Here is a 65931-nt window from a genome sequence, read left to right as displayed (position 1 = left end):
CTTCTTCTGCCCCCCCCCCCTGCCCCCCCTCCTGCTCTGGAAGAACCAGCCAGCCAGCCATAGGGAAGATCTGGCTCAGTGCTGCCCTCCAGTGGTCATCTGTCTCCTGCAGCCCCCCCACCCCCCACTGCTAGCTTGGGCTCCCCCCTTGCACAGCGGAGACCCCCCTGCAGAGGACCCACGAGGGGGGCTGTCTAGACCCCCTGAGGCTGTACCCCCTCCTGCCCTCCTTACCCTTGTACTGGAAGACCAGGTCAGCATCGATGGGGACCCCGGGAAAGAGGCTGTCCAGGTAGCGGGGAAACCCCTTGTCCACCTGCTCCTTCTTCACATCCAGCCTGGGCGGGGGAGGGGGGAAGAAAAGTTAGCAAGATCCCTCTAGATGCCCTCTAGATGCCCCTGAGGATGCCTCTTCCTGTGCCGGGATCGGTAGTCCCAGCTCTGCTGTCCTCCTGCCTGGGGCTCCAGCCTGTCTTGGGGGTTGCAGCTTCCCCCCCCAGCCCAAAGTGGCCAGGCCAGGCCCAGGCAAAGCAGCCGGGGAGAGCTCAGGCCAAGGGGGAGGGGGGTCCCCCTGGGAATGCCGGAGCCCCCTGGCTGGACGCTGCTTGAGATCCCTGGAGGCTGAGCAGTCGCTGTCCCCTCAGCCCAGCCTTTGGCCCCCCAAGCAGGGGACTGGGCAGAGCCCCCCCACAGGTTCTGCCCCTCCCCCAGGCCCGTGTACCTCCAGAACTGATCCCCGCTGAAGAGCAGGACCCTGCCCTGCCTCCGGGTCAGGCTGCCCGCAATCTTGGCCACGTCACTCCCGATGCCCAGCTTGTCCAGGCTCCGAGGGCCGACCACCCGCGTCCCCTGGTACACCCAGAAGCGCTGGCCTGCAAGAGGAAGGGGAGGGTGGGTAGTGGAGCAGGGCCTCCCCCCGGGCAGAGAAGCCGGCCCCGAGGGCTCCAGGGGGGCCCTTCCTGTCCCTCGGCAGGGGGAGAGGCAGGGGGGATCCGGAGTCTCAGGGCCGCCCCCTAAATGCCGATGGTTGGAGGGCCACGAATCTCTCGGGTGGGGAGGGGGCCTCACCTGAGAAGAAGAAGAGCTTCTTGGTCAGAGGGTCCTGGAAAGCCGCGTCAATCACGTCTGGGAGGGCCGGCCAGGTGCTCTGGATCCGCAGGGGGCCCTGGAGGGGTCCAGCTCCAGTGCCCGACTTTCGCCAGTATTGCCTGAGCAGGAAAGGCAACTCAGCCTGACCTCAGTTTCCCCTGCTGCGCCCAACGCCCAGCCCTTCCAGGCCAGCCGTGGGCGCAGGGAGACCCTGCCCCCCGGCTCTGCCCAGCCCCCTTCCTGCCCCCCCCTCACCCGTCCTTGAAGAAGTGCAGCAGCTTCTGGATCTCGCCCACCGCATCAAAGCGCTCCACTCGGCAGGCACTGCTCTGGCCGTCCACCGCGGGGGTCTCCGTCACGGAAGAGCCATCGTCGTCCCCAGCTTCTGTGGGGGCCTGAGTAGGGGGGCTGGGCACCGTGGGCTGAGGGCCTGATCCTCGACCTAATGGGGGGGGAGAAGAGAAGGAGGAGCAGCACAAGCATCAGAGGCACTGATTCAGGGGTGGGAGGGGAACTCAGAAAAGCCCCTCCCCTAATGCAGAAGCAGCTCTAGAGAGAAGCCATGATGGGGGGGGATGCTGTCTGCTGATGGGGATTGCTGTGCTGGGCAGGGGTGGACTGGAGGAGCTTCAGGAGTCCTTCCACATTATGCTAAAGGAATTTGGGTCTTGTATTACTCATGGAAACGGCTTCCAGACCAGGGCACTCAGGACAGGGTGTTTGAACAGCCCCCCAGCCCTGAGCCACCCCAATTCCTTCGGGAGCTTCCCAAGCAGGGCCGGATTGCTGCTTGAGGAGGGCGGACATCTTCCCCTTCTGTTTCCCCCCCCCTCCAGCAGCTCCCACTCACCATAGAGATACTGGATTCCGGCCACGTCGTCCGAATGCAGCTGGAAGTCGGCCAGGTAGGTGTACATGGGGTACATCAGGGCTTCCCGGACGCTGGAGTGCTCCAGGCCCAGCGCGTGTCCGAACTCGTGTGCCGCAACCAGGAAGAGGCTGTAACCTGAGGGTGCAAAGTGGCAACAGGGGCTGGACCGGGGCCCTGCTTTGGAGGCCTCACCTGGGGGCCCTCAATCCCTGTGGCCCCTGGGACATCGCCTCCCCTCACTGCCCTTCCCCCTTCTGAAGAAGGTACCCATTACTCCAGGCTGCCAGAGAGCCCTCCCCACACACTTGCCCGGCCCTGTCTGATTGGGGGGCGCTGCTCATCTCCATTTCTTGGTCAAAGACATCATGGGGCCAGCATGGCTATACGCCAAAGGCTCACGGAACTCTGTTATCTTTCCCACCCAAGTGGTACCTATTTATCTACTCACATCTGCCTGCTTCGGAACTGCTAGATGGGCAGGAGCTGGAGCAAGGAACAGGGGCTCACCCCGTTGCGCGGCACTTAGCTGACAAACTCAGCATTGTTAACTGGTGAGCTATCGTGCCCTGTGTGTATGTAGGGTACGTGCAGGCGTGTACCGCTAAGGCCGCCCCACCAGCTTCCCAGTGAGGCAGATAGAGGGGCTTCCCCCGTACCTTGGTCAGGGCAAAGGCCCCACTTCTTGTCTGCATCGTAGTCGGCGGTGGTGGCGCACCAGAGCTTCCCGTCGCTGCGTCCCTCGGAGGTGCAGCTGCTGTACGTCTGGCCCAGGAACTTGAAGGGGAAGGAGCAGGGGTCGCCTTGGGAGTTCCCTCCAATCACGGCCGTGTCTGGGGGGGGGGAATAATTCAGTCTTGGTCCCCAGCCCCAGAAGCCCCCCTGGCCAGGCGGGAGGGACGGGAAGACCGAAGACGGCTGTTGCTTGGGCAGGGCAGGGGGCAGGGGAAAGGGCCCGAAGCTGAGCCTGAGATGGTCAGGGCTGGTCTGCGGGCTCGGAAGCTGCAGCCCCCCCCCAGTAATGCCAAGACTGAGCGTGTCCCTGAGCACATGCAGAGTGCTTTCCCCACACCGCACCCCCCTCCTGAACACCACACATTCCCCCAATCCCAGCGCACCTCTATTCGGGCAGAAGCCGTATTTCTTGTCCTGGTCAAAGTTGGCGGTGGTCGCGCACCAGCGGTAGCCATCCGTGCGCCCATCAGTGGTGCAGCCCTGGTAGGATTTTCCGTCGAAGACAAAGGGGAAAACGCACTTGTCCCCATTGCTGTTCCCGTCGTAGGTGAAGAGGACTAGGAGAGCAGCCAGGAAAAAGGAAGTCACCCATTAATTCCTGGCTGGGTTTCCCTGAGGAGGCAGCTCCGTTCGCTTCAGTGTTTGCCATTTATTCAATTTCTATGCCACCCAAAGTGCCAGAGAGAACGCCGGTGGTTCACCACTAAACAAGAAGCAGGGGCCTCAGAGTAGCCCCCCCCCATCTCCCCCTGGTTAGATTCTCAGTAAGGGCCTGGTTGCCTCCGCCCCCTCCGGGTTTTAGCTCCTCCCCCTGGGAGGGACTGTGCAGTTCAGCTTTCCAAATCCAGATGCCCCCTTCCGGACACCCGCCATCTCCCCACATGCTGTGGGGCAATCAGGACTTCAATCCTGATCAATCCCATCACTAGAGACTATTAAGAAGAGACTGGACAGCCACTTGTCCACTGCTTGAGCAGGGGGCTGGACTAGAAGACCTCCAATGTCCCTTCCATCCTCTATTCTATTCTATTCTATTCTATTCTATTCTATTCTATTCTATTCTATTCTATTCTATTCCATTCCATTCCATTCCATATTCTCTATTCCATTCCATTCTATTCCATATTCTCTATTCTATTCTATTCTATTCTATTCTATTCTATTCTATTCTATTCTATTCTATTCTATTCTATTCTATTCTATTCCATTCCATTCCATTCCATTCCATATTTTCTATTCTATTCTATTCTATTCTATTCTATTCTATTCTATTCTATTCCATTCCATTCCATTCCATTCCATTCCATTCCATTCCATTCTATTCTATTCTATCCTTATTTTCTATTCTACCACTACCACTACCACTCCTACTCCATTCCATTCCATTCTCCCTGCCCACTTTCCAAGCCCTGGCTACTCACGTTCGCTGGGGCAGAAGCCGTATTTCTTGTCACGGTCAAAGTTGGCGGTGGTGGCACACCAAGGCAGCCCGTCCTCTCGCCCTTCGGTCGTGCAGGAAGAGTAGCTTTTGCCCTCAAAGGTGAAGGGGAAGCGGCAGGCGGACCCGTTGGCATTCCCATAGTAGGTCTTCACCACTGGTCGGAGGAGAGGAGAGCGGGCGTCAGGCGGGCAAGGCTCCGGGGCCCAGGGAAGCACCCGGCCAGCAAAGGGGCCAACTCACCGAGGCCTGTGCCCAGCGTCCAGAACTCGTCGTCGTCAAAATGGGCATCCCCGCTGAACCGGTCTTTGCCAGGAGGGAAGGCGTGGGCGAGAAGCCCATCCTTGCCATCAAAAGGGTAGCCGTCACCGTGCTCTGGGGGGGAGGGGAGGGGGCAGCACGGGGGAGAGGGGGAGAGTGGTTACAATTTGAGCAGGAATTCTTCCATGTGCCCAGCCCCCAGACAGATGGGGGGGGCGATCCCAGCCGTGCCCCAAGGCTCTCCTCCCCTCCAGCTCACCTCCGGTCCCAAACTGGATGAGAATGTCCACCTCCCCTTCCTCCTGGCGGGTGAAGGTGAGGGGCGCCACCTGGCTCCACACCTTGAAGGCTCTGGCAAAGGCGTCTTCGATGACCGCGCGGTCCAGGTCGGGGGAGTAGTTGACCACCCTGCCGAAAAACAGAGGCTCAGAGGCTGCCCGGTGTGCCAGGCGCCCCAGCCCCCTCCTCGTTCCCCCCTCCCCCCGGAAAAGTATAGCTCTGCCTCTGAGGGGTGGGCAGCCTTCCCCAATCTGCTTCCCCCCCCCAGGTATCTCGGGGTCCCGCCCATTTGCAGTCTGCCACGGGGACTGTGAAGCAGCCGGGGGGGGGGGACACTTACTCACCGGTAGGTGAGGTCTGTGTGGTCCCACTTGAGGTCGCCCTGGAACGTCTGGAAGTGCCCGACGTCCGGGACTCCGCAGCGGGGCGCCCGCATGGCCTCCAGAGTGGGGGCGTCCAGTTCCCCTGTTTCCGGCAAGCCCAGCCGCTTCTGCATCGCCCTGAGGGGGGTCTCCAGCTTCACCTGCCCGCCGGGGTTGGTGGCCGTCAAGTACCCGTAACGCTGGAGGTAGCGCTGCGCAGACCGAGAAGAAAGAGGGCGCTAGCGGAGGGCACTAGGGAGGCGGCGGGAATGTGCCAAGGGGGCGGGAGGAGGGCGGCCGGGTTAGACGGGGGGAGCCCAGAAGGCTCTTCCTTGCTGTTGACCTCACATCCTGATGTGCAAAGGGGTGGGGTGGGGGGGACGGTGCTGGACCGGCTGGTAGGGCCAGAAGGCTCTTGACCTTGACCCCAACCCTCATCCCGGGACTGGGTCCCGCGGGGTCCACCGTGCTTCCCTGGGACCAAAGGAAGAGCCGGGGAGGGGAGGAATCACAGGCGGGGCTGGGTTCTCACAACAGCGTCCGCACTCGCGCCACCTGACCTGGGTCGGACGAGCGCAGCGCACCGCGCCCTAAAGCGAACGGCGCCCGCGGGGGACTGGAGGCAACTGGGCGACCCGGAGGGATAGCAGCGTCGCCCCTCTCGCCCTCCCGCCTCTCCCGGTCTCGGGAAGTACGAGAAGCGGGGGGGGGAGCAGGAGGGGCGCCCCGGTCCCGGGGAGAAGGACCCGCGAGAGCGCGCAGCTCGGAGACTCACGGCGGCGACCTCCCGGTCCGTCATGCCGCCGACCGCGTCCCCGGGGAAGTGGATGACCACGGGGCCCTTCCCTTCCCGGGGGGCGGCCCGGGCGAAGGGCGGCGGCAGGAGCGCCAGGAGGAGCAGGAGGGCCGGGCCGGGGGCGCCCATGGCTGCGGAGGCGAGGCGGGCCAGGGTCTCTCCTTCTCTGCTCTCCGCTTCTGCGAGTGGCGCGCAGCTCAGCCGGGCACCGCTGTCTGCAGCCCGACTGCCGGCGGGGCCCTTTATGTCCGCGGGGAGAGGGAAGGGGGGGGAAGGCTGAGTCAGCCGCGGTCCCTCCCCCGGGAGCAGAGGGGGAGAACCGGCGGGGCGCTACCGCTTCCTGGACTTGTCTCAACAGGAAATGTGAAACGCAGCCGGGACCCGCCGCCGGTTCGAAGAGGGCAGCCGTCCGCCTCGACGGGGCTCGGACGTCGCTGCAGCCAGGAGTCAGCACCCGCGGCGCCTCTGGCTCCCCCGCCCCCCCCCGCTCCCTCTGGCCTTGGCGGAGCGGCATCGGTGCCACCAGAGCCCCTCCAGGCGCTGCCCCACTGGCCGCTCCCTGCCTCTGATGGGGCAGGACGGGATGGAGCTTGGGGGGGGGGGTTGGGAGAGGGGTCGCCTTGGACAGCTAGCCGGACCAGGGGGCTGCCTGCCGGAGCCTCTGTGAGCCAGGCTTCCATCCAAGGGCATTCTGGGCATTCTCCTGGCCCAGGGCCCCTTCTTTGTCTGCCCAGCTTCCAGGAGGGGCCAGGCCCTGGGGGAGCACTCAGGGACAGCCCCTGCTCTGCCTTTGGGAACACTGAGGAGGCCGGGACACTCCCAGGGCCCTTCCCTTTCCCTCCGTCTTCTCTCCGTCACCCCTCTCCTGGGTGAAGGGCCTGGCCCCTGAGGCAGCCGGCTGGCCTCTGAGACCCTGGGCGCTTTTGCCAGGACAGACTAACCAGGGAGTTATCGGGCATCCTGGCTAGATTGGGACTGCCGTGGTTTAGCTCTGCATCCTGGCCTCCCAGCCAGCTCTCCCAGTGTCCCAAAGAGAGGGCAGGGCAGGATGGGGAGGGGGGCCATTAGCCTCTTCACAAACCTGCCCCCTGACCTTGCACAAGCCTGCTGGCTGAGACCTCTGTGTCTGTTTTGGAAAGCCTGTGAATGTGGCACTCAGGGTGGTGGGGGGAGGGAGAGGGGGGGGGAGCCCAGCAACCTGTGGTTTCAACATGCTGAGCTGGAGCCACTGAGCACAGCACGGTCTGTCCAGCCGCCAGGGAGGAACCACTCATGCCGCAATCTCTGCTGACAGCAGTGCAGAGCCCCCTCTCAGCCCTCCTGCAAGGCCAGCGCTCCTCCCCTCCTCTCCAGAAGGGGACAAAGACACCCCCCCACACACACACTTTGGGCATGTTGGGGGGGGGCTTGGCACGGGAAGTGAAAAGATATCCGTGTGGCTCTTTCCTGTGTAGAAATGCTTTGTAAAAGAGAGCACATAGGGAGGGCAACATGACACCCCCCCCCAAAAAAAAACCCACAATCAGATTGTCTGCCTAGGGAAGCATATTCTGCAGCTCCTGAGGAGCCCCAGAGAAGCTGAGCACCTCTTGGGATCATCCTGTGACTCAGAAGGGGAAGGAAAGCCATCCACCCCCCCCCCCACATCTTCTCTGTCCCCCAGGAGGTTCCTGTGATCCACCTGGAGTTTCCCTGCTCTGCTCCCAGACAGAGTGGGCGAGGCCTCCCTCCGTCTCCCTGCTCCCTTCCAAGGTGTCTCATGGGGAAATCCCCAGAGGGAGAGAGGGGGAGGGGAGAGCGATGGGAGTGGGTTTTTCATGCCAGCCGATGCCCGTCCCTTGGGGCCTGGCAGAAACCAGGGCTTGCCCCTGTCGCCATATGAAGAGTCTGTCTGGTGTCCTGCATGTGTTTGGGGCTGGCTGTATGTGAAGGTAGCCCTGGTGAGTCATTCAGACAAACTTTTCAAGGTGAGCGTGCTGAGTGACTCTGGCTGGGTATTGATTAACGCTAAATCTAGGGTAACCAAGGACCATGGTGGAGATAACAGAATAACAGAGTTGGAAGGGACCTTGGAGGTCTTCTAGTCCAACCCCCTGCTCAAGTAGGAGACCCTATTCCATTTCAGACCAGTGGCTGTCCAGTCTTTTCTTAAAAACATCCAGTGATTGGAGCATCCACAACTGGGAAGGCAAAGCGGTTCCACTGGTTGATTATTCTGTTAGGAAGTTTCTCCTTAATTCCAGATTCCTTGATTAGTTTCCATCCATTGTTTCTTATCTTGCTTTCTGGCGCTCTGGAGAATAATTTCACACACCCCCTCTTCGTGGCAGCCTTGGAAATACTGGAAAGCTGCTATCATGTCACTCCTAGTCCTTCTTTTCACTAAACTGTCTCTAGACCAGCGGTTCTCAACCTGTGGTTCGGGACCCCATTTGGGGTCGAACAACCATTTCACGGGGGTCGCCAAACAAGGCTGTCCGCCATTTTCTCTCCCTTTTCTTTGGCCACGCCCCTGGCACCCGGTGATATGTATAAGTGGTTGGGGGTCACCACAACATGGGGAACTGTATTATGGGGTCGCGGCATTAGAAAGGTTGAGAACCACTGCTCTAGACATAGCCAGTTCCTGCAACCGCTCCTGATATGCTTTGGCCTCCTCTTTGTTGCTCTTCTCTGCACTCTTTTTGGCATGGGCGTGGCAAAAACAGCCTGCCCAAAGGAGAACAGATCCCGTGGGCGAAGCCTACTTATTTATTTAAAACATTTAGATAATATTCACACAGTATCTGAAGAGGACACCCGCATTCGCTCAGCTGGGCTAGGTCTCTGGGGGTGGGGGTCGGGGGCGCAGCCCCATTGGGTCCCCTTCATCCCTCTGCTTTCCTGTTTTCCCATTATATCTTCTATCTTTCTCTTCTGTTCCCAAATTTGGCCCCTTTGCAGATGTGATTCGGTTCCCATCTCTCTTCCCGTGGAGCCTGCTTCTCACGTTCCTCCTCTGTGGGGCAACATCTGTGACTTTTGTGGGGGGGGGCACTGCCAGGGGGTTGTTGAGACCCAGGATGAGCTCATTGTCCTTGGGGGCCCAACAGCCACGGTCACCGTTTCCCACCAATGCCGGGCCAGGAAGAAACCTGGAAGGCGTTGGGAAGGCCCAAGGGTCTGGCTCCCCGGGACGGGCCCACAGCCTGGTGTAGGCCCAGAGGGACGTTCTCGGAGAGGGGGGATGGGAAGCCCACCCACTGGGTCATTCGTGGCGGAGTCCCCAGTGACCCAAAAAGGATGCAGCCTCATCCCCCCCCCCCCAGGCCTTGGGTGAGTATGCAGGCTCTCATCGGCAAAAAGGGAAGAACTCTGTGGGAAGTAAGCCACCACTAGCGCCTGAGTCACACCGGGGCCTTTGACACATGAGTGCTCATGGGGGATTCCCCCCACCCCGCCTCGGAGCAGCGGGTGCCCACCTTCTCTGGGGCACGGGGGGGGGGAACAGGCCTGCTGGGGCTTGCAGGGGGCCGACCCTGCCGCGGGGAACAGCCCGGAGACCCGGGTTGGCCTCCCATCTCCAGGTGGATGCAGTCGGACCAATCGGAGCACTGCTGTGGGTGCTCTCGCAAAATGGCTGCAAAGGAACTGCCTGTTTATAAGAGTACCATCGTTGGGGTCCTTCTCCCTCTGCCCCCCCTCCTCCCAGGCCCTCCCAGTCAGACTTCCCCTCTTTCACGTTTGTGTTTGTGGTTCGTAAAAAGTAAAATGCTAAAAAGGAGAGGAAGAATATACAGGTAGTCCTCAGCTTACGGCCACAATGAAACCCGACATTTCCGACGTTAAGTGAGACTTTTGTTAAGTGAGTTTTGCCCCACTCTATGACTCTTCTTTCTGCAGTTGTTAAGTGACTCATTGAAGTTGTAACAGGGTTGTTAAGTGGATCTGGCTTCCCCCATTGGCTCTGCTTGCTGGAAGGTCGCAAAAAGGGATCACGTGACCCCCCCTCGGGACAGGGCGACCGTCATAAATGTGAGTCAGTTGCCAAGCGTCTGAATTTTGATCATGTGACCCTGGGGATGCTGCAAAGGTCGTAAGTGTGAATAACCCTTTTTCCGGTGTCGTCGTAACTTTGAGCAATCACTAACAAACGGTTGTAAGTCGGGGACAGGAATGTTCTCCGTGCAGTGACGATACAACCGTTCAAAGCTACAGTCGCACTAAAAAAAATGGGCTTACGAACAGCCCTCACTCCTAACACCAGTCGCACCTTCCCCAGGGTCACGGGATCGAAACTCGGCTAATGTCGGTCGCCGGGTCTGATCACCGTCTGCAAATCTTCCCAGCTGGCTTCCGACAAACAAAATGGTGGGAAAGCTAGATTCGCTTAATGACTGTGTGATTTGCTTAACAACTGTGGCAAAAGAGGCTGTGAAACCGGGCGTGACTCATTTAAGCCTTGCTTAGCAGCGGAAACCTTGGTCCCAAATGGCGGTCATATGTTGAGGGCCACCTGTATTCTTTGTGTGTAGGTTTGTGTTACATTGACTTAGAAGTAAAACAGTCATTGCATGAGATAACACAAACCTACACATAAGGTGGTCCTCGGCTTACGACCACAAATCTAATTTTAGAAGAGGTAACAAAATATTAAATTTACAAAACCTGGGTGATTTCTGGGGTGGAACCTTTAAATCAAACTTGACCCGGTGACTCCCTGGACTAGCCCATCTGCTTTTCTCAGCTGCTCAGGTGGAAGCCCCGGGCCCTGGTCATCTTCTTCCCCAGGCTCACCCAAAGTCCCCCACTCGGCTCTTGTATCTAAGGCAGGACTAGAACTCGCAGCCTCCTAATTTTGGACCTCATTAGATCAAACTGGCTGTCATAAAGGAGCACAAGGAGCCCTAATGTGGTGTCCAGAAAGCTGGAAACTTGGATGGTGGGGATCGGTGCCAGCAGATGGGCTGTTCTGCCCCTCGGGGCCTAAATCGCCCCCCAGCTGAGACTCCTGGCTCCCGGAGACTGGTGTGGCTGTGCAGCCTGGTCAGTCTGACACAATCCATGACGAATGGCTCTCCTCCTGTCCAATCCTTGCAACCGAGGAGCGTGCAGTCCCCGTTTCTCTCCCCCCTTTGTTCCTTCCTTGGCTCAAAACACGGAAGAAACCAAGCGCACCTGCCAGGAGCGAAACAGGGAAAGAAGAAACACCCAGTTGAAAGGCAGAGCACAGGGAGCCCGTGGCTGGAGAGGGAGGGGCTGCAACTCTTGGCTGCCCCCCTGGGCACTCAGGTATACAAACCTGGACGATGGATGTCTTTGCAAGTTACTAAGCAAAATCATGGACTTTGCCATGTCCAGCCAGTTGGAGGGGTGTGTGTGTGTGAGACAATGATGGACAGCTCCTTTTCAACCTCTAGAAAATAACAGGAGGGGGTTCCTGGGACACATTAGCCTTCGCAGGATTTATGGGATCTGCTAAACAAATCAACCCTGTCCTGGGTGCGGGTGATGGCCTTGTTCACACAGAGTATGAGAAATGCCTAGTTCCCAGTGTTTCACTTAGTCTAGTGTAGATATAGGTGTGCATGTATACACAATGGAATAGAATAGAATAGAATAGAATAGAATAGAATAGAATAGAATAGAATAGAATAGAATAGAATAGAATAGAGCTGGGAGGGACCTTGGAGGTCTTCTAGTCCAGCCCCTGCTCGAGCAGGAGAACCTATACCATCTCTGACAAGTGAATGTCCAGTCTCTTCTCAAAAATCTCCAGTGATGGAGTACCCACGATTTCTGGAGGCAAACTGTTTCACTGGTTAATTGCTCTCACTGTTAGGAACTTTCTCCATAATTCAAGGTTGCTTCTCTCCTTGATCAGGTTCCAACCATTGATTCTTGTCCTGCCTTCAGGCACTTTGGAGAAGAGCTTGACTCCCTCTTCTTTGTGGCAGCCCCTCAGATACTGGCAGCCCCCGTTTCTTCTTCTTAGACTAGCCAAACCCAAGTCCTGCAGCCGTTCTTCATACTGTACGTTTTAGTCTCCAGGCCTTGGATCATTTTATGAAGTCCACACACCCTTCCAGAAATGATCACAAAGCCCCAGTCCTGAGGAGCTCTCTCCGTCTGCAGGGTCCCATCAGTGGGCAAGGAGGACATCCAGAAGGAGGGTGGGATACAGACAAGCTGCTGTGCCCCAGTCCCCCACGGCTGGTCTGGAAGAGCTGCCCCCCACCCCCTTCTCTCCTGAAGAAGAGCTGCTCCAGCGGGCTTTGGGGCTGGGTGGCCCTCCCGGCCTCAGCACCCTCTTACCCTCAGTTACCCGTCCCACGGCTTTAGCCAAGGCCCACCCAGAGACCCCCGGGGAGCAAATGGACCGGGATCCACCCTTTCCCAGAGCCGGGCTGAGGTCCTGCACTTCCGGAGATCAAAAGAGGTCCGTCCAGCTGGGTTTTATTCCCCCCTCCCTTTCGGGGCTGGAGGTGTGAGCCTTCAAACATGCCACGCACGTGGGGTGGGGAAATCCACAAGTCTCCCACGCGTGAAAAAGTGAGCAGCCTTGAACCCGGCCAGAGTCCCCTCTCCAGTGCGGACTCTCGGCCCTTCCCACCACCGCCCCGGGGACCGCCGGACCTCTGCTGGTTTCCCCCTTGGGGCTTTGCTGCAGGCTTTGGGCGAAGCGTCCCCTACTCAGCCGCCGCACAGAGGGCAGCTCGGCCGGCGGCGGAGCCAAGCGGGGCAGCCTTGCGCTTTCCGGGCAGCCCGGGAACCGCGCCTTCCCGCCGAGACCCTCCTCCGTGTTTTGCCCGGAGGCGTCGCGCGCGTGGCGGACGGGGACGGAGGAGGCGGATCTGCAGCCGCAGCAACCCGGGACGTGGAACCTTCGCCCGCTTCTCGTGGTCCCTTGTGAGTGGGGCAGCCCCTCTCCGACACCCGTGGGGGGGAGACCAGGGCGCAGGTGCGAGAGAAGGGGGGATTGAGCCGGCGCTGCCGCGACACCTCCGGTTCGCAGCCGGGGCTGGGACAGAACGGAGCCCACCGGGGGGAGGGCTCACTCTGAGTAGCCCCCCCGACCTCCCCCGGGAGAAAGGGAAAAGGGCCTAAAGGGAGAGAAGCCCATCAGGTGGGAGTCAGAGGGGAGTACTCCCCCCCCCCCGTGGGCTGCGTGCACAAAAACAATTATTGAGTCCCAGAGCGGCTGGCAGGTTGTTCCAGGGGAGGCAGCTTCTGTACCCCCGCCCCGTCTTTCTTCGGGCCCCACTTTGGGGGTCCCTGAGCGGCAGAGCGTCAAGCCCCACAGCCCTCAATCCTCTAATTCCCCCCCCCCCCAGGAGTCCCCAAGCCCTGGTGAGGAGAGGGCAGCGGAGAGGTCAGGACAAGGCTGGTGGCTGCTGGGCCCCAGCCAGGACAGAAGCAGCAAAGCCAGCAGCTTCCCAGGAGAGAGAGGGAGGCAGGGGCGGGAGCCAACGGGTCCCGACTGGATGGTCTTCTGCAAGAGCAGGTGGGTCCCACAAGGCCTCCTGCTCATCCCCAGCCAGCACAGCCCACCTGCCCTCTGCCTCAGTGGCTGCCCTTGCCACCGTGCCCGGTCTGAGCGGCCCAAAGGGAAACCCTGGCAGGCGGACCCCAGTGCCAGGACGGTGGGTGTTGTGGCGCAGCAGCAGGCAACACCCCGGCTTAGTTGTGCCTCTCTCTGGAGAGGGTGGGGCAGGCCAGAGGCTCTACAGCAGTGGTGGCGAACCTATGGCATGCGTGCCATCTGTGGGCACACGCACTGTTGCCCCAGCCCCGCCTCCTCCCACGGCCCCCTCACCAGCAGACCCCCGGAGGAGAGTCGCCCCTGGACATGGCCCACATGAAGCAGCGCAGCCAAGGACATGGTAGCCGGGCAGCAAGGACAAGACTACACCCTTGCACCCCGTCGTGCGCAGATGATGCAGGGCACAGGCGGAGGGCATGGCTGCCATGGCGCTGCTGGCTACCTGCGTGATCTGTGGTGGGCCGTGGAGGTGGTAGGTGGCCCAGTGGACACAGCAGAGCGGGGACGGGTGGGGGCGGTTTCTGGGCACTCGATCGCTAAAAGGTTCACCATCACTGCTCTAGAGCAGTGTTTCTCAACCTCGACAATTTTAAGGCATGTGGACTGCAACTCCCAGAATTCCACAGCCAGCATTGCTGGCTGTGGAATTCTGGGAGTTGAAGTCCACATGCCTTAAAATTGTCAAGGTTGAGAAACACTGCTCTAGAGCAATGTGGGGTGAAGCTACCCCAGCAATAACGCCAAGGAATATGGTCAGCCTCTCCTGTTCTGCCAGGACAGCCGGAAGGAAAATAGACAGGCGGTCCTCATCTTACAACAATACGTTTATCGACTCTCAAAGTTACAAAGACACCTGTGATTGTTTTTCACACTTGCAACGTGTGGTCACGTGATCAGAATCCAGGCGCTTGGCAACTCGTATCTGTGACGGTCATGATGTCCCCAGGCGGGATCACGTGATCCCTTTTGGCAGCCTTCTGTCAATCCAAGTCAATGGGAAATCCGGATTTGCTTAGTAACTGTGTTACTAACTGGAGAACTGCAGTGATTCGCTTAACAACGGTGGCAAGAAAGGTCGTATAACGGGGCAAAACTCGCTGAACAACTGTCTTGCTTAGCAACAGAAATTCTAGGCTCTGTTGTGGTCGCAAGTGAAGGACTAGCCGTGCATTGAGCAATAAAGGAAGTTCTGGGTTCAGGGAGATCCTGTGAAAAGCAGATTTTTTTAGAGCCCTTCAGAATCCGCTTCCTTGTTTTGGTACAGTTGTCATAATATTTTGATAAGAGTGTTGGGCAGAGATTGTTAACACTCCGATGTTGACAGAGCCGGAAGTTTCCCAGACAGAGAAAAAGACGTTTGTGTCGGTATTAATTGCGATTTAATATGTGGATGCCAATAAGTAAGGTTAATCTTTCATCCAAAGCTAAACAAATTAATAAACAAATACAAGTTATATCAATAAACATATTACAAAACTGTACAATAAACATTGCTAGTTTAACTTAGCTACTAGTTAATGCGAAGATCTCCGTTATACCATTACTTATTGTGTGTACATGCCAGAGAAAAACAGAAGACAAAACAAAACGAAGAGCAAAAATAAAGTTATTCCGTTTCCCTCTTTTTTGCGCCTCTAGTCATTTGCAATGTACATACTTGACCTGCTGCCTGATGCATTGTGTGCAGGGGGATGTTCTTGCTTAAATTTGATGAAGCTGTTCATTTTGGGGCTGCACCAGGGGTACCCGCCCACTCGTGGGTCAGGTTCAAGGTCCCATTCTGAGCTGGCCTTGCCCCAGATCTGGTTCTGGAATGGGGCAGGCACGGAGCAACTGCACCCCAGAGCTGGCAGCAGCCCCCACCCCCAGCATCTCGGAGGGACCCAGCCTGGTTGTGCTCCCCCCTCCGCTCAGTGCCTGCCCTCTGCTTCAAGGCGGGGGCCACAGCCCGTGCCAGAACTTTCCCCAGGGGTCAGCTGGCCCCAGGGGTTCCTGGCAAGCCTGCAGAGGGCACCTCAACCCAGCTGGGGGCCTTCCTGGCTCCCGCCCAGCCTTGCGGTTCCGGCTTGTTTTGCAGAGGAGTGTTGCAAATTAACCTGAGATGAATCAGCCCCTCTAGGCCCGCAGGAGGACAGAAACCGCAGGGGGGGGGCATGAAGGAGCAGGGAAGAGGGGAGGCAGCTGGAACTTTCTTGGGGGCAAAGGTCAAGGCCAGCCCTGAACCCCTGGCTCCCCTGCCTCATCTCTTCTGCCCGTGGCCAGAGACCAGAGCCAGCGAAGGGGGGAATTGAAACTGACCTTCCCTGCCCATGGGGAAACTGAGGCAACTCAAATCAGATCGGGGATCTGTCAGGAGGAAATCACTGGGGGAGGGGGTGTTCATAACCTGGATTTTTACACCAAGAGTATGCTTTCGGTCTCCCCAAGACTTTGGGGGAGACGGTTGTCCTTCCTACGCTTCTTCTGGGTCCTGTACGTCTAGCCAGCCCCTCCGGGAGCTGATGCCACGCGTGGCCTTCAAACGTCCCCAGGCAACACGGGTTCCCACTGAAGGGAAGCAATCCGATGCCGCAGGAAGGACCCCCATCTTGGCAATCCCTGGGGTTCCAGCCCCCCCCCCGTTCCATCCTTGGGAAACAGTGTGGCCTTTTCTGCTCTTGCGATATAAATTCATACAGCTGGTCCTTCACCACTCAAAGTTACAACGGCAGTGAAAAATACGATTTAGGGCTGTTTTTCACACTGATACCCTTTGCAGCGTCCCCAGGGTCACGTGATCAAAATTCAGACACTTGAATCACTTAACAACCGGGTTACTAGCTTATCAACTGCAGTGATTCAACTGTGGCAAGAAAAGTCGTAAAACGGGGCAAAATTCACTCAACAAGTATCTCAATTTAGCACATAAATTTTCTGGTTGTAAGCCGAGGACTACATGTAGTGCGAGTCCCAGCAGAAGGAAAGTTTGTGAGAAATGCACAATCAGGAAAACCTGTTCAACTCCCTCACCCCCGCATTTCGAAAGCAAACAATCCCCCCCCCGTCCTCCTTTGTGCAGACTGCAGTTTATTGTGTTCCCAAAATATTAAAAACTCAGCCACATGCTCAAGGACGGCCCCTCCCTCTCCCACATAAACCACTCACCCCAAGAAGGGGGGAGGGGTTCCTGGAGGGTGGGGTGACACCCAATTTGCCTCTTTTCCTTAAAAGCTGCAGACCCCCTCTTTGAGGTGGCAATGGCTTCAGACGGAATGGGGCCTGCAGGACCCCTTCCCCCCTTGGTGGACAGCCTACCCACCTGGGGCAAAATCACTTGCAGGCCCCCCACCCCCAATCCTTTGAGGAGGGGCTGGAGAGTGTGAAGCAAGGGCGGCGCCGGGGGGGGGGGGAAGGGTCTGTTCCTGGCAGCTTTGTGCAACCTCAGATGAGGCAAGGCTCTGGTGAGCAAGCCCCAATCGGCACATCTGGGCACCCTCTCCGGGAGGGCTCCTAATAAGGCAACTGCTCCGAAGGGCTGGGGGAAGCGGAAGTTGCGGCCGGCTTGGGGAGGGGGGGGGGCTGAAGGGCAAAGCTGGGCACACTAACACTTCCCCCCCCGCCACACACACACGCGCGCGCGCACCCGGAGCCTGGGGGAGCGCAGGGCTGCCGTCAATGCTGCGCTGACTTGGAGAGGGGCACGAAGCTCCTTGCCAGTATGGGTGCCCCCCCAAGAGGGGTTTCCACCTGCAAGGAGCTCCCCCCGCGGGGGACAGGAGAAAGAGGGAAAGGGGGGGCAGTGGAGCCCCTCTGGCGGTGGGCCATTTCCTCTTCTCCAAGTCCCAGCAGCCACAAAAGGCTCAACTGGGGGGGAGGGAGGCAGGCGGGGGTGGCTGGGCAGGGGGAGAAAGAGGAGCCCTCCTGGGCAGTCCAGTTCTACTTCTGGGGAGACCCTGCAGCCCCTCCAGCAACTCCCCCCCCCCAGTAGGCTTGCAGCTCCCTGACTGGCCGGGCCAGCCGCAATGCAGCCTCTGCAGCTGCAACTGGAGCCTCCTTCCAGGCGCCCCGGGGACAGCTGAGTCCCTCCCGGGCGCCCCTCTCAATCAGAGGCTAGGGGCGCAGCGGGGCACCGGGACGGCCCTTTGCCCGTGGGAGGCTTCTCTCCCCGCAACGAAGCCTGAGGGACTAACCACGGTTTGCTAAACCGACTTTTTTTCAAAGAAGCCATGATTGCCTCCCCATCACACAAACCGCGGTTTGCAAAACACCCCGACCGAGACCGCGCGACGGGCTCGCCTGCATTGGAGCCCTGCGCCGGCTTTGTCTGCTTCGCTCTCCGGGCGGCAAAATCGCCCCGCCAGTCTTTAAACCACGGTTAAGCACAAACCATGGTTTACAGCATCCCCGTCCCGGCCAGACTCGCAACTCCGGGAGAGATGCCGGCCCCGCCCCGCACGCACGCACGCACGCTCGGCAAAGGCCATCGGCGCTTTCGCGGAAGCCGACGAAAAGTAGTTCCGAGCGTAGATGCGCGTCACTCTCACGTTCCCTACAGAAATAGTTCCGGCAGCAGCGATGTCGGCGACGGGAAGGGCCGAGCGCCGAATCCCTCCGCCGGCTGAGAGAAGTGGCCATGGCGTCTTCACGGGTGCCGGAACAGAAAGAGCGGCCACCGACGGAGCCCCCGGAGCCCCGCGAGGCACCGGCCGGCGGTGAGGCAGAGGCGGCGACGGGGCGGCGGGTGCCCGCGTCGGCTTTCGGCCGGCGGCGGAGCGAAGGGCAGCCCGGCAAGATGGCGGCGGGCGAGCGGGGCGCAGGCAGCGCCAGGGGCAGCCCGGCTCGGACAGGCCCCGAGGAGGGAGGGGCGGGCGGGCGGCTGCGCGCGGGGGTCCGAGACCCTCCCCCTCCGTCTCGGCCCCCCTCGCCTCGCGCGCCCCGCAACCCCCCCTCCCGCCTGACCCCTCCCCGCCCCTCCCCCCGCAGGCCCGGCCCCGCAGAGCGGCGGAGGCGACGGCGACCCCCGGCCCGGGAGGGGGGCGCGGGAGGAGGAGGAGGAGGGCCCCGAGCGCGGCCAGGGACCCGGCCCGGCAGAGGCGGCGGAGGAGGATGAGGGTCTGCCCGGCCCGCCGCCCTCGGAGGAGCCCCCCCCAGGTGAGCCCCTCCCCCACCCCGGGCAGGGCGCGCGGGGGGTCTGGGGTCTCCCGGCGGGGCGAGTGACGCGCGGCTCTCGCAGGCTCCCGGCAGCGGCGGCGGTGGAGGGCCGAGGAGCTGGTGGAGGAGGTGGTGGTGCGGCGCTTCCAGTGCCGGCGGTGCTCCTTCCGCAGCGCCGCCCGGCAGACGCTCCTGCGCCACGTGCAGCGGAGGCACCTGCAGCCAGGTGGGCCGGGAGGGGGGGAGGGGTCTGCTGTCATCCGGGGGGAGGCAGGGGGAGGGGTCTGCTGTTTCTTATCCCCGGGGGTGAGAGGGGAGGGGTCTGCTGTCACTTATCGGGGGGGTCTGCTGCCCCTTATCCAGGGGGCAGGCAGTAGGGAGGGGTCTGCTGCTCCTTATCACTATGGGGGGAGAGGGGAGGGGTCTGCTGTCACTTATCAGAGGGGGGAGAGGTGATGGGTCTGCTGCCCTTTATCACTATGGGGGGAGAGGGGAGGGGTCTGCTGTCACTTATCAGAGGGGAGGGGTCTGCTGCCCCTTATCCAGGGGGCAGGCAGTGGGGGGGGGTCTGCTGCTCATTATCACTATGGGGGGAGAGGGGAGGGGTCTGCTGTCACTTATCGGGGGGGGGGGTCTGCTGCCCCTTATCCAGGGGGCAGGCAGTAGGGAGGGGTCTGCTGCTCCTTATCACTATGGGGGGAGAGGGGAGGGGTCTGCTGTCACTTATCAGAGGGGGGAGAGGTGATGGGTCTGCTGCCCTTTATCACTATGGGGGGAGAGGGGAGGGGTCTGCTGTCACTTATCAGAGGGGAGGGGTCTGCTGCCCCTTATCCAGGGGGCAGGCAGTGTGGGGGGGGGTCTGCTGCTCATTATCACTATGGGGGGAGAGGGGAGGGGTCTGCTGCCCCTTTTCAGAGGGGGGAGAGGGGAGGGGGTCTGCTTATCACTGGTGGCTGAGGGGCTCCTCCTCTGGCTGCAGGATGTGGGGACCCCGCCCCGAAGAGGGGCCGCCCTCGCAAGGGGGCTGCGGTGCCCAAGGAGGAGGAAGGGGGGCAGCATCAGCAGGAGGAAGAGGAGGAGGAAGACATCGTGGACGCCGGTGCTATCGATGACCCCGAAGGTCAGAAGGGGGGGCCAGACGCAATGGAGCCCCCTCCCCGCCTTGCACGTCTGCTGCCGCCGCCCCACCAGTGCCCACCCATGTCCCTCTGCAGGTGACAGCGACTACAACCCGGCGGAGGATGAGCCCCGCGGGCGCCTGCCCAAGATCGGTTGCCCGCTGCCCTCGTGCCCCAAGCAAGGACTGCGCCGGCGCCCCGGGAGGCCCCGCAAGTTCCCTCGCCTGGAAGGGGCCCCTCGGCCGGAAGGTAAGGGGCCGCGGGGGGAGGGGGAGGAAGGGCCGGCGGGCAGGAAGGTCTTTGCGAGGGGCAGAGATGCTCCTGTGACTTCTGGCCTGGGCAGCAGAGACCACCGCAGACTTTCTGGGCTCCTGTCCTGCCTCTCTCCGTTGGGCAAAGCTGCCCTCTGTGCTGAAGGGCGGTTGAGAGTCCTGACAGCAGCTCCTGCAGGCAGCCCCCCTTGGGGAGAAAAGCCTGGAGGATTTCCAGGGACTCTCCCAGCGGAAGTAAGACCTGCTGCTGCTTGCAAATGGGCCTCTGTGGAGGATTGGGTCCATTTCCTGTCTTTTGCGCATCAACAGGCGCGTTTCCTGCTGCGTCCCGATTGCTTTAGCCAGCAGGGAGGCTTTTTTGGTTAATTCCGGAGCCTGGAGGCCTCCTGACTCCGGCTTTCTCTTCGCTTCTGGGGCCTCGTTCGATGTTACCCGCCAGGCCAGCTCAGGAGAGATGCTTCTTGACCCCAGGCAGCCCCTTTGCTGTCCGGGCTGTTCCCTTGACCGTCTGTCCCCAGAGGGGGCCAAGCGGAGATCCCACCGGGGAACGGCCGCTCCCCCTGTACAGGACAGGATCCGGTGGACATTTCCTGGGTGTTGCCGGCAGCACTTCGCCTTCTCTATTGCCATTGGCTGCTGCTGCTTTGGAGACCTGGATCTCCACGGCTGAATCATTCCCTCGGCAGGCGGTGAAGTGGAGCCAGCCGTCCCCTCGCCCTGTGACCCGCAGGGCTCCGAGGTGGCCAGCTCCGTCCCCCCTGGCGCCAGTCGCCTCGCGGAAGTGAGCCAGTCGGATTCGGAGAACAGGGACCCATCGTCCCACGGCGAGCCTGAGGCACTTCCTCGCCGACGAGGCCGGCCCTCCCATCGGTTCCTGGGCAAGAAATACCGCAAGTACATGGGGCGAAGGCGAGAGGCGGGGTGGCTCTGGAAGGAGGCCTCTGGCTGGCCCCCCCGCAGGTGACACCCCCCCCTGCGCCTCCCCGCAGGTACTGCTACAAGTCCGCCAAGCCGTTGATGCGGCCATACCTGTGCCGGATTTGTGGCTCCCGCTTCCTGACCCAGGAGGACCTGCGCTTCCACGTGAACTCCCACGAGGCCGGGGACCCCCAGCTCTTCCGCTGCCTGCAGTGCAGCTACCGCTCCCGGCGCTGGTCCTCGCTGAAGGTGAGTCTCCTCCCGCCGGCCCCTCCCCCCGGCAGGGAAGCAGCCGTTGCCGGAGCCGACAGCCTCTCCTCTGCCTCCCGCAGGAGCACATGTTCAACCACGTGGGTCGGAAGCCCTACAAGTGTGAGGAGTGCGATTACACCAGCGTGTACAAGAAGGACGTCATCCGACACTCTGCTGTGCACAACCGGGACAAGTGAGTGCTGGGCGGGGGGCGCTCTGGACCCCTCCTGGCCTTGTGCGGCCTCCGAACCTGGCGGGGCCTTCCTTCTGCGGTCCACTTTCCTGACGAAGCCTTTTCCCTCTTTGCTTTGTTCCAGGAAAAAGAGACCCGACCCAGTAAGCAAGGAGGCTCTCCTGAGCCTTGGCCTCTTTCCCCTCCACACACACACTCCCCATCCCCCCCCACCCCCATAGGCCCCTTCTGATTGGGAGGGGGCCCCAGCTTGGCTCTGTCCTGGAAACTAACCTTGTTTCCGGGCTTTGTGGTCCTGCCTGGCCAACCCTGGAGCAGCTGGTGGTCTCCTGCAGAGCCCCTCCCTGCCTCCCTGGGCCCCCTCCCAGCGGCTGACCCAGTGGGGTCTCTCCCCTCCAGGCTCCCAAGCGCAGTTCCTTCCCCTGCCCGGTCTGCGGCCGAGTCTACCCCATGCAGAAGCGGCTCACCCAGCACATGAAGACGCACAGCTCCGAAAAGCCCCACATGTGCGACAAGGTGGGCGTGGGGCTGCCGGGGGGGAGGAGGCACAAAGCCCGGCCCTGTGGGTGACCCCGGCTGACCCCTCCGCCCTCTCGCAGTGCGGGAAGTCCTTCAAGAAGCGCTACACCTTCAAGATGCACCTGCTGACCCACATCCAGGCGGTGGCCAACCACAGGTGAGCGTCCCCGGTGGAGCCTTTGGGGCGGGTCTCCCTGCGGCTCTTCTGGGCCGCTGCTCACCGGGCTCCCCTACGGGCAGGTTCAAGTGCGAGTTCTGCGACCACGTGTGCGAGGACAAGAAGCTGCTCCTCAACCACCAGCTGCTCCACATCAACGACCGCCCCTTCCGGTGCAACCTCTGCCCCTACGCCACTGTCCGCGAGGACTTCCTGCTCTCCCACGTGGCCGTCAAGCACACAGGTGCCGGCAGGGGCGGGGCCAAGTGCGGCTGGCAGTGACCGCGGGAGGACAGCCGCGGGAGGAGACCACCTCGGCTGCCTTGGGGGTCAGAGGCTTTGTGCAGGGCTTCCCCCCCCCATATCCCAACTGTGGGCCCTTCATTTGTGGCCTTCTGCCATTGTGGCCTCGGGGTGCCAACAGCTTTTTACTGCCCCCCCCCAAAGAGTCCTGGAGCTCCTTCCTGGGTACGCCCACCTGTTTTCCTGGCCTGTGGCGGCTTCTGTAGGAGGCCGAGTTGCAACTTCGGTTGCACCAATAAGAATAAGTAGAATAAATTTGTGTGCTTTCCGATTGCCGGCAGCTTTGCAGTTTATGGTTGGCAAAGCGTCTCAGAGCAAAGAAGGGTGCAGAAAGCGAAAGTGGCCCAAGACCAGTCGAAGGCAAACTCCTGGGGGGGGGCCTGAAGGGGCCGAGAGGACATTGGCCATTGTCCGTGCCAAGAGGCAGCTCTTCAAGGCTCTCCAAAATGCCAGCAGGGTGGGAGCCCTTGACCTTTCTGGGGGGGGGGCAGCCTGGCCGCAGTGCCCCAGACAACCACAGGCCTCTGAAAGGGGGGGGGGGTGCTGTGTGATGAGTTTAGCCCGCCATCTTATAGCCCAGACCGGAGGGGCTCGGGCGGGGGGCGTGGAGGAGCGAAGCGGCAGGCAGGGCCGCCCAGCCTCTCACCCCCCCCACCCCCGCAGGCGGGAAGCCCTTCGGCTGCGAGCTCTGCCACTTCTCCACCAAGCACAAGAAGAACCTGCGCCTGCACGTCCAGAGCCGGCACCCGGGGGCCTTTGAGGAGTGGGAGCAGCAGCACCCGGAGGAGGGGCCCTGCCGCCGGCGCCCCTTCTTCACCCTTCAGCAGATCGAGGAGCTGAAGCAGCAGCACGGCCTGGCCCAGACGCCCCCCGAGGGCCCCCCGCCCGTGAGTGGCCGGTGCCCGCCCTGGGGGAGGGGGGTCCCCTGCTGCTGCTGCTGCTGAGGCCGCCGTGGTGACCAGCCGGCTCTTCCCCTCAGGTGGCCTCCCCCCAGGGGCAAGGACCCCCCGACCCTTCCCAGGAGCCCTTGCAGAGCGCCATCCTTCTCTTCGAGTCAGGTACCCCCCCCGGGGGAGGGGGGAGGGTCGGGCAGTCAGGCAGAGCCCCCCTCGAGATGGGCAGACCTGCGGCTGGGGATGCCAGCCCTTTGGTCTTAACTATTGGGCCGCAGCTTGTGACTTCCCTCGGGCAGGACCGGGCTAGCAGCCCCTGCCCAGGTCCACCACCAGCCCCACTCCCCCTACATTCGGGGGGCCTGGGAGCCAGGCTGCCTTGGGCCTTTCTCCCACGATCGGATCTGGGTGCGAAGATCAATCCGAAAGGTTAAATCGTGGCAACTGGACCAAAGTTTATAAAGACTAAGACGTTTCGTTACTTGTTCTAGTTTTGGGCAGGTAGAGAGTCAGAGTTGTTGGAAGGAGCCAACTCTTGCCATACGGACTGGGTGGGGGGTGCAGAGGGGTGTTTCCCCCCCCCCCGTCGGATCTGCACAGGAGGCTGGGAGAGGGAAAAGCCGCTTGGGGAAGGCAGGCTTTGTTCTGAGGCCAGAGAGACCCTCCCTCCCCCCCTTTTTGGGGAGGCCTGGAGGGGAGAGCCAGGCGGGGGATGCCCGCTGGTGCGTGTGATTCCCTGCGCTGAGATCCCCAACTTTAGAGAGAACAGCTTGGAGGGGGGCTGGCAGTTCAGGGCCTCACTTTGACCACTGCCCCCCCCCAGAGGTGGAGAGCTCCACAGAGGTGACCACGCAAACCGCCCTGGACCTCCTGCTGAACATGCGCGGCCAGCGGGAGCTGCCGGCCAGTGCCCTGGAGGTGAGGATGGGGGGGGGATTCCCAGCTCCTGCAGGAGGGGGGGCGGAAGGGGCAAAGGCCTGAGCCTGACCGGGCTGTTCCTGCAGGTGGCCGTGGTGAAGGCGGTGAAGAAGCCCCCGGAGACCCAGGGCCAGGACAAGGAGCTGCAGGCCAGCCTCCTGACCGCCCAGGGGGTGGAGCAGAGGGAGCCCCCCCTCCCGCCCTCCCCGGGTGCCCCTGAGGTCCAGCACATCGCCGTGCCCTTCTGCGGCGCCTCCGAGTACAGGGTGGTCACCCCCAGGGCAGAGGTTGCCGGCACGCTGCACAGGTGAGTCTTTCTCCGGGGGGGGGGAGGTGCTGCCATCTGTGCGAGGGGAGATCGACTTCCTTCAGCTCCTCCTCCCTCTTGGGCCCATTTCCCCTCCTCTCTCGGCAGTAAGGAGGAGGCCCCTGGCGAAACCGTGCAGACGGCGACCCAGGACTCCCCGAAGGGCCCTGCGCTCCTAGAGGGGCCCCAGCAGCAGCAGCAGGAGCCCCCAGCCCCTCCTGGGGAGGTGAGCAAAGACCCCCCTCCATCCCCCAGAAGCCTTTGCGCCCCCCTCCCAGGGAAGGGCTCGGAGCGGCTCCCAGCCGAGCGTTGGTCGGGGCGGGTGTCGGCCCGCTTGGGGCCCTCCCTGGGCCGCTCTGCCAAAGGGGCCCCTCCGTGACCATGACAGATCTCCCCACGGCAGATCAGTGTGGAGCCCCTGCCGGCCGTCCAGTGGCCGGTGGTGCGCTGCCTGGCCTGGCAGGCCCCGGAGCAGCAGGAGCCGGAGGCCGGCGCGATCCCTCTGGTCCTGGCGGAGCAGCCCTCGCGCAAGGCCCCCCCGGCCAAGAAGTTCTCCTGCAAGATCTGCAGCGCCTCCTTCGCGGGCCGGGCGGAGATGGAGAGCCACAAGAGGGCCCACGTGGGGCCCAGCGGGTTCAAGTGCCCTGACTGCCCCTTCACGGCCGCCGCCTGGCCGGAGGTCCGGGTAGGTGCTCGGGTGCGGGGAAGGCGGCTCCGGGGAAGGCTGGCCGCTGGGACCGGGGGCCTCCCCTCGGGCGGGGGCAGCTGGGACCCTTCTCACCCCACCCCCGCCGCGCCCCCTCCCCAGAGCCACCTGGAGCAGCACGCCAGCCTCCGGCCCCACAAGTGCCAGCACTGCAGCTTCGCCTCCAAGAACAAGAAGGACCTGCGCAGACACACCCTGACGCACACCAACGAGAAGCCCTTCGCCTGCCACATCTGCGGCCAGAGGTGAGCCGGGGAGGGGGCCTCTCTTGCAGGGGAGGGGGCCTCCGGCCTTGACAGCCGAGTGAGGGCAGCCCTCCTCCCCCCTCCAGGTTCAACCGGAAGGGCCACCTCAAGTTCCACATGCAGAGGCTGCACAGCTCCGAGGGAAGGCCGGCCCCCGAGCCCCTCCCGGCCACCTCCCAGACCATCATCCTGAACAGCCACGAGGAGACCCTGGCCACCCTGCAGAGTAAGCGGGCGGGCGGGAGGGAGGGGGCTTCTCCCCCCCCCAAATCCTTGGAAAGGAGCCTCTCCAGCTTCGCTTCCCTCCCTCCCCCACCCCGACTGGCCTTCAGCCCTGGGGAGGGGCTGCCGGTGGATGGCCGGAGCCTGCCTGGGGCTCGGCCGCTGGGCCTCTTGGGGGTCATCGAGCAGAGGCCAGCCAGCAGCCCGACTCCTCTCTTCTCCGTTCCACAGCGGCCCTGCAGTGCGGGCCGGAGAGGCTCCCGCAGGCCCTGGAGCAGGAACACATGATCGTGACCCAGGAGGAGGACGGCCCCGACGAGGTGAGGAGCCGGCCAGGCTGAGGGGGCTGCGTGGAGCTCAGGGTCGCCCATTTTACCTGGGGGGGGCAGCCCAAGGTCAGTAGGCAGCTCAGAGAACTCCCCCCCCCCCAGATGAGATCTTGCAGCCAGGAAAACTGCTCTTGTAGAGAAGTGGGCGAAGAAGAGAACAGAGAGGTAGTTTGGCTGGGTTGACAAAATGCGGTGGCTGCATTCACACGACCTGAATTCTAGCAGACGAGGAGGCCTTAGTTCTGCTGATCTTTGCGGCGCTTCCTGCCTGTGGGGGAGCCTCCAGTCTGGGGCACGTTGGAGGAATCGGCCCTCCCGCCCCCCCTTTGCCCCTCCCCCTCCGATTTGTCTTTTGCCCCTGGCTGGGCATGAGGGCCGCTCCCCGCCGTGGGGGGGGGGCAGGCTGGGTGCGATGGCTGGGCGTCTGCTTGCAGGAGGAAGCCACCTACATCCAGGAGATCATGGCCACGGCAGACGGGCAGATGGTGCAGCACCTGGTGACCACCGAGAACCAGGTGAGGCCGCTGCCGGTCACCCCCGGAGGGGATCTTGGGGGTCTGCCCACCGACGGCCCCCGATAACCTCTCCCCCGCCTTCCTTCCGAAGGTGCAGTACATCATAACCCAAGAGGGCGTCCAGCAGCTCCTGCCCCACGAGTACGTGGTGCTGCCCGAGGGCCACCACATCCAGGTGAGGCCTTCCCTGCCCCTCACCCGTCCCACAAACACGGGGGTCCCTGCTCCCCCCCCTCTGAGTTCTCACAGCCCCGGCTGCCCTTTCAGGTGCAGGATGGCCAGATCACCCACATCCAGTACGAGGAGGGCAGCCCGTTTGTGCAGGAGCCCCAGGTACGGGGGGCAGCCCTGGGACGGGGATGCTGGGGCAGGGAGTGTGAGGCTGAGCTGGTGAATCGGCTCTCTTGGGGGGGGTCTGGAGCGGGGGGGGTCTTACGGATGCCTTCCCTCCACAGATCCAGTATGTCCCAGTGTCCCCTGGGCAGCAGCTTGTCACGCAAGCTCAGCTGGAGGCGGCGGCAGCGACACACTCGGCCGTGACAGTTATTGGGGGGTCTGGGAGCAGCAAGGAGGCCCCCCCAGAGCAGGAGCTTCTGCCTGTCCACCTGGGTCGACCTGCAGCCGGCTTGGGCAAAGGAAAGAACGCCGGTTGCCTCTTCTGCACAGGTGCCGCAGCCGGGCGTTTCTGGGCGCTTCGGTGTCCAGGCTGCCCTGTCGACCCACAGCCTGGTGGGGAGGGGGGCTCGGAATCCCCTGGCCTGCCCTAGATCTGCCACCCACATTTTCACCCCAGCTCCTGGGAGAAATTCCCAAAAGGCTCCCTCTCCATCCGTCCGGCTGGACCAGGTCCTGGCCTCTCCACTGTCTCCCAGCTGCCAGTCGAGTTCTCGGCTCTCCGACATTGGGGCAGGATTGGGACCCCCTCCCCGTCCTTCTACTCACTCCTCACTCCCCTCTCTGCAGCCGTGGCGGACGTGGCCGTGGCCCACGCTCCCTTCAGCACGGAGTCCGGGCCGGAGCAGCTGCAGCCGGGCATCCACTACGACATCATCACCCTTGCAGAGTGACCGGACTTTGTGGCCCAAGGAGGCTGGTCACTTTCTTGGCACTTTGGGGCAGCCAAAGGACCAGCCTTCCCTCCGGATTGTGCTTCCTGCAACCGGCCGGCTCCAGCCGCTGCTCGCACTCGCCCGCCCCGCAGGTCACCTGGCAGGCCAGGTGGGGCCCCTCTTCCCAGAGACCCCCTGGAAGAGGGACGCCCAGCCCCAGACTCCAGTCAGCAGCCTCGTCCGAGGACCGTCTGGTGGACACACTGCTGAATAAAAAGGGCCCACCAGGTGTGGACATTGCTGGTCTGTGTGATTGATTGTATGTGTGGGGGGCTTCTCACCCACCCCCCACTCCAGGCCCCTGTTTCTGGCAGCGCAGACGCCGCCTGTTCATTTGGCAGAGTTTGTGTCGGATTAGAACTGCTAATCTGGGAATTTAACGAGGAGCTTTGCCCTTATCCCCGTGGCGTTCAACAGGGCAAAATGTCACTTCGCCCGAAGGGCACCTTCCGCCAGGCCGGGGGAGGCAGAGCTGGGCAGGCGGCAAAGGCCGCAGACCCCCCACTCTGCCCGCAGTCTGGAGCTGGGAACCGCCAGCTGTGGCCTCTGCTGGCTCAGCCATTCCAGCTGTGTCCCGGCAGCGCATTAGCAGAGGGCAGGCAGGGATTACCAGCCATTATCTGATCAAGCCAGAGCCGGCCCTCCTCGCTGGGGGCAAGGTCACGTTCCAGAGGAGACGGGCAGTGGGGCCCAGGCAGGCCTTGCCCCGATCGATCGGGGCTGGAGCCCTCAAGAAGGCAGGCCAGGGATCGCCCAGCCAGAGCGCAGCCTGGCTCCCCTCTGTCCCTGCCCCTCCTGCTGGATGGAGCCGAGGGGGCGGAAGGGAAAGGGGGGCCAGGAAGGCTTTGGGGAGAATTGGTGAGCCGAGGGGGAGGCTGGCCCCTCTTTGGAAGGAAAGAGCCCAGCACCCTTCCGTGCCTGCTGGCCTGTTCCGTGGGCTCCCTGCTGCGGTGAACCCTAAATTTATCTGAGAGGCTACATTCACACAGCAGGTAAACCACAGAGAAGGAAAAATGAAAGACGTCTGTGAGTGGGTTGTGGAAACATGGCCACTCAAGAAGGGGGAATTGGTGCCAGTCCTCATGAAGTGCTGGGTGAGGAGCAGGGCACAATGGCCACGACCTTCCCTGCAGCCCATCCTGGGTGAAAGAGCGACTTGGGTGTCTGGAGAGCCTCACGCTTTGCAGAGCTGCAGGGCAATGTCACCATGCAAAACCATAAGCAATAATAAAAGGCAAGAGATAAATGAAATAAAATTCCCCAACTCAGGAAGATGGGGTGTCCAGGGCAAGCAGTGGGGTGCACGTGCTGGAGCCCTGGTTTTCATGCTGACCGTGCTACTCGTTACCCCAAAGAAGAAGAGTTGCTCTACGGGACGTGTCCCCCAGTATCAACTGCCAGGAAGAGCGGGCCCATGGAGGCCCCCGGCAATCACCGGAGGGGGGCTGCATGTCCCGGGAGCCCCCTCCTCAGGCTCAAAATGCCGAAAGGAAGCGCAAAAAAGACCCAGCATCAGCCGGCACCCTTGCCTGGCAAAACTCAGGAGGGACCTTCCTTCAAAGACTGGCATAGAAGGCCCAGTTGAGTCGAACCACCTCCAGCTGAGACTGCTGTGGGGTCACTAGCCGTCTAGCCCCAAACCTTCCTGGTGGTCTCCCATCCATCTCTTAATTTGATCTGACCCTGCCTGGCTTCATGAGGATCACCCGAAGTCGGGCCAGAGCCAATTCGACCTGGCCGTTGCTTTCCCCTTAATGTTGGCCAGGAGCCCTCGGCCCCCCAGCTGGTGGTCACGGAAGGGGGTCTTTGCCAGCGGTGAGAGGACCTTCCCCTGCCCACTGCAGTCGGGCTTCTGGCGGCTCCGCTGCCCTGAGCAAAGGGCTCTGGAGGAGGCAGGATCCGATTTCCTTCCGGGTTCAGCTCCTTCCGTCCTCTGGAGGCTGGGAAAGGGATGAGGGCCCGTCTCCTGCCAGCTCTCTGGGGCCTCTTGGCAACTTTGGATCTCACAGAGGGCGTCATCTTTAGGGTCTGCTTCACCACCAGGGGGTCCTGGGCCCCTTTGAGGCCATCCGGCCTGGCCTCTGAGCCGCCAACTGTGGTGTCCCAGAAGGGCAGAACCCCCTTCAGGCTGGCAAGAGATGGTTCTCTTGCAGCCCTCGGGGACCAAAGGTGGGCGAGGGGAAGGTGGCCTGGGCGCCCCCCCCCAGCCCTGCTCAGAGCTGGGAATTGGTGACCCTTCAAAGTTACATTAACACTGGAAAAAAGGGGCTTGTGACCCTCGCAGCCTCCTCATGGTCACGTGATCAAAATCCGGATGCTCGTCAACTGGCATGATGTACTTAATGACGGTTGCCGTGTCCCAGGATCAGGTGTTCACCACTGGCCAGCTTCTGGCAAGGAAAGTCAATGGGGAAGCCGGATCCAGCTAACAACTGTGGCAAGAAAGGTCGTAAAGTGGGACAGGACTCACTTAACGACTTTCTCAATCAGCAACAGGAACCCCGTTTCCGCACCCCGCAGCACAGCAGCAGCATCCCATTTTCATGCCCTGCAGTATGGCATCCTGTTTTTGCACCCCACAGCCTTGGTGCTAGCACAAGTGGGGGGCTGTGTGCACACATACATGCATTGGGCAGCCTGTCCTGCAGCCCCACGGCCCGCTACCGGGCTGCGGCCCACCAGTTGGGAACCCCTGGTCCAGGAAGAACATGCAGACTTTTGGGGGAGGGTCTTTTGGGCATCTCAACCATTCAGCGAGCATCGGCATTAATGTCGCTTGTCCTTCTTTTCTAAAGCCAGCTTGAACATCTGGCACCTCCTTTCCCAGGGCAGCCTCTGTAATCCGTGGGAGATGATCCTAAGCTGGCTGCAAAATTAAGGATATTGTACAAGAGTTGGCACACCTGGCTAAGCCCCCCCCCCTCCCTTGATTCTGGAATGTCGATTGACCTCTCCCAGTCAGGTGTCCATGGGGCCATTCTCCAGTTTGGCCAGCCTTTATTTTTATGTTTTATTTTACCAATGTATACAGCACCCCGCCTGAACAGAACTAAAAGCATCGCATTTGGGCAGAATCCTTTATTTTTTCTGCTTTTTGCCTTATTTCCATGAGGTTCCACCTGCTCCTGTAGCCTTCTGACCTGGCAGGTAAGTTCTAAATTTGTCTTCTGTCCCCGACTTACTATCACAGCTGAGACCAAAATTTCCGTTGCTAAGTGAGACAGTTGTCCATTGAGTTTTGCCCCATTTTACGACCTTTCATGCCACTAAACGAATCACTGCAGTTGTTCAGTTAGTAACACAGCGGCAAAGAGACTCTGTCCTCCCCGTTGACTTTGCTTGCAAAGGGATCACCTGACCCCGGGACACTGCGACCGTCATAAATACGAGTCAGTTCCCAAGTTTCCTAATTTTCATCGCAGGACCCTGGGGAGGCTGCAGTGTCCGAAAGGGTGAAAACTGGTCGTCTGTGGAGAGTCTCAGCCGCCCAGGTCACTAGTTGTCCCAAAGATGCCTTTTTTTCTTTGAAGACGTTTCACTTCTCCTCCAAAAAGCTTCTTCGGCTCTGACTGGAGGGGGGGGAATTCACGCTCACCCAGCCAGAGCTGAAGAAGCTTCTTGGAGGAGAAGTGAAACATCGTCAAAGAAAAGCAAGAAAGTCCAGTCGCCTTAGGGGAAAAAGCATTCTTGGGTGAAAACTGGTTGTTAGTCCCTTTTTCAGTGCAGTTGCAATTTAGAACAGTCCCTGGATGTCCTGCTGAGATCTGGCTGTACTCGTAAGCAGGGAATATCTTCCATGGCAGGGGTCCCTGACCCAAAGGCCACAGGCCAGGGCCGCCCCATGCCGGTGAGCGAAGCCCCATCCATGCATGCAAAAGACCACACACACACCCCGGTCCACGGAAAAAAACACCCTCCATGCAACCAGTCCCTGGTGCCCACGAGGCCCGGGCCACCGCTGACATCTCTGCTGGGGGAAGCAGAAGGCGGGATCTGAGGCGCCCTTCCTTACGGACAAGGGTGTCCCTTGGGAGGCCTCCGGTCAGAAGGCGCCAGATCTTCTCTGGTAGCCCAGAGAAGTTGGCCGGAAGGAAGAGGGGGAGGCCTCACAGAGCTGAAGGAGAAGCCCGAGGCCAGGGGGGGGGGGCGGAGAGCACACAAGGTTGAATATGGAGAGTTTGGGGAGACCCCGAAGCAGCCCTGCCGAATGGGGAAGCAGCAGAGGGGGGGCCTCGCAAGCTTTCCAAAGACACCAGCGGCTTTGGACAGCAGTCAGGGATGGGCGGTCCTCCCCCCCTAACTGATAAGACCTGGGAGACCGAAAAAGGGGAGGGAGGCTGCCAGCCACCCTTGCCCAGAGGTGCACCCATGGAAGACACCCATCCGGAGAAGGGCAAGGGGGCAGGATTCCCACAGCTTGAAGGAGAGGGCCAAAGAAAGCACCATGGAACAGGTAGTCCTCGACTTCAGTTCAATGAGAAAAAAGAAAAGAGCTGGAAGGGACCTTGGAGGTCTTCTAGTCCAACCCCCTGCTCAAGACTCACAACAGTTTGTTTGGTGACTGTTACAACAGCACTGAGAAAACTGAGTTATGACCATTTTTCATACTTACGACCGTTGCGGCGTCCCCATGGCCACACGATCAAAATTCGGGCATTTGGCAAGGGGCTCGTATTGACAGCAGCTGTGGGTGTCCCAGAGAGTCACCGCAGGCCTTCTCCACCTCTGTGTTGGGAGGGCATGTGGATTCTCATGGCTGACTGGGGGATTCTGGGAGTTGAAGTCCATGTGTCTTAATGTTGCCAAGGTGGAGACCCACCGCTCCACACTCCCTATTTGCTCTCCAGCACTGAGCCCACAAGGAGGGCATCTGGCTTGCCTGCGTTTGCCCAATGAGAGACCCCTGTCTGGCGGGAGCAGCGGCGGGTGGGGGGGGGGCTGGGAGAAGGGACTCTCACCTGACTTCCCCTGTCCCTCCCCCCACCAACACTTGCTCCCTCCCTCCCTCCTGCTTGCTTGCTCACCAGCTGGCTGAATTTCTTACTGCTTTAGCTTGGCCAACCTTTCCCCTCCCCCTCCACTTCTCCCCCCACCAAAGCTCCCAGCCCAGTGGTGGGATTCCAATAGGTGAATAACTGGTTCTCTGTGTGGATGCCGCTTCCGGAAGTCCATTCTGGGCCTGGGCAACAAAAAATTAGCTGCCGGTTCTGCCCAAGTGGTGCAAACCGGCTGAATCTCCCCACTGTCCCAGCCCCCTCCTCTGCCCTAGGTAATAAAGACCCCCCCCCTTTCTCTTTTTTGCCTCTCAGGATCAAAGGCGCCTCTTGCCTCTTCCTGGATCCACAGGCAGGCAGGGGCTGGGGGCTCCTTCGGCTGAGGGGAAGCAAGGACATGGATGGTCCAGCACCAGCACCCTCGCTGTCCGGTCCTCAGCGCTTCTGGCCATCTCTCTGGCCCTGTGCTCTCTTTGTGGCAGGTGGGGCAGAGTCTCCCTTCTTCCAGAGGTGACCCCAGGCCTCTCCAGAGACCCCCCACCTAGAGGCTCCATTCCCGCTGGAAAAGCCCATCGGAAGGGGGATTGTGGTCCTCCCAGCCTGCCAGCTCCCCAGAAGGGACAAGGCCAGAAAGGAACCTGGAAGGTCACAGGAACTTTGGAAGCAGGAGATTTTTCAGGAGCCCCCCCCCCACCTGGCTCCCATCCGTTTCCACGCTGGCCCTGCAGGCTGTGGCTGATGGACCCTGGGGATCTAAAAGCTCCTTTTAGGAGCTTTAACGCCCAGCAGCCTCCCCCTCCACCACCCCCCGCCAAGAACTTCAGTTGTGGAGCTGATTTCCTATTGAGCAGCCTTTGGCAAAACATAATTATTTTGAAATAATAATCTGTCCTCAGAGTTTGAGTTTTGGGCTACCCAACAGGGCTCTCTTCCTGTAACCCCTCCCTTGAGGAAAGGGGAACAAGCAGCTGGAGGATCCCGATTGGCCAGTCCTGATCCTGTCCCTTTAAGGGGAACTGGGTGACCTCTAATGACATCCCCCCCTCAGCCCCCCCCCACCAAACCTGCTCCTATAAAAGCTGGGGGTTCCTCTACCACCAGGCCGTCTGTCCCCCGCCATGGGTTCCGCCGCCCCCCCAAAGCTCTCTCTTGGGCTCAGGGACCTGGAGGGCTTCTGGAGCCCCTTGAGGGGGTGCCCGGCCGCCCTGCTGCCCCGGCTGCCCTGCCTGTATCCCGCTCTGCCTTGCTACGGCTGGTACCCGCCGGGCCCCGGCTCCCTCTCCCAGCCGGTGCGTCCGGGCACAGGAGGCTCCGGGGCTCTGCGCAGCTTCGGCCTCCCGGCCAGGGGGGGGAGCTCCTTCCGACGGCAGGGGCGGCGCTCAGATGGGCGGCCTGGGAAAGCGAGAGCGGAGCTCAAGGGGGCCCCGAAGCGGCGCCTGGGAGGGGAGGGGCTGCTGCTCCTTCTTCCCCGGGCGCTCTCCTCGGGCTGTCTGCGCCCAGCGAAGCGCCCCCAACCCCGGCGCTGTCCAGGGCTCCGCCGGCTGCTCTCTGCAGCGACCCCAGCCCGTCCAGCGGGGGCGGTGTCGGGGCACGGAGCGCGGCTCTCCCGGGCTAAGGCGTTGGCTGGTCCCGCAGCCCCGGATCGCGCCGGGCTTCGGCGTGGCGGCGGCTCGTCTGTCCGCGGGGGCCCGCGGGGCTCCGCTTGGGCAGGGCCGGCCGGCGGGGCTCTTCTGCGCGCGGGGCTCGCGGAGCGCAGGAGGAGCCACTCGAGCGGGTTAGGTATGGTGGGCCGGGCCGGGCCGGGCCGAGCGGGCAGCGCCACCTTCGGAAGCCGGACCGGCCGAGGAGCCTCCGCGGGAAGCCCCGACAAGGTCAGCCGGCGCCGGGGGGCTGCAGCCGCGCGTTCCTCCGGAGCCCCGACCGCGCGGGCGGCCTCTATTCAAGAGCTCAGCCGCTGGCCGGGAGACCAGCTCGGACCGGAGCCGGCAGGGAGCTTCGAGCCGGGTCTCCCTCTGCGGTCCCGCTTCTGCCTTTGGTTCCTTTTCTTGGGGGGTCCCAGCGGTGGGGACGGTCCCGCGAGGGCCTCCCGTGAAACCCCGGGCCTCGTAACAGAGCGGTGGCCCTGGACACGCGGGGGAAGAAAGGCTGAAGAGACGGGGGGCAGGTCGTCTGGGCTGATGTCTTCCCCAGATGGGGGGGGGGCTCTCTCTTCCAGGAGAGCCGGGAGCCAGTTCCTGCAGGGGCACTTCACGCGGGGGAGTGGAAAGGCTGCTGAGCAAAAGTTGAAGCCCATTCATTCATTCATTCCAATTAACCAGTGGAACCGGTTTTTAAGAAGAGGCTGGACAGTCACCTGTCTGAGACGGTATAGGTTCTCCTGCTTGAGCTGGGAGCTGGACTAGAAGACCTCCAAGGTCCCTTCCAGCTCTATTCTGTTCTATTATTCCTTGGGTTTTTTTTAAAGTTCATATTAAAGATGAAGTAGACCCAATCTTAACCATGACCTGGGACAGACATAGAATAGAGTATAGAGTAGAGTAGAATAGAGTAGAGTAGAGTAGAGTAGAACAGAAAATATGGAATAGAATAGAATATAGAATAGAATAGAATAGAATAGAATAGAATAGAATAGAATAGAATAGAATAGAATAGAATAGAATAGAATAGAATAGAATAGAATAGAATAGAATAGAATAGAATAGAATAGAGAATGGAAGAATAGAATAGAGAATGGAAGAATAGAACAGAACAGAACAGAATAGAATAGAATAGAATAGAATAGAACAGAGAATGGAAGAATAGAATAAATAGAATAGAATAGAATAGAACAGAGAATGGAAGAATAGAACAGAGAATGGAAGAATAGAATAAATAGAATAGAATAGAATAGAATAGAATAGAATAGAATAGAATAGAACAGAACAGAATAGAACATATGGAATGGAATAGAATAGAATAGAATAGAATAGAATAGAATAGAATAGAATAGAATAGAATAGAATAGAATCTGGAAGGGACCTTGGAGGTCTTCTAGTCCAGCCCACTGCTCAAGCAGGAGAACCTGTCCTACACCATCTCGGTCAGGTTATTGTCTATTGATCTTCTAACTGATGGAAAATTTTTGTTTGCTCTCCAGGGAAAACAGCCATTTGGTTTATTATATTTATTACACAGTGAGATTTAAACATTTTTCTAATAGGATCCGAAATTTGTTTTCCTTTCACAGAACCATGTTGGACTCTAAGTTAATATATTCTTGTATTAATTATTTCATTCTCACAGCTGATTTGGATATACAAACCTTTAACTTTGGTCTAGCAAAGGGATGCGGTTGACCGGCTCCCTCAGAAGAGGGAGAAAAGAGAAATTGGCATGTATAAATCTTGACTGGTTACAATGAATGAAATGAGTCTTTTTGTTAAAACGTAATCTGTAAGATAACAGCATTGCCACCAGCAACATCTTGTGAAAACGTCAGAATCTTCAAAGTGCACTAATATCCAAGAGATAATATATTCTATTAGAAGCTGTCGGAGTGGGATCAACATCTCTCAAAAAAATAGGGGAATCAGATTAAAGACATAATTTCAGAACCTTACATTATGATCAATAACAGACAAGGTCAGGGAAAATCACATAAAAGTGATCAATTGGTGCAGTATATGCCCGTTTGTTTAACTACAATTACTGGGAAAGGGCCATATGAATATAGTGAACATATGATACTGCATTGGTAAGGCCACACCTGGAATACCTCATCCAGTTGTGACCACATCACAAAAAAGATGTTTAGACTGAAAAAAGTACAAAGAAGAGTAACTCAGACAATTAGGGGATTAGAGACCAAACATATGAAGAACAGTTGCAGGGTTTGGGAATGGCTAGTCTGGAGAAAAAAGGACTAGGGGTGACATGATGGCAGTATTCCTGTATTTGAGAGGCTGCCACAAAGAACAATAACAATAGTAGTAAAGTTGGAAGGGACCTTGGAGGTCATCTAGTCCAACCCCCTGCTCGGGCAGGAAACCCTACACCATTTCGGACAAATGGCTGTCCAGTCTCTTCTTAAAAACTTCCAGTGTTGTAGCATTTACTGCTTCTGGAGGCAAGCTGTTCCACTGATTAATTGTTCTCACTGTCAGGAAGTTTCTCCTTAGTTCTAGGTTGCTTCTCTCCTTGATGAGTTTCCACCCGTTGCTTCTTGTCCTGCCTTCAGGTGCTTTGGAAAATAGCTTAATTCCCTCTTCTTTAGGGCAGCCCCTGAGATATTGGAATACTGCTATCATGTCCCCCCTTGTCCTTCTCTTCGTTAGAGAAGAGGGGGTCAACTTATTCTCCAAAGCACCAGAGGGCAGGATGGAAATTCATCAAGGAGAGAAGCAACCTCCCGGAATTAAGGAGAAACTTCCTAAAAGTGAGGACAATTAACCAGGGGAATGAATTGCCTTCAGAAGTGTGTGTGTTCCAGGCCTGGGTTGAGCCTCTCCTGAGTCTGTCTTTGAATGTTAGGAACGTGGTTTTGCTTAGTTGTTAATTTAGGTATTGGACATATTGTAAGCTGCACAGGGCCTTTTCAGTATTGGGTGGCTTTATAAATCCAGTAAACAAACAATGGAAAAATGGATGTATTGGAAAAAAAGGTTAATAACCAAGATGAGAGTTTTGAGGATATACGAGAAAAATGATTTTTGATTCGATATTGGAAAAAGTCATACTTTTTGTAAAGCATTCTAGACCCAGTCCCTCTTTTTGTTTACACCAGCGTATACCACAATTGCTACTGAAAACCTGACTTCTTTCAAGATCTTTTAATAGGTATATTGACATTTAAATCAATAATGTTTTTTTTAAATGAATCATAGAAATGTAGTGTCGGAAAAGATCAGGGTGTTCAAACAGCCCAGAGTTCCCCAAAGTGGTTAATATCAACCCCCAAGAGGTCAACGGGTCTAACCAGAGCTTATTATTATTATATACACAAAAGTGTGAAGTCACAGCTGCCAGTTCTTTAGATGATGTTGGCCCTCATGTGTGGGCAGTTTTCACTAGGACACCAAGAGCCTCGGGATTCGTAATGTAGCCCTATTGTCTTATGGACAAACCCAAGGAGGGCGGGGGTTTTTTTTGTTTATTTTTTTTGGTAACTGACAGAAATTTTCTCACTGCGCAGATTTTTAAAGCACCATCCAATTTTTGGGGGTATGACACCCATTGTGCCAATAACCCCTGGGAGGAGGGCAGCTAGTTTCTGCCATGATCTACTCCAGTGTTTCTCAACCTGGACAATTTTAAGGCATGTAGACTTCAACTCCCAGAATTCCACAGCCAGCATTGCTGGCTGTGGAATTCTGGGAGTTGAAGTCTACATGCCTTAAAATTGTCCAGGTTGAGAAACAATGATCTACTCCGATTCTTTGCCTGCTAGTCCTCTCCCTTCTGGTAGAACCACATCCATTCCCCCCCCACCCCCGTTTCTTCTTTCCAAGCACAGCTTAATCTGGTATGTCAAGGCTTTACCAGTTTGTTATTCGGAATCCCACAATATTTTAACCTGCTCATTTTACACAACTTTTGCATGGGGTTTTGGGTTTTTTTTGGTGTGGATCTTTTTGATATGTTTTTTTTTATGTTTTATGTTTTTAGTACTGGCATGTGGTAAGTTCTACTATTGGATGTTCCAGTGAGTCCTTGTAAGGTTTTTTTTTTTCTTGCAATCTTCTTGCATGGGCTAAGTAAATGATCGAGGTGGCACAGCAGTTAGAGGGCAGTACTGCAGGCCACTTTAGCTGACTGTGTTCAGCAGGTCAGCGGTTCAAATCTCACCGGCTCAAGGTTGACTCAGCCTTCCATCCTTCCGGGAGGACCCAGATTGTTGGGGGCAATGTAAATATATATATACATTGCTTACTGGTGTACACCGCTTAGAGAGTGCTTGCACTTAAAGCAGTATATAAGTCTCATAAATAAATAAATAAATAAATAAATCTTGATGAAGACATGTCTTCATCAATCTACTCAAGAGTTTGGGGGGGCTGATCTAGTCCAGCTCTCTGCAGGGGGGCAGGGAACAGCGCCAGGAAAGCAGCGCCATTTCCTGCAGCGCCAGGAAAGCAGGACTGCTCTTCTCATCTTCCTGGGGGAGGGGGCCAAAATGCTTCTCAGGGCCGGGTGGAGCAAAGGCAGCGAAGGGCCAGGGAGGCTGCCAGGGCCACCCAGGGCTCACCCTCGTTCCGCCTTGTGTGTTGCAGGTGCCAGCCCCCTGTTGCGAGTTGTCCGGAGGGCTGCCCCTGCTGTGGCCGATGCCCCCCCTGGGCAGCCCCTTCCTCTGTGCGGCCCCCCCGGAGGATCCACGCTGGGGCAAGGCCGCCGCCTGGCGGGAGAGCACGGGGGCCCTCCGGGCGTGGCTGGGCCAGCATCTCCAGAACCCCTACCCCAGCAAGGGGGAGAAGATCCTGCTGGCTGTGCTGAGCCAGCGCAGCCTCAGCCAGGTCTCCACCTGGTTTGCCAACGCCCGCCGGCGCCTCAAGAAGGAGAACCGGCTGCGCAGCGGCCCTCGGCTGCTCACGGCTTCGGGCGAGGAAGAGGAAGAGGAGGAAGAGGAGAAGGGGCAGGCTGGAGGCCAGCAGGCAGACTCAGGCGGGAGCCCCCAGGCCCCCTGGGGAGGCTCCAGGGCTGGAGGTCCCGGACGAGACCCAGACCCCCTCGCCTCTCTCGACCGGGCTGAACCAGAGAGGAGCCCTCCTGGGCCCCGGCTGTGGAGCGTGGCCGAGCCAGCCCCTCACCTCGTGCCTGGGAGGCCTCCCCAGTGGGGGTGGGGCCTCCGTCCCCTGAGAACTCTGGCCTCTGGCCTCTGGGAACACCCCAGCTGTGCCCCCGGGGAGGGGCGGGGAGAGGGGCCACCCCTGGGCTCTGAGCCCTGGGGGCCCCCTGAGGAGTCAAGAAAGAGGCGTCGCTCTGCCCTCTCCCGGCTGGTGTGCCCTGGAGGTGGACTACAATCCCCAGCACTCTCAGCTGGCATGTCAGCTGGTCGTGCAGACCTGTGGCTCCGCACATCTGGAGTGTGCCAGGCTGGGGAGAGCCAGGGGCAGCAGGGGGGAGTGTGTGGCAGGGGCCCTTCCCCACACGGGCACGGAAGGCAGCCCCGGGATGGGCCCAGTGGGCAGGCAGGGCGGTCCTCTGAGGCCCTGGGTGGCACTTCGGTGAGCCAGGGGCTCTTCCTCTCCCGGGGCAAGCAGAGCGAGGGGAAGACCCTCCTCCAGATGTCCACAGGGGTCCAGAACTCGTGGGAAGCCGGCAGGAAGTCGTAGGCGTGTGGGGTCCTTGCTTAACAACCTGGCGGTGCGCTTTGCAACCACCTCAGCGATGGAAATTCCACTCCCGACTGCTGTCATTAAGTGGAGATTTCCTGTATGACTTCCCAGGTCAGGACTCGATTTATGACCACAACTGAGCCGAAAATTTCCGTTGCTACGCAAGACCGTTGTTAAGTGAGTTTTGTCCCATTTTACGACCTTTCTTGTCACAGTTGTTAAGCGAATCACTGCAGTTTTTTAGTAACCTGGTTGTTAAGTGAATCTGGGTCTCAGACAGGGATCACGTGACCCCCCCCGGGACACACTGCAACGGTCGTAAGTATGAACCGGTTGCCCAGCGTCTGAATTTTGATCACGTGACCCTGAAGGAAGCTGCAACTGTCACTATGTGTGAAAAACGGTCATAAGTCCCTTTTTTCAGTGCCATAACTTTGAATGGTCACTAAAGAAACAGTTACAAATCAAGGATTATCTGTAGATAATCTGATTAGTAAAAGGATTAGTGGGGTGGAAATGTGGGTGATTAATTTGAAGCCTCTCTGAAACCGAAGGGATGTTCCAAATCTACCAAATGAGCTTTCTGCAAACGTTTATTCTGAATTATATCAGATATTGCCAAGCAAGAACGTAACGATATTGTAGAGAACCCACAACATTTTAAAGGACTCTCCTCAATATTGTACAAAACTCTTAACGTTACCTCCTAATGTAATATTTGTATACAGTTTTTATGTTTTACTTGTTTTAATCCTACACCGCCCAAACTTGCTCTGTGAGTGAGATGGGCCGTTTCTAAATTGGATATAGGAATAATTAAATAAATAAAACACAACAGCTTTTCTTTGAACTCCGTGTGCGCGTATTAATCAAAGTCTTTCTCGATTGTCTTGGTGAAATTGCACACATATTTGGTACCGTAGATGTTGGCAGCTTCTCTTTATTCCCCCCACTTTGGTTGAAGGTCTTTCAGGAAATTGGAGAAATGACATAGCAACATTTAACAATTAATTGATTTATTAATTCTAGGGTGACTCCATTGCTCCTTCTCTGCCCCCACCCGAATTTATAAACTGATGCATCATAAGGAATTATATCAATTGTTTTATTGCCGGATGTACCATACCAAAACATCAAAAAAATTATAATACTCTAGATTCAATAAAATATGAGAATTATCTCACGTATGAATCATCACATCAATGGTGAAAGTTTGAGAATTATCACCGACAGAACAATTAATGTTATAGGAAGTGATCCTTTTAAGCGCTGTTCTACATATGCCCGCCTCTGTTTTTTCAAACATTTGATTGATACCTGCCCGTATGTCAGTGTTACCCATAGCAACCACACAGGCAGATCCTCTCCATCTGCTGAGTCCGCCACCGGGGCCTTCAGGTCTTCTGAGGGGGCCCCCATCAGGGTTGAGTTCACTCACCCCACCCCACCCTTGCTGCTGGCCACTCTCTTCTCTTTCCTCTCCTTGTGCTGGAGCCTCCTCTGCAGGGCTGGAAGACCACTTGAGCCTGGTGCCTTGAATAAGAAGCTCCGGGTGGATTCTCTTGATGAGAATAGAATAGAATTCAGAATAGAATAAAATAGAATAGAAATAACAGATTGTAGAATGGAATAGAATAGAATAGAATAGAATAGAATTATGGGTTAGAATAGAACAGAACGGAACGGAACAGAATAGAATAGAATAGAAATAACAGATTGTAGAATGGAATGGAGGAATGGAATAGAATAGAATAGAATAGAATAGAATAGAATAGAATAGAATAGAATAGAATAGAATAGAATAGAATAGAATAGAATAGAATAGAAATAACAGATTGTAGAATGGAATAGAATGGAATGGAATGGAATAGAATAGAATTATGGGTTAGAATAGAATAGAATAGAATAGAATAGAATAGAAATAACAGATTGTAGAATGGAATGGAATGGAATGGAGGAATGGAATAGAATGGAATGGAGTAGAATAGAATAGAATAGAATAGAATAGAATAGAATAGAATAGAATAGAATAGAATAGAATAGAATTATGGGTAGAATAGAATAGAATAGAACAGAACAGAACAGAACAGAATAGAATAGAATAGAATAGAAATAACAGATTGTAGAATGGAATGGAGGAATGGAATGAATAGAATAGAATAGAATAGAATAGAATTATGGGTTAGAATAGAACAGAACGGAACGGAACAGAATAGAATAGAATAGAATTATGGGTAGAATAGAATAGAATAGAATAGAATAGAATAGAATAGAATGAAATAACAGATTGTAGAATGGAATGGAATGGAATGGAGGAATGGAATAGAATGGAATGGAGTAGAATAGAATAGAATAGAATAGAATAGAATAGAATAGAATAGAATAGAATAGAATAGAATAGAATTATGGGTTAGAATAGAACAGAACGGAACGGAACAGAATAGAATAGAATTATGGGTTAGAATAGAATAGAATAGAACAGAACAGAATAGAAATAACAGATTGTAGAATGGAATGGAATGGAATGAATGAATAGAATAGAATAGAATAGAATAGAATAGAATAGAATAGAATAGAATAGAATAGAATAGAATAGAATAGAATAGAATAGAATTCAGGCCCTGAAGAGTCTCCGCAGAGGGACAATGGAGCCCAGACTGGGGGGGAGAAGGGGGGGCTGCCCTTTGCTGTGTCTTTTGCCTCTGGGATGCCTCCCTGCATTGAGTGGGGATGGCCTGGATGACCTCAAGAGTCCCTTCTGATCCTGGAGTTCAGTGGCTTGACCAGCCTTGGCAGTGTTGGAGGCCCTGAATTGGGGGGGGGGGATGCTGGAACGTGGGATTTCAGGAGGGGGGGCTGAGTCCTCAGCCAGAAAAAAAAGGGAGCACCCACTTTCTCCCGCAGGAGGAAAAAAGCCAGACAAACTGAGGGGGGGGGGTGTTGTTCCAGGGAAGATGCAGAGCCTTGGGCTGAATCCCCAGGTGACTTTTGGATGGCCTCTGGCACCCCCACTTTCCTTCCGGGACCCTTCATTTAGCAACAGGGGCCCCCAGCACTCTCTGGAGGATCCTGGCACAAGAACTTGCCCATGGACAGTCTGGGCACCCAGCCTGGCACAACCTCTGGGGAAGGGAGGTCCGGGTCTGTGTGCAAACGGTGCACAGGAGCTGGGAAGGCCTGTCAGGAGAGACAGACGGAGCCTCGGCTGCTCCTGCTCAGGTATTCCTGCCCGGCACTGCTACACCTCTTTGATATTTCTTTTGGGGGCTCCGCCATTCCAGTGGGAGGCGGGAGGCTTTTCTCTGCTGCAAGGGGGCCTTGTGGATTTATTTCCTCTACTTTGTTCTTTCTGAACTTTGACGTATCTCTTTGGGTGTGAAAAGGGGAGAGGAACGTGCCAGGGGACATTTGCCTTAACTCCACACCGTTGCCAGATCCGATGAAGCGCCTGGGAACCGTCCCTTATCCGCTTCGGTTCCCATAACGACTTCGCACCTGTGGATTGGCTGGATGCGAGCTGGGCAGTTGGGCTCTGGGGTGGGTTTAATGTATCAATTTGCACGGGAAAACTTTAGATCTTGCTTTGCTCCCTTGCTATCACTATCTCTCAACAAAAGTTCCTTTTGAAGTAATGCCTGTTTCAAGAGTTCTGCTTTCTTGGGAGGAGGAGTTGAGGCAGGACCTTATGCTGTCCCCTGCTTTCTCATCGGGGTGAGGAAGCAACAAGCTCTCACTGTTGGGCTGTTCGTGCTCCTCAGGCCTCTTTTCCCGGAGCCTCTTCCTCATCCTCCACCCCCCTCCCTTCCCTCCAGGGAAGCTTCATCCAAACTGGGGAGTTAGCCTCCGGCTGCCAGCTCCAGCATTTCCCAAAATCTCCAGCCAAACTCTCCATGATACTGAAAGTAAAGTACCTACTTTGTAATATGGGTTGCAGTCGTCAGGTACACTGCCACTATGCATTGAGGTTCAATTTCTGCTGTAAGGGATGGTTCCCTTGGGGTTGCTACAGAGGCTCTTCTTGGCCTGCAGGTTCACAGGACTTGAGTCCCTAGGCAGTTGTCCATCAGAGGTCCCAAACCGGGTGGCTGTTCCTGGTGACAAACACAACCTCACGGCAGAAAGTGGGGCGCTAGGGGCTTTTTGGCAAGGGCGCCATCGGCATCTCTGCCCTCCGGGTCACAACCGTCATGGAACTGAAGCTGCTGGAGGGAAGCCACCCCACCCACTGCTGCTGTGAAAAGCCCCCCCCTCCTGGTCAGAGGGGGGGGGGTCTGTGTGAAGGGCAGGGAGCGTTGGGGGGGCAGCCTCCCAAGGCAACTCCTCAGGCGGGGAGGTCAAAGAGGTCCTGGCAGAGGCACTGGCAGAGGCTGTAGAAGACGCAGAGCAGAAGGCTGGCGGGCACCAGGCTGACCAGCACCAGGCCCAGGTTGGGCCGCTCCACCAGCAGCAGGTAGATGCCTAAGGGCAGGGAGCTGAAGTAGACCAGGCCCAGCAGGCCCAGCAGGCACGGGGGCACGGCCCGCTGGGGGCCGCAGGAGTCAGGGCAGAGGGGCGGCGGGCTGTGGCAGGGCAGGGAGGCCACGCTGGGCGGGCGGTAGAAGCGCATCACGTCCACCAGGTCCAGCCCCACGGGGGCAGCCGCGTCCTCCGGCACCTCCAGCAGGGTGATGACCAGGCAGGCCGAGGAGCGGCGCTTGCCCTCGGCCGAGGGCTCCAGCACGCCGGGGCAGAGCAGCAGCTCCGGGGAGGATGGCGAGCCGCCTTGGCGGCCGAGCAGCGCCAGCACCCGCCCGTCGTCCGGCAGCCGCGCCACGTCCTCGCCCGGCACGGGCGTCTCCTGCCGGCAGAAGGGGCAGCGCAGCCCGGCGGGGGAGCGGCCCGCCTCGGCCATCCGGCGCAGGCAGCGGGCGCACACCTGGTGGCGGCAGCCGAGCAGCTTGGGCCGCCGGGCGCGCCCGTCGAAGCTCTCGCAGCAGATGCCGCACTCCGTCTCGGCGGCCGCCCAGCCGGGGGGCGCGGCCCGCTCGCCCCCGCCCTTCGCCGGGGGCATGGCAGCCCCGAGGGCCCGGCGCCTGGAGGGAGGGAAGGAGGGAAAGCGACGGGGCGTGAGGAGCGGCGCCAGGGAGGGTCCCGCCTGGCACTCCCGGGGCCGGGGGGCCGCCTCGAGCGACAGCCCGGCTAGTCCGCGACGCCCCCCCCCCGTCCCCAACCCGCACCCACCACACAGCACCCGGTCCTTAGGCGTCCTCCGCCCCCGGAGCTAGCCCGGCCCCCTCCCCGGGGCAGGGGGCGACTCTGGGGCAGACCTCCTCAGGGTCCCTGGAGCCCGGCCAGCCCCGCGCCCCCCGCCCCGCATCGCAGGAAAGGGGGAGGCTCAGACTCGGCCCTGGAAGGAGGCGAGGCCGGGGCGGCGGGAAGGCGGACCGGCCTCACCGCCGCCCGCAGCTGCTCAGCCCCCGCAGCCCCTTCCTTGCCCGGGAGACCCTCCCCCGCTTGGCCCTCGGGTGGAAGCAGGCGCGCGGGGGGGGGGGCGGAAGGGGTTGCCCCAGGCCACGTGGGAGGAGCCTCGCCTCGAAAGTCCGCAGCGCCCCCCCTCCCTCGCTCGCTCCCTCGGGCCGCAGGGACCCCCCGGGCCGGGTCTGCCTCCTGCTTGCTTACCTCGCTGCAGGCGCGGAGAGAGCCGCCCGCCCGCCCGGCCGCCTGGCAGGGACTGCCGCAGCGCTGGCTGGGCGCTCCCGGGCCACGGGCATCCGCCTCCCCGTTGCCATGGCGACGCAGACCGAGCCGGGTGTGGGCGACGCTCTCCCACCCCCAAGGCCCCCCCGCCCGCCGCTCTGAGTCCGCCGGGCCGCCCCCGCCCGCTTCCCTCCCTCGGGGGTCCCGGGTGCGGGGAGGGGGTCCTCGGGCCCAGGGTGGGCAGGGGGGACCTTCGCCCGGCCCGGCCCCGCGCAGGGGGCGCAGCGGCTGAAAGGGGCCCGATCCACCTGGCTCCTTTCAGGCGCTCGGCGTGGAACCGCTTCTTGCAACGACGGCGGGGCTTCCGAGGCGGCCCCCTCCCCGCAGCCCCTGTCGGCCGCCCCTACGGGAACATTTCGCTCCAGCCCGCTTCTCCCCCCGTGGCCTCGCCGCTCTCCCAGCCCCGGGAGGCGCACCTCCGGGCTGCCCTTAAACGGGAGACTCCGGGGAGGCTGTCGGGGTTCCAGACGCCCCGGGGGGCGGGGGGGGTCTTGGAAGCCCCCCGGAATGAGGGAGGTGCCCGGGCAGGAGAAGCACCGCCGTCCCAGGGGCCGAAGACGGCCAAGAACCGCAGAGCGATTCCTTAACGCAGCCTCGGCGTTGGCGGGACTTCGGGGCTGGGGCGGCGACGGAACGGGCCGTGCCCGACCCGCCTCTTATGGCAGGCAAGAGAGACGGGTGGGGGGCGCAGCTCCCCTCCTCCGTCTTGGCGGGCTGCTTGACAAGATCCATCCTTCACCCTTTTGGCCCAGAGCAGAGATGGGGCTGGACGTTCCTGCCATCTGATGGGTTTGCAACTGGACGGCTGCCCGGAGAAGGGATGTGTGTGTGTGTGTGAGGCGGGGTGGGTCTTCAACCCTCGTCTTTAAACAAATAAATAAAGAGGACAGGAGGAGCGTTCATTTGTTCAGTTTGTGGATGACACCAAACGAAAAAAAAATGGGTTCACCCTGCCACGTGACACAACAAACCCCTCTGGCTACCGGTCAGTGTCCATGGAGATTCTCGGTCACCCAGGTCAGTTATCGCAAAGATGCTTTTTCACAAGGCCACTAAACTCTCTTGCTCCACACCCATTTGCACCACTCAGGTGACTCTGGAGACACAGGTACACCTCCAGGCGGCCTCAAGGACTCTCCAAAAGGAGTATAAATCCTTCCCTTCCCCACCATCCAGTCAGAGCTGAAGCAGCTTCTGGGATGAGAAGTGAAACGTCTTCAAGGAAAAACAGGAAAGTCCAGTTGCCTCTTGAAAAAAAAGCATCTTTGGGACCTTCCTGCTAACTATACAGGACCACATCCAGCAGGGTGATGCTGAGAGGTGAAAAGGTCCAGCAGCTGGAGAGAGGGAAGTCAGGATGGGAAGTCCAGCAGCTTCATGAGGACCGGGGTGGTGGTGGTGGGAAAGACTCCTAGTCCCAAGCAAGCAGGGCACCCCAGCGCTTGAAAAAAGCAAACTGCATCCAAACCGGTTAACTATTCCACTCTTCTGGCTTAACCCGCACCTGGAACACCGTCCCATTCTGGCCTTTGCAGTTTGCTTATCCCGGAGAAGGTGCAGAAGACCAGAGGAAGGAGTGGCAGCTGCCCGCATGTGTCTGAGAGGCAGGTGCAAATCCTGAGGGCAGGTCAAGGAGCCCCATGTTGGAATTCAGACCGTTATTTTGGAAGGAGGCCCCCCAAATAAGACCCATCTGGGACAGAGATGGGCTTTTTCTCCCTCCAGCTGTTTCCAGATGGGGATGAGATGACCCACCACATCCCGGTCTTGAGCAGGGCTTGGACTGCGTGATGATGATGATGGTCTAATTCACAGTTTGCCAAATGATTTTAGCAATGTCTGGATGTTCTGTCCTCCCCCAAAAATGAAACTAAACTTCCACCAGCTTCAGGGACTTCATACACTTAAATTAGGAGAATATTTTCAGCTAGGATTAGTTTGACAGGCCACAGGCTCCCCTCTGCCTTTGCAGTCAGACGCTGCTTGCATTTTAAATACTTTTTATTATTGCAGAAATTGCTGCTTCAGAGCCAACAGGCTGCCTGGAGGCTGCGCAGCGCCACCCGGGCCTTTGTCAGATTCCTCTGGCAGATTTGCTCAACTGGCGTGGGAAAGGCAGGGTGGTGGGACCCTGGCCCATCAGAGACCAGTGCCAGGCAGGATGGGCACAGGGGTGTGTTATGCACACCTCTAAGGCTGGGGAAGCAATTATGCAGCAGCCCACCTAAAGAGGACCACCCACCCCTTGGAGTTCCCCCTGGCGGACCTTTGCCAACTCGTCAACATGTGGAAGACCCTTCCCAGCTTTCAGGTGGGATGAGGGTCTTCCACTCACCAGATGCCTGAGGCGTCTCACAGGTCCATCCAGGCCAGCCTCCTGTCCCTGCAGGGACCCTCGAGGCCAGCCCTGCGGAGAAGCTTGCAAACCGCAGGAGAGGCGCTGACCGGTGGCCCTCGGCTTATGATTGCTCATTTAGTGACCGCTGGGAGTTGTAACAGCAGTGGAAAAAAAGTGACTTAGGACCGTTGTGGCATCTCCCAGGGTCACGAGATCAAAATTTGGATATTTGGCAACTGGTTCGTATTTACGACGGTGGCAGCCTCCCGTAGACGTGCGATTTCCTTTTACAACCGTCTGACAAGCCAAATCAATGGGGAAGCCAGATACACTTAACAGCCGTGTTACTAGCTTGAGCTGCAGTGATTCACTTAACAACTGTGGCAAGAGAAGACGTAAAATGGGGCAACACTCAAACAGCTGTCTCGCTTGGCACCAGAAATTATGGGCTCAGTTGTTGGGGGAGTCCACAGAGGGAGAGGCCCACTCAGCCCCCCAGGAGCCCTCGTGCCTGCCCCCCAGATGCCCCTGTGCCCCCCCAGCCACGGAACCGTGGCTGGAGGCAGGAAAGGCGCCGTGGCTGCCGATGTGGAAATAGGGAGGGGTGACCCCATAAGGAAACGGGGTTTCTCGATGGCAAAGGGGAGGAGCCCCGAGGTCAACTGGCCAGAAGGATGTTATCTCATTGGCACATCCCATCCGGCCGGAAGGGGCCCCACCAGCCTCGTCACGGCCGTCCCCGAGCCGACCCTTCACAGAACAGGCGGCAGGCCTGGGCAGGTGATAATGCTGGTTTTTAATGTTCCTAAGAACTAGAAACAAAATCCAAAATAGACTTTCTCCCCCCCACTTTGCTCTTTCAATAAAAGTCATAAAATGGTTAGCATAGTTAAATTAACCCCTTTTAAAAAACGAAACGAAAACTCTCCTAGAAAGCCAGGAGCCTTCGGTGGAAACAAGACAACTACCAAAGGGCCGCCGAGACCTTCTGCTCACACGCTCTCTCTCTCTCTCTCTCACACACACACACACACACAGACACACACACACAGGCGAGTCCTCTGTTCTGTGACAGACGATAAATGGCGCCAGTGGGAATACGCAACGGGCACGCTCGGGAAGAACAGGGACGAGGTCACAAGGGCAGCCACCACAGGGAGACGTATTTACACGACTGCTCTCCCCACGCTCTGAGGTGGGGGGCCACTCGGCCCCACTTCCGCAGGCTCCCCGGCCCTGCCTTCCTCCCCAGCTGGGGAGATTCGGGCAGGCGGCCGGCCCCGCTCTGCCGGGCACAGCCCCGAGGAGGCCTGCAGCTTGTCTGGGGGACATGAGGGCCACGGGGAGGCCGGCCGGTCAGTGCCAGCCCTGGGTCCCGGCCGCTCCCCTCCGGCTGCTTCGGAGCGGCCCGGCTGTCCCTCTCGGCCTCTCAGCTGGCTGCCCGTCAGTTGGGGGTCGACTCTCGCCTGGCGCTCTGCTGCTCCCGGACCGGCTCCGGGTCCTTGTCGGAGGCCGAAGGGGTGGCGGGGGGAGCCTGGGCACGCCCCGAGTGCTTGTAGGCGGTAAGCAGTTCGTGCAGGCGCTCCTGGGTGGGCTCCCACTTGGAGAAGCCGGCGTTGTTCTGCAGGAACAGCACCGCCGTGTTGTGCACGGCTTTGTAGTACATCTCCTCCCTGCAAAGGCAGAAAGAAGGCCAGCGCTCAAAGGCCCCTCCGTCCCCTCCCCGCCCTTCAGCTCACGAGGCAGAGCTGGTTTCCATGGGGCGGGGGGCCGGGTACCCTCCTGCCCTGCCCTGGGTGGTCCCTGCAGGAGCCGCCCTGCACGTGGCCCGGCCTCAGGATCTTTCCAATTCCAGCCCCCGACTTAGAAGGCAGTGCTGGACCAGAGGCCTGATGGGCAGATGGGCCCGAGTCCATTCCAGACGGGCGCAGGGCTGCTCCCGGTACCTGCCTCTGAGAGTCTTCCGGGCTCTTGGTCGGTTTTTTGCAGGGAGTCACACAGCCACGGCACCCCACCCCACCTTCTTTGGGGGGAGCTGTCCAGAAACCCTTGTGAAAGGGCTCCAGTGGGAATTGTGGGGGAGAGAGCAGGGGAAGACCCTGTTCAGAGGCTGTGTCCCCCTCCCTGCTGCACAGCCCAGCCTCGGGGGAAGGAGCCCAGGAGAGGCCGAAGCGGCGTTCCTACAGCTATGTGGAATTGGGGGGGGGGGTGAAGCCCCTCAAGGCAGCTCCTCTCAGGGAGAGTCTCCCCACCCCTGGGAAGGCTTGGAGGGAAGGAAGAGAACGGAGGGGGGAGCAGTTGGGTCTAGTGGTGAGGGAGCCGGGGGAAACTGGGGGACAGGGAGCTATAGTCCCCACCTGAGGCACCAAAGCTGGCTGGGTGACTGGGCCAATCACTAGGAGGGGGTGAGTTCTAATCCTGCCTTGGGCAGCTTTCTCAGCCTGGGAGAGGGGGAGGAAGAGTAGGAAGTGGGGGAGGGGTGGAAGGAGGGCGACTGCCTTGAGTTCTGCAGGCGAAAAGCCCCCCCCTTAATCCCCCCCCGGATCCCCAGCTTACTTCTTGCAGAGGTGCTGGGCGCCGCTGCGGTACTCGTGGTCGAAGGCCGGCAGGACGAGCTGCTGCCGCTTGAAGCGACTCTGCTCCATGCGGGTCAGGGAGGTTGGGGGGGGATCCCGCCACTCCGGGATGAAGACGATGAAGGACAGGGGCTCGCTGGATCCCTCCAGCAGTTTCTACGGCACACGTGGAAGAGGCGGGTGGGCTGAGCTGCCCCCCCCACCTGGCCCCCCGGGGAGGGGCCGCAGAGGGGGCGGGGCCAAGGCCTTACCTCGAAGTGGGTCACCATGACGTCCATCAGCTCCTCGCAGAAGGGGGGGTTGGCCTGAAAGGAGCCGCTGATGGGGAAGAAGTCCAGGCAAGGCCTGAGGGGAAGCAGGAGGAGGAGGTGGTAGCCGAGGCCAGCCGGGCCCTTCCCTGGCCTGGTCCAGCAGGCCCTGCCCTCCCCCCCCCATCTTCCTCCTGCCAGCCCCGGGCAGGCCAGTGGGCGGCAGGTGGGCCCTCACCCTCTGGAGCCGAAGTAGCTGTCCGTGTCGAGGAAGGCCGAGCAGTATTGCTTGAAGTAGCAGTTCAAGGGGGAGGCGAAGCACTCGAAGCTCACCCCGAAGTGCTTGTGGAGGGCCTCAAAGACGTGCACCGGGAGCGCCCCCTGCAGGCCGGTGCCCTCGTGGAGCCCAATGCCGAACATCATCTGGGGAGGACGGACAGAAGCCCTCTGGGAAAAGCAGGGCCGGCTGCAGAGCCTGGGCCTCCTGGGTGGACTCCTCCCCACTCCCTCCCCGGCCCAGCCCAGCCGGACGGCCGTACCTGGTACCTGCGGAGGAGGCACCACACCCTGGGCAGGAAGTGCTCAAAGCTGGCGTCGTCGATGCAGCTGTAGCGATAAAGCAGCCACTGCAAAGGAGAGAGGCGCTCTGCAACGGCACCCAAGAAGGGGGGGGGGACAAGGCCTCCCCCGCCATGCCTCAAAGCCCCCCCACCCTCCCTGCTCCCAAACACCACGCACCAGCTTGCTGAAGTAGCTGCGGCTGACTTTCACCACCTCACCCTTGTAGCGCACGCAGACCAGGCTGTTCTCCACGTGCATCTCCATGCTGGGCAGAGCGGGGGACGGGACGGCCAGGCGCAGGGGATAGCAGTAAACGAGGCGGTCCTGGACATCGGGAGGCTCCACCTCGGCTGGGGATGATGGGAAGTTAGTCCCACGGATCCTGCATCCCCTCCCTGACAAAGAGCCTACCCCAACCGGAACGGAGGAGCAGCTACCGGAGATGTTGTGCTCCTTGAGGAGGGCCAGGTGCTTCTCGCGGATGCGTTTGACGTACTCCAGGGAGATGTGGTAGATCTTGCTGCAGATGCCCTCCACCGAGTCCTTGGCGGCCGCAGAGACGTGGGGGCCACACTGCTTGCGCAGGTGCTCCAGCCGGTCCTACACACAGGAGGAAGAAGCCGAGGACATAAGATTCCCTCGGAGAGAGGAAGGGGGACAAGCCATCGTGTGAAGATGTCGCGGAGGTATTCTTTGAAACAGCAGCTTCCGAGATATCCGACAGGCGTCTCATGGTAATTCTTACTGGCCCAGGAGGGGGAGAAATAAGGCACGGCCTATTCTACCCCCTTTGCCCAAAGCCTAAATTCTCTTGGCAGGTATTTCACACCTGGACAATAAATCAGCAGGTTAAGAAGAAGTCTGTGCTTAGAGTGTTCCCGCAAGTTTTATCCTACTAGTTGTGACTGACTTTAGGAGGCGGGGCCCTCTCTGCTTGCTAAGCCCAAGAGCCAGAAATGTCCAGAAATCTTTCCGCCATCATGTGACCAGCATTACACCACGCCGCAGCACACAGCTTGCATTTGCATGCTTTTGAACTGCTAGGATGGCAGGCACTGGGACAAGTGACAGGCGCTCGTTCCGCCTACGGTTGTCAACGCTGTTAACATCGGATGTTTTGCATTGACAACAGATGGAAATGGAGCCATCTTTTTCCCTTTCGCTTTTAGAGTTAGATGATGCTGGGAGGGGGAGGAATGTGAACGAGAGTGCAGCTAAACATAACATCACTAAACCTAGTGTGAGAATCAAGGTTATTGAGTCCAGAGCTGATAAAGAATTGGCGGGCTGGAGAGAAAGCCTGGCTTCAAGCCAATTGGCGAATGTGATTTATGACTGTTAATTGGAGGAGGGAATTGTGCTTTGATACTAAGTGCCCAGGGGAGGGGAATTCAGTTTTTGGCTTTGATTATGCAGTGCCAATATTGTGCTACTCGAATAAAAGATTCTTTAAGGTAAATAATGCCTCTAAGTTCTTTTAAAGAGTTTCATCTGTCGGAACCATGACAACAGCACTCAGGTCTTGAACTGCTGAGCTGTAGACCTTTAACGGTCTAAGACTAACCACTTCGCCTCCGTGCCCCCCTAGGTCCACACACCCAGAGGACCTACGCCAAATACAGCCTGGGAGCCCCTGCCCATAAAAGCAGGGCTCCGAAGTGGTCCGGCCCCCGCCTCAACCTCAACTGCCTCCCTGGGGAAAGAGGCCAACCCACCATGTAGTCCTCCTTGGAGGCCGACCGATCCCGTCGCAGCCAGCTGAAGGTGTCTTCTACGTTCCACTTCACCACCTTCCGGCTGTCTGGAGAGGCACTCCTGCACACCGAGAGAAAGACCCGCTTGTCAGGCTCCAAAAACCAAGAAGGACACACGGTGATTCTTCCAGGCAGATCTCTTTGTTGCTCTGTACCTACAGACAGAATCTTGCCAGACTGAAGCAGACGACTACCGACGGGAAGCACGCACTCTGGGAATTATCAGGGAGGAGCCGTCTTCACCCTCTTTCTCCCACGCAGACTATCTGAGCTGAGTCGTCTTTTGCTCCTTTGGAAAGCAGCCCCTCCCTCCTGGGAATCCAGGCCACACTCCATTACACCTGCAGACCCTGGGCCCACACTCTGAAGGTCAAGAAGCTGATTCAACCAGCATCTGGAGAGGCTGGTCCTGGTACCTCCAGTCATTTCTCTGGCGGCTGGCATCCCCTCCTTCCCTATGCCCACCTCCCTCCCCTCTTGGATTGCCCTCTGGGAAGAACAGGGTTCCAGCCTCCTAAAACAGGGGTCCACCCACTAAAATAGCGGAGTTTGCCCCTACCTGGATTCAATCAGCCGCTTGGCAGCTTCGGCATATTTGAAAAGCAACCGCTTGGCTTCTTCTCGGAACTTGATTCGGGACAATCTGCGGGGGGAGGCAGAAGAGGGGGAGGGCTGACGGTTGGGCTCTGGGGGGGAGGGGGCAGCTTTAAAAAGTGTCCCTCTTTCCCGCCTACCTGATGGGAATGTCATTCATGATTTCTCGGAACATGGAGGGAGACACGATGGGCTCGCAGCTGCTGGGCAGCAAAGGGTCCGAGCCCTTGTCCACCACTTTTCGCTCCAGCATCCAGCGGTTGAAGGACTCACGGGGAGGATCAATTCCTGAGGGAAGAGCCAGAGAGGGACAGCCGGGCTCAGCCGCGGGGCCCCCTTCCCCAAGGCCCACCCGGCAGTCAACGGGAGGGGGAGACTTTACCCTCCCGCTGCTGGCAGAGCTCCCGGTAATGCTGCCGCAGCTTTAGCATCAACTGGGACCGGAGCAGCTCCACTTCCGGGTGAGGGGGCAGCACTTCTGACGGGGCCCGCTGCTTGATCACGGCATTGGTCTGAATATCCAGGTCCCAGTAGACTCTGTCGAAGGAAACCCGCTTGCAGCAACCATTACGCAGCTGCGGCTTCGAGCAGCTCGCCCCGCCCACTCTTACGTCACAAGCCCAGAAAAGAGTCAGGGGAAACCAGGCCCGTCTTCTACTAAACGTCAACGTAATCTCTGAGCTGCATTGCACAGCTTCACGGGCTATGGAAGTTCCCTACAGCAGGGATGCCCTCGATCTGCCCTTCCAGGCCAACCACAGGCTGGGCAGGGAAGCCTCCTGGAACGCCGCTTATTCCTTTATGGTGGATGAGTCTTTATTAAACTTGGGGCTTTTTCTTCCTTTTGTGCTTCTGAGTCATCGTCCCTGGTTCCCAATGACTCCGCAGACAAGTCCCTGCAGTTTTCTTGGCAACGTTTTTCAGAACGTTGGCTGATGCTTTCTTGGGCTGTGAGAGAGGCCCAAGTCGCTGCACTGGCGTCTTGCCTGAGGCGGAACCAGAGCTTACAGCCGTCCAGTTTCTACCCAGGTGCCTTAACCACTACCCCAGCTGGCTAGCAGAGACAGCACTTCCCCCAAGTTCCATCCATTAGACCAGAAATCTGCCCATCAGAGGCCGGGATGCCTCTCTGGGCTGAAGCATTAAACCAGATTCCAGGATTGCAATTACAACTGCAAAAGCAGGAACGTTTGAACTGAGGGGGAACGTGCAGAACTGCAAAATTCAAACGTTTTTGAGGAAAGAATGAGATCTGAAACAATAAGCAGACACAAGGTTTTCGTGACCGCCAAGTATTAGACTCGCTCTCCGCTGCAGGGCCTGCCCTGCCAAAGACCCTAACCCTTCCCTCCTGAGGCAATGGAGACGGGCAGTTCACGGGCACTTGGCCCAAAAGGCTCAGTGAGCCCGTGGGTGGATCTGATTAGGTTTTTTTTTAATCGTAATTTTATTAAAAATTACAAGTGCAACAATAAAAAACTAACATAAACCAAAAAAGGAAAAAAAGAATAAAGACTAATATAAACTATAAGAAAAAGTAGACTGTGTAGAAAACAAAAACAGAAAATAGAAAAAGATAGGATAGAATACAATAAAGAAATATAGAAAAATATAAAAATGGTAAAATAGAAAAAAGAATATAGTAAAGAAAGATAAATGACTTTCCTCTTCATCACGAGAATCACAAACCCTTTAGTATTTTAGTAACATATCACCTTCTCTTAAAATACAATAATCTCTTTGTTGATTCATTTAGTTGTTGTTTTTAATTAGAATGATTTTTAAACCTCAGGCATATATTACATTATTAATCCTGCAAATCGGGGCGTCGAACCTTGGCAATTGCAAGTACTGCGGACTTCAGAATTCCCCAGTTGGCATAGCTCGGTCTTAAAGTTGCCAAGGTTGGACACACCCGTTGTGCAGGTTACTGTTCACCGCTTTTGGTTTAAATCTTCTGCTCAACCCTGCTTAGAAATGAGATGTTCTACAAATTGCTTAAGTAAAAAATAAATAAGTTCAAAAGATCGCTCATGAGAAAGACGGTAGACTTACGTCCTCTGCGGACAATGCAAATTTTAAAAGCTAAACTTTTGAAGCCAGGCAATTGTTAGAAAGAAAATACCATACTTTTCCTTTCATAAGAAGCAGGGCAGGATGAGAGAGAACAAAAAACTGTCAATTTTCTAAGGAAGAGTGCCCAGGACTATGTGAATGTTGCTTATTACGAGCTTATCATTTTCTTCCTGCCCAGAAAGAGGCCGAGATTCACATCCCGAAATCTGACTCACTCCGTTGGTCGCAAGAGAGCCGCCTGCCTCTCTTCGGGAGAGACGCCCCACACCTTCAACAGTGGCGTCCCGGGAGTGCTGGAAACGTTTGGGGCTGGCTGAGCTGTGGGGTTTGCCGGTACCTCCATCTGAAAGTGAGCAATGCCACGTTACCTTGGGGAGAAACAGCAGAGCTACGAACAGGCTCACAAAAGAGCGAGAACCAGCTCCTCCCTCGGCACGCCCGCCAGCTGCAGAGTGGAGGCTGAGAGCCCCGTCCACCGGCTGCTGGGAACGCCTGAACCCTCCAGGTGGAAAAAGGGACAAGCCAGAGAGCGAGGCGAAGGAGATCCCCAGGGATGTTGGTAGAGCCCAGAGTCCTCCAGGGCACAAGCAGACTCCAGCCTAGGCCCTATTTGCTCCCCTGTCACGCCAGCCCTTGGAGGCAGATTATCTGTTACGAATGCTCACTTTTACTGCAAACTACAGAGGCAGAATTGGGGGGGAATTGTTCAACAGACTGCGCACAGGGACCTTAGAGACACTCGGAACAAAGGGGGCGCTCCAGCCGCTTCTGCCCTTTGCCACTGTGATGTCATTATGTATACCTATCTGTGGTGTCCTGATCAGCAGCACCTCATGGTAGCGCGACAGGACACAATTAATGTTGCTAGTTTCTGGGCAAGATCTGTTTAAACCTGTACGTATTTTTATATTTTACATTTTTTGTCGTTTAGTAGGCCTTATTTTAATCGGGATGCTTTTAGCAGAAATAAACAAAATTAGCGGAATCTAGCAGCTCTGAATGGGGCTCCCTTCAAAGAGAACTGGAGTGGGTCAAGACAGGGACTTGACCTGCTTTGGACTCAGCTTGCTCTTATCTCTGACCGTTGCTTGGCCAGTTTTTCCCGCTCTTCTCTTCTCCCCAGCCTTCAACTCCTCCAGGCTCTGCTCTCCCAAGCCACCGTCCTGGGCCCAAGAGTGTGTGTGGGGGGGGCTCCCTACCTTGGACTTTTTCGCAAGATTGCCGCTGGGCTGACCCTCCTCAGACAGCCTCCGTTTGCATGACTTGCTTTCGGCAGCGGCCGCTTCACCGGCTCCCCCCTCGGCAGGCCCTGGGGCGGCATTCAGACCCAGAGGGTCCGACTAAGAAGCCCAAAGAGAGAACCGTTAGCATCGCCTTGGGGTTTCCCATCCCGCCCCAATGAGCTGTGCGAGCAGCCAAGGGATGCTCCGGGAGGCTGTGCCCGGAACAGCCAAACCAGCCACTCACAATGACGTCATGCTGCCCCAGCAGCGGCATCTCCCAGAGTGACTGGTTGGTGAAGCGGTTGAAGTAGTACGGGCGGTTCTCTCGCTTACTCCAGCACTTCTCCCAGCCCGCCTGCACCAGCTCATCTGTGGGGGAGGCAACAGCACCCAGTGTCATGGCGGGGGGATGGGGTGTTTGGTGTTGGAGCCCCCCCCCCAGTGTCAGCAGTTTCCCACAGCCGCCTCCATGGCCAAGGAGTACCTGGCAGATCCTGCACCAGACGGGCGGGTTTGGGGGAGCTCGGCTGGTTCTGGTGGGAGGTGCTGGGAGAGTGGCTCATGAGGGCAGCCTCCTCCCTGGAGCTGCCGTGGTTCTCATTGGCCATGTTGCAGCATCGGCACTGGAGAAAGACAAGGAAACGGCGTCACTGTGACTCCTGCCCACAGCCAAACCTGAGCATCATGCAGGCAAGGCTGGCAGGGCACTGCTTGGCTCCGCCGGGCGGCCTGCTCAAACCTGCCAGGCTGGAGAAGCCTCTGGGGAATCAGCTTTGAATTCCACCCTCGTCCATTCTGGCACGGAGGGGGCCGATCCCCAACAGAGACTCAGCGTTGCCGAGAAGCCCAGGCCTTGAACCAACACATGGTGGTGCTTCTCACGATCTTGTAAGATTCCATTACTGCAGGGAAGGCGTGCCAACCCCTCTTCCGTGTATCTCCCTGCTTAAGCATGGCTTAAGCCCCCGCACTCCTGAGCATAGAAGGGGCCCCAGGAGGAGCAGCCAGAGACAGTTGCAGGACTTTGAGAGTGCAGCGATGGGAACTTGGCGTGTTCAGCCTAAAGGGCCCAGCGGGGACCGGAGAGCAGCCCCTCAACCCATGATGGGGGGGCTCACGGGGGAAAGAGGGAGCAATTTATTCAAGAGCCCTGGGGAGGGGGGGGCTGCAGTGGTTAGAGAGCAGGGCTGCTGGCTGGCTCTGCCCACAGCTTTCCCTGCTTCCCAGGTGGGCGAAACGAGGACCAAGGGGGTCGCATGGGGGGGCACTGGGCTGGCCCTGTACGCCGCCCAGAGGGGGCCGGGAAGCGCCGCGGGAGGAGGCGGACCAGATTTTCCCTAAGGGAGACGTTGCTGTCGCCCTTCTCCAGAGCAGCGGGGGGGGGAGCCGGGACCCGGCAGGCGGAGCATTCGTGCTCCGGGGCGGACTAGAAGACCTCTGGGGCTTCCCTCCAGCCTCATGGCAAATCACTCGTGTTCACTTCTGCTCCTTTCCCTCGACTGAGCCGGGACCCGGAGGCCACGCGAGGCCCGGGGGGGGGGGCAGAATCCCAGGCTCGGCCCCGGCTGCCACTCGAGCGGAGCCGCTCCCGTCCGGCACACGTGGCCGCCGCCGCCGCCCACTGCGCAGCGGAGGCCCCGGCTGGGCTGCGCCGGGGCCCTTCCGGGGCGGCGGCTCGCTCGGCTCTGCGCAGAAGCGCCCGGGCGGAAGAGAGGAGCGGCCGGCGGCGCGGCGAGCGGGAGGCCGGGGACGCTCCCGGAGGCGGCCGCCCCTTCCCGGCCCTGGGGCGAGGAGAGGCGGCGGGGGCCAGGGGCCCCGGCGCGAGGAGGGAGGCCGGGCGGGCGAGGACGAGGAGCGGCGGCGGGGCGGACGGGGGAGGGGGGGGGCAGGCGGGGGCGCGCCCAACATGGCGCCGGGAGAGGCGGCGCCTCCTCTCCTGCCCGCCCGCGGCTCGTCAGCGCGGGAGCTTTCTGGGCCCCGGCGCCGCGCCCCCTGCTCGCCAGGGAAGGCCTCCGGGCTCGCCGTGCCGCCCCTCACCTGCGGCCGGGGCCTGGGGTCGCTGGGGGTCGCTCAGCTTCCCGCCGCCATCGCGCCGCTGCCTCACCCTGGCAGCCGCCGCCGCCATCTTGTATTCGGGACCCGCGGCACCCGCGCGCAGGCGCCGGACACGCCCTGTGGTGTGCTCTGCGACTGCGCCGCGCCGTGAGGCGCGCAGGCGCAGTTCGGCCTTCCGCCGATCGGCCCGCGCATGGGCAGAGCGAGGGCGGCGGAGAAGAAGCGCGGCCGGCCGGGCGACGCCATCTTGTCGGGGACTGCGAGGCCTCCTGGCAGTCGATCCCGGCGAGGTAGCAACCGGAGCCGCTCGGCCCCCGATTTCCGCAGGTGGAAGCCCGCTTTCCCCGGGCCCCTCTCGGGCGGGGACAGGCGGTGCTGCATCGGTCGCGGCGCAGGGGAGGCGAGGAAGGATTGCGAGGGGACAGGAGCCGGCGACGCTCCCGAGCCTGGCAGTGAAATGTTTGCGGCAAATACGGATCCTGAGCTGCATCGACGGAGGGAGGGAATCAAGAACACGGGAAGTGTCTTAGTACCGCTGTATACAGCCTTAGTAAGGACCACCTGGGATCCTGCATCCAATTTTGGCCACCACATCACAAAAAAGATGCTGAGACTTTGGGAAAATGCAGAGAAGAGCAACTAAGACGGTTAAAGGCCTGGAGACTACAACATGAAGAACGGTTGCAGGAATTGGGTATGGCCAGTCTAGAGAAAAGAAGGACTTTGGGGGACATGGTAGCAGTATTCCGGTATTTGAGGGGCTGCCCCAAAGAAGAGGGAGTCAAGCTATTCTCCAAAGCACCTGAAGGCAGGACAGAAAGGAACGGATGGAAACTAATCAAGGAGGGAAGCAACCTGGAATTAAAGAGAAATTTCCTAAGTCAGCACCATTGATTATTTGAAGGACTTCCTTCCAGAAGTTGTGGGTGCTCCACCACTGGAGGTTTTTAAGACGAGAGTGGACAGCCACTAGCTTGGAATGGTCTAGGGCAGGAGTGCCAAATTGCCGGCCCGTTTCATCATACCGGAGCTGCGCCCACCCCATTGCCAGCAATGGCGAAAAAGCTCCACGATGTCACGTGACGTCGCAAGTTTGACATGCCTGGTCTAGGGTCTCCTGCTTGAGCAGGGGTCAGACTAGAGGACCTCCAAGTTCCTCCCAACTCTTTTTCTATGTTCTAATAGCAGCTGAGCGCACACCAAGAATTCAAGGAGGTGGAATTGCCCATCTAAACTGGATCTGCACAACGCTTCAGAGCAAGTCTGTGGAAATGCTCAAAAATCTAGGTCATGCTTTTTCCAAAAAACAGCTGGACTTGTTTTTTTTTTTCTTTCAAAACATTTTGCTTCTCATCTAAAAAGTTTCCTCGGTTGTAACTTAGAACTGAAGAAGTTTCTTGGATGAGAAACAAAACATTTTCAAAGAAAAAAAATCAAGACAGCCCAGTTGCCTTTTTGGAAAAGCACATTTGGGACTCCAGGGTCTTTCAGCTTCAGCTGCTTTTAAGGAGTATGCACTGATTCCCAGAATTCCCCAGCCAGCACTTGGGAATTCTGGGAGCTGAAGTCAACACAGTATGAAATGGTTGAAGTTCAGAAATGCTGCTCCAGACCTGAATACCAGGGTTCTCTAAAAGAAAGAAAGCAAAAACAAGCTTGTTCAAACACAGTTTTCTGTTTCTAGAATTTGGGCCTCTTGATCTGGGATTTCTTTTAAGAGGCTGCATAACCTGCAAAAGCTTTAAAAACATCTGTGGAGGAGTTCAAATGGAACTGGGTGCATGTTTTTATTAACCCGGGCTTAGGGCCAAGCGTGCTATCTGAATCAATGTTGGATTGCTGTGCATGCTGGAGTGGATTACTTACACGTTCACTGGATCACACAAACCTAGAAACCTGGTTAATGGCTTGGTTAATTAGGGCATGTTTACAAACAGCCAGTGCTGTTACGAAGCCCTGCAGAAGATCAATCCCATGTTGGGTTGCCAAGTATAGAAATGGGAGCCTCCTGTGGCTGTTAGCTGGGAGGGGTGATCTCTCCATCATCTTCATTTAAGCCTCAGCGGATTCTGAGCTGGGTTAAGTGGCCAGCCCAGGCTGTTTCTTCTGGGCTTTGGGTGGAGTGAAAACCCTTCTGCAGGAAAAGGCCGCCTTTTGGTCCTGCACAAGGGCGGGGGGGGGGGAGAAGGTTCTGTGACAATTTGCCACGACCAGCTTGCTGTGGGACATCTCCCCGCAGGACAAAAGTTACACCAATATAAAAAAATATATGGTGGAACAGAATCATTAAAGGGTGCAAAAGGAGGGACAGAATGAAATGTGAATGGCGAGAATTAAAACAATCATTTATTTTAAATAATTTAATAGAATTGTTAAATTGTAACGCAGTGAGTGGTCCCACTCCCTCCCCTTGGGGTGGGGGCTTGGCCAGAAGGCTCCCTGCGGAAAAGCCGGCCAGGGCCTGAGGGTCATGCAGCTACAGGGAGTCCTCGGCTCGAGCCCTAAGTTTCTGTTGCTAAATGAGGCGTCTGTTAAGTGAGTTTTGCCCCATTTTACAACAGTGGCTAAGTGACTCCCTTCTAGTTGTTAGTCACACGGTTGTTAAGTGAGTCTGGCTTATCTGGAGGTCGCAAAAGGGGATCGTGTGACCCAGGGACACTGTATCCGTCATAAATGTGAGTCAGTTGCTGAGCATCTCCATTTTGATTGCGTAAAACCAAAGGGATGCTGTGAAAAACAGCCCTAAGTTACTTCTTTCGCTGCCATTGTAACTTTGGTCACTAAATGAACTGTTGTAAGTCGAGGACTATACTGCGCGCGCACAGGGGCTGCAAAGGCAGTTTGGAACCCGCCTCCCACTTGTGATCAGGCTGCACGGTCGGGGGGCTCTTCCAGGCCAAGGAAAATATCCCGGGCGGACGTTTCAGATTTACCCTGTTTCAAAACAATTCCGCGGCCCAAGATGTTACAGTGACTGACTTAGATGTGGACTTTCTGAAGTGGAGCGCTGGGGCTGAAGGACAAAAGCAGGAAAAGATGGCTTGTGTGTTGACGGGAACGTTTCTTGCCCGCGCTTGTTTTGTAGATCTCGGGAGTGAGACGGATCAAAGCAGAACCACGTAATGTCCCAGAGGAACAAATACAAAACCCCACAGGCATCCCAGCCGATAAATTCCAAAGTCCTGAGTAAATACTACAATAGAACTTGTTGATGCAAAGAACTTCTGTCGGGTATTTTTATTGCTTTTGGGGCATTTTAAAGACTTCATGCAGGCATTAGTTAAACCGGTAGATTTGATTAATCTGTCAGGAATGTTTTAATTTGGAATACTCTGTGTGTGTGTGTGTGAGAGAGAGAGAGAGAGAGAGAGAATGATCTCAAGGGTAATCACGATGCTAGAGCATTTTCTGATGCAGGATTGTCTGTATCCAGGGCAGGGAGCCATAAGGCTGCAGCCAAATTTTTCTTGTGGGAAAAGTCTCTAAATGGGCCCCAAGGTGGGGCTGGTGTCCAGAGACAGGCTAGCTCAGTGATGGCGAACCTTTTAGAGACAGAATGCCCAAAAAATGCTCCCCCACTCACCCCTAGGGCCACCCACCACCTCCATGGCCTGCTGCAGATCGCCCAGGTGGCTCAGCAGCGCCATGGCAGCCATGCCCTCCGCCTGTGCCCCGCAGCATCAGCTACGGTGATGGGGCGCGAGGGCGAAGTCTTGTCCCCGCTGCCTGGCTGCCATGTCCTTCGCTGTGCTGCTCTGCGCGGGCTGCGCTCATGGGTGACTCTCCTTGAGGGCTGCTGTTGAGGGCCGCGGGGGAGGCTGGGCTGACGGTGCCTGTGCCCACAGAGAGGGCTCTGAGTGCCGCTTCTGGCACGCGTGCCATAGGTTCTCCACCACTGGGCTAGCTATTCTTTTTTGGGGGGGTGAGGTGGGGTAAAAACTTCCCCTCCAGAATACAACCAAGGTGGGATCCTCTCCCCCTGAAACCCCAGGCCCCGAGTGGCACCAGAGACAGCCTTGGCCTGCATATGCTGGAGGCGCCCTGGGCAAACTCAGTCCAATTTGGGTGTGTTGCTGGGCTGGTGTAACAGCTGCCCGAGAAGATTCCTCGGTGGGTGTGTAACCGGGTAAAGCACCCGGAGTCTGGTGGCTCTGCCCATGTGCCTCTCTCCCCCTTGAGAGAGTCCTGCTCCAGCCGCCTCCCTCCTGCATTTGAGGGGCTTCCCCGTGGCAGCAAAGATCAAACCGCTTGTGGAGAAACCCTAGCAAGAGCCTGACTTGTGCAGACAGGGGCGCCTCTTCCTTGCCCTGGTGCCTCCGTGTCTGGGGTCCTCCCTCTTGCTTCAAGGCCGGGAGTCTGGGGCCGTGATGCCAGGGATCAGGAGACTCCTTGTGGGTGCGGAGTTCTCCCCCTGAGCCAGGGCTGCGGTTCCCTGGGTGGCTCCCCACCCGGGGATTTCCCCCGCTGAGCCCAGGGCAGGTTCTGAGTCTGAAGGCCTAACGTGCTTCAAACCACAGGCGGCCTGGCATCTCTCCCAGGAGGAAAGACGAGTCCTTTGGGATGAGAAGCGACTTGCAAGCTAAGGGCTGGGCAGGGGGTGCCTGGCTCTGCAGAGGGAAGCCACAGCTGGTAGGGAATCGGGGTGTCCGGCTGGAGCAGGGCTTGGAGCAGTAGATCTTCGAGGCTCGTCCGGGTCTCTTACACAGTCTGTTTACTCTGCTTGGGGGGGGGGGGAAGTGTTGCTTGCTGGGAAGGGCCCTGGATCAGCTGGTGGTTCCCACAGAGCTGGATCCCGAGAAGAAGCCGTCCGCCTGTTCTGTAGGCATGTTGGTGGCCTCGCTCAAAGGCCAGAGCCAACAGGCCTGGCTGCAAGAGGCCCACAGCTGTTTCCTCCAGCAAAGCCCAGCATGCCAACAGGAAGGGCCCAGCAGTGTGGCAGTGGGTCAAGGAAGGCTGGCCAGGAAGATGTTTTGTCCCTCCCCCTCCCTTTGAGAAGCAGACTCACAGCTGCAGAAGATCCAGGAGCCTCCCTGGAGAACTGCCAGGCCCGGCATGAGGCTTGTGGGGCCCCTGTGGCATGCTCCGAGGGGCTCCCCACCATCGTCGGGCGGCTGTTTTGGACTCCAGCAGCGACAGGGTGCGTGGGGGGGGGGGGTGCTGCCATCCTAGGGCAATCTGAAGTCCGAGCAGTGCTGCCCCCCCTTTGCAAGCCATCTTGCATTTGGCTCTGCCTGCCCCAGACGCAGTCGGTTCCCTCAGATGGGGCCTGTGCAGGCAAGGCAGCCCAGGGTGGGCTTGTGTCCCCCTCGCACATGTGTGTGTGGTAGGACAGTCTTCCACGTGCAGCGGCGAGGACTCTGGTGCGGCCAGTGCTGCCTGCTCTTAAGCTGCTGAGGTCAGCCTTGCTGCCCGGGCTCTGCAGAAGGTTCCCCAGCTTCCTTCGTGGAGAGCCGGCTGGCCGCTGGGCCCGAGTAGCCTTCAGCCACAAAAAAGGGCAGGCCTCCCTTTTGCCGACGGTCCTGTGGCCTTAGTTTACCAGAGGGGTGAAATATTCATAAGAAAAACATTTTAACTAAAAGGCAGGATAGGTGTGTCATAATAACAACTGTGCAGCCCAGTGTGGTTATGCTGGGATGGCAACAGATTACAGGGAAGTTTCCTGAAAAATACAGCTCTGGGCGGCAGCTGCAGCTTCTGGGCTGGTGCAGCTGGAGGAGCAGCCCCCCCTTCCTGGGCAGAGAGGGCCCCCCACCAAGGGTCCCTGAGCAAGGCTGGCTGGAGTCCAGGCTGGGCTGCCCATCCAGGCCTGGCCTCCTGCAGGAAAAATGTTGGAAAGTGAGGCTGGTCCAGAGAGGACCCCATACAGCTGGTCCTCAACAACAGTTGATTTAGTGACAGCTCAACGTTACAACGGGACTGAAAAAAGTGACTTGTGACTGTTTTCCACACCACCCTCACAACCTTCCCATGATCACGTGATCAAAATTCAAATGCTTGGCAACTGCCTCGTATTTATGAGAATTGTAGTGTCCTGGGGCCATGTGGCCACCTTAGAGAAGTAACCTGGAATTAAGGGGAAACTTCCTGACGGAGGACAATCAACCGGTGGAACAGCTGGCCACCAGAAATTGTGGGTGTTTCATCACTGGAGATCTTTAAGAAGAGACTGGACAATCATCTGTCTGAGATGGTATAGGTCAGATGTGTCAAACACAAGGCCCAGGGGCCGGATGCGGCCCGCGAAGTGGTTTCATGTGGCCCACGAAGCCATTCTGGAAACAGTGAGGGAACAGCCCCCTCTGCCTTGGCCCTGGCCCAGGCCGGCCGGGAGCCCATGTACAATTTTGTGGTGGCCATCTATGTTGAAACACATTCAGTCTCCCTCTGACTTTGCCCTCGTACCCATCATGAGCAACCTGGCTAAGGAGAGCAAGCACAGCAGCAGCAGCCTTGAGGAGGAAGTAAGTGCAGCTGGGCACCCCCTTGGGAAGTGGGGCTGGGCTTGGTGCCAAGGGTGCTCGAGGGCCAGTCTGGGCGTTTGACCTCTGCTGCCCAGGGCTCCGGGCAGCCCGCGCCACCATTCAGCTCCCCCCACATGGCCTGAGAGGAACAGTGAGGCTCCTCCAGTGGACCATGCCTTGGCCCTTGCCCCGGTCCCACCCCCTTCTGCCAGAGACCCTCCGATCTGTCCCACTCCTGCCCAGGCCCCCACAGGCAACCTTGACGGGAATGATGTAGAGCTGGCCACGCCCACCCAGTAGGCCACACCCACTCCATCCACGCCCACCCAGTAGGCCGCACCTATCCTGGTCACACAGCCCGCCCCCCCCCCAGGGCAACTGCAATGCTGATGCGGCCCTCAATGAAATTGAGTTTGACACCCCTGTTCCATTCCATTCCATTCTGACAAGCAAAGTCAAACGGGGAAGCCAGATTCACTTAACGACCATGTAACTAATTTAACATCTGCACTGATTCATTTATCAACTGTGGCAAGAAAGGTTGTAAAA

At 58.3% G+C, this 65931-nt stretch overlaps 5 protein-coding genes across 9 annotated transcripts in view; 2 read left to right on the top strand and 3 right to left on the bottom strand.

Moving 5' to 3' along the window:
• The window catches only part of MMP9 (matrix metallopeptidase 9), a 7284-nt gene extending 1149 nt beyond the window's left edge, over positions 1–6135 (bottom strand). The window contains exons 1-12 of the mRNA XM_039342422.1: positions 5808–6135; positions 5015–5244; positions 4651–4799; positions 4374–4505; positions 4114–4287; positions 3076–3249; positions 2617–2790; positions 1940–2095; positions 1345–1531; positions 1069–1208; positions 722–872; positions 235–338 (exon numbers count right to left, since the gene is read on the bottom strand). Of these exons, the coding sequence (XP_039198356.1) occupies positions 235–338; positions 722–872; positions 1069–1208; positions 1345–1531; positions 1940–2095; positions 2617–2790; positions 3076–3249; positions 4114–4287; positions 4374–4505; positions 4651–4799; positions 5015–5244; positions 5808–5957 (1921 nt within the window). The 5' untranslated portion in view covers positions 5958–6135. The remainder of the gene's footprint in view (positions 1–234; positions 339–721; positions 873–1068; positions 1209–1344; positions 1532–1939; positions 2096–2616; positions 2791–3075; positions 3250–4113; positions 4288–4373; positions 4506–4650; positions 4800–5014; positions 5245–5807) is intronic.
• Positions 6136–17883: 11748 nt separating this feature from the next.
• Positions 17884–27696, top strand: ZNF335 (zinc finger protein 335). Of its 3 annotated transcripts, XM_039342419.1 has the most exons (26): positions 17884–18041; positions 18313–18480; positions 18563–18706; positions 19460–19600; positions 19695–19847; positions 20557–20764; positions 20860–21037; positions 21121–21233; positions 21358–21376; positions 21633–21749; positions 21833–21909; positions 21993–22153; positions 22876–23099; positions 23192–23270; positions 23929–24023; positions 24110–24330; positions 24439–24556; positions 24734–25015; positions 25139–25281; positions 25368–25507; positions 25735–25823; positions 26267–26347; positions 26439–26522; positions 26615–26680; positions 26803–27013; positions 27311–27696. In XM_039342419.1, exons 1-26 carry the CDS (start codon positions 17963–17965, stop codon positions 27412–27414), a joined length of 3495 nt encoding a protein of 1164 aa, XP_039198353.1. In that variant the 5' UTR covers positions 17884–17962; the 3' UTR covers positions 27415–27696. The 3 variants fall into 3 exon arrangements, with proteins under 3 accessions (XP_039198353.1, XP_039198354.1, XP_039198355.1); XM_039342420.1 differs by lacking the exon at positions 18563–18706; XM_039342421.1 differs by lacking the exons at positions 17884–18041; positions 18313–18480; positions 18563–18706; positions 19460–19600; positions 19695–19847 and having other exon boundaries at positions 20627–20760.
• Positions 27697–33742: 6046 nt separating this feature from the next.
• LOC120307555 (iroquois-class homeodomain protein IRX-5-like) lies at positions 33743–40006 on the top strand. 3 transcript variants are annotated; one of them, XM_039342416.1, is made up of 3 exons: positions 33744–34321; positions 37213–37265; positions 38699–40006. In XM_039342416.1, the coding sequence occupies exon 3, from the start codon at positions 38750–38752 to the stop codon at positions 39755–39757; it is 1008 nt and encodes a 335-aa protein (XP_039198350.1). In that variant the 5' UTR covers positions 33744–34321; positions 37213–37265; positions 38699–38749; the 3' UTR covers positions 39758–40006. The 3 variants fall into 3 exon arrangements, with proteins under 3 accessions (XP_039198349.1, XP_039198350.1, XP_039198351.1); XM_039342415.1 differs by lacking the exon at positions 37213–37265 and having other exon boundaries at positions 33743–34321; XM_039342417.1 differs by lacking the exon at positions 33744–34321 and having other exon boundaries at positions 36816–37265.
• Positions 40007–42268: 2262 nt separating this feature from the next.
• On the bottom strand, positions 42269–45455 carry LOC120307556 (E3 ubiquitin-protein ligase RNF182-like). The gene is made up of 2 exons (XM_039342418.1): positions 45419–45455; positions 42269–44832 (listed from the first exon to the last, which is right to left on the bottom strand). The coding sequence occupies exon 2, from the start codon at positions 44808–44810 to the stop codon at positions 44082–44084; it is 729 nt and encodes a 242-aa protein (XP_039198352.1). The 5' UTR covers positions 44811–44832; positions 45419–45455; the 3' UTR covers positions 42269–44081.
• Positions 45456–48611: 3156 nt separating this feature from the next.
• PCIF1 (phosphorylated CTD interacting factor 1) lies at positions 48612–59600 on the bottom strand. The gene is made up of 16 exons (XM_039342414.1): positions 58904–59600; positions 57351–57489; positions 57111–57235; positions 56843–56983; positions 55859–55986; positions 53950–54104; positions 53708–53855; positions 53533–53616; positions 52935–53034; positions 51657–51819; positions 51397–51569; positions 51198–51284; positions 50897–51081; positions 50662–50755; positions 50391–50566; positions 48612–49507 (listed from the first exon to the last, which is right to left on the bottom strand). The coding sequence occupies exons 2-16, from the start codon at positions 57472–57474 to the stop codon at positions 49279–49281; spliced, it is 2112 nt and encodes a 703-aa protein (XP_039198348.1). The 5' UTR covers positions 57475–57489; positions 58904–59600; the 3' UTR covers positions 48612–49278.
• Positions 59601–65931: the final 6331 nt, after the last annotated feature.

This window comes from Crotalus tigris, unplaced genomic scaffold (genome assembly GCF_016545835.1).
Source record: "Crotalus tigris isolate CLP2741 ecotype Arizona unplaced genomic scaffold, ASM1654583v1 scf7180000017791.1120302, whole genome shotgun sequence".
In the NCBI taxonomy this organism is placed as follows: Eukaryota; Metazoa; Chordata; class Lepidosauria; order Squamata; family Viperidae; genus Crotalus; species Crotalus tigris.
This window is presented reverse-complemented; position numbering and strand designations above follow the sequence as displayed.

Bases quoted from the DNA above. Each gene is read 5' to 3' on its own strand.
- ZNF335 (XM_039342419.1), top strand. From the start codon at position 17,963: ATGGCGTCTTCACGGGTGCCGGAACAGAAAGAGCGGCCACCGACGGAG. The intron at 22,154-22,875 runs GTGCCGGCAGGG...CCACCCCCGCAG, and splicing joins CGTGGCCGTCAAGCACACAG to GCGGGAAGCCCTTCGGCTGC. The intron at 25,282-25,367 runs GTGAGCCGGGGA...TCCCCCCTCCAG, and splicing joins TGCCACATCTGCGGCCAGAG to GTTCAACCGGAAGGGCCACC.
- LOC120307555 (XM_039342415.1), top strand. From the start codon at position 34,232: ATGGTGGGCCGGGCCGGGCCGGGCCGAGCGGGCAGCGCCACCTTCGGA. The intron at 34,322-38,698 runs GTCAGCCGGCGC...TGTGTGTTGCAG, and splicing joins CCGCGGGAAGCCCCGACAAG to GTGCCAGCCCCCTGTTGCGA.
- LOC120307556 (XM_039342418.1), bottom strand. From the start codon at position 44,810: ATGCCCCCGGCGAAGGGCGGGGGCGAGCGGGCCGCGCCCCCCGGCTGG.
- PCIF1 (XM_039342414.1), bottom strand. From the start codon at position 57,474: ATGGCCAATGAGAACCACGGCAGCTCCAGGGAGGAGGCTGCCCTCATG. The intron at 51,820-52,934 runs GTGGGTTGGCCT...TCCTGTGTGTAG, and splicing joins CCTCCAAGGAGGACTACATG to GACCGGCTGGAGCACCTGCG. The intron at 51,082-51,197 runs GTACGGCCGTCC...CGTCCTCCCCAG, and splicing joins GCCTCCTCCGCAGGTACCAG to ATGATGTTCGGCATTGGGCT.